The 71,562-nt window shown below is 43.4% G+C and overlaps 2 protein-coding genes and 1 pseudogene across 15 annotated transcripts; 1 reads left to right on the top strand and 2 right to left on the bottom strand.

Moving 5' to 3' along the window:
- Positions 1-18,390: 18,390 nt before the first annotated feature.
- On the bottom strand, positions 18,391-52,539 carry RESF1 (retroelement silencing factor 1). 13 transcript variants are annotated; one of them, XR_013400956.1, is made up of 7 exons: positions 52,052-52,539; positions 51,088-51,182; positions 41,580-41,748; positions 34,315-34,446; positions 25,140-30,213; positions 23,769-23,907; positions 18,391-19,113 (listed from the first exon to the last, which is right to left on the bottom strand). XR_013400956.1 is itself a non-coding variant. In XM_077953830.1 (7 exons), exons 5-7 carry the CDS (start codon positions 30,133-30,135, stop codon positions 18,956-18,958), a joined length of 5,238 nt encoding a protein of 1,745 aa, XP_077809956.1. In that variant the 5' UTR covers positions 30,136-30,213; positions 34,315-34,446; positions 41,580-41,748; positions 51,088-51,182; positions 52,464-52,539; the 3' UTR covers positions 18,391-18,955. The 13 variants fall into 13 exon arrangements, 9 of the variants coding, with proteins under 9 accessions (XP_077809956.1, XP_015006888.3, XP_077809959.1 ...); XM_077953830.1 differs by having other exon boundaries at positions 23,769-23,852; positions 52,464-52,539; XR_013400955.1 differs by lacking the exon at positions 34,315-34,446 and adding an exon at positions 21,044-21,250 and having other exon boundaries at positions 18,976-19,113; positions 23,769-23,852; positions 52,464-52,539.
- On the top strand, positions 52,136-59,277 carry LOC144332817 (uncharacterized). The gene is made up of 2 exons (XM_077953836.1): positions 52,136-52,826; positions 57,911-59,277. Exon 1 carries the CDS (start codon positions 52,136-52,138, stop codon positions 52,499-52,501), a length of 366 nt encoding a protein of 121 aa, XP_077809962.1. The 3' UTR covers positions 52,502-52,826; positions 57,911-59,277.
- Positions 59,278-60,331: 1,054 nt separating this feature from the next.
- LOC696165 (large ribosomal subunit protein uL11 pseudogene) lies at positions 60,332-63,745 on the bottom strand (annotated as a pseudogene). The gene has a single exon (XR_013400958.1). The product of XR_013400958.1 is annotated as a large ribosomal subunit protein uL11 pseudogene (transcript).
- Between the last annotated feature and the right edge of the window lie 7,817 nt (positions 63,746-71,562).

Genomic DNA, 71,562 nt, shown 5'->3' with positions numbered 1-71,562 from the left:
GTATACAGCGTATTGGGAATCACTAACTATATTACAAGGGGTTTGAGGCCAATCTTGTAGAACCATAAGAATGGCAAAAAGTTCTCCTTGTCGTACTGATTCAAATGGGTAGTGAGAAATTTTGAATTATCTGATGTCCAGTATCCAGCTTTTCCAGCTTCCATTGCTGGAAGCATCAGTAAAAAAGGTAGGACCTTTAACTGGAGTGTAAGAGAGGATTATATGGCAATAAAGAATATTGTTGCAGAAAAGCAAATAATTTATTACTAGGATAATGCTGAGAAAAAGAACCAGTATACTCAGCACAAGCCACTTGCCAACCCTCATGAGTTTCCAATAGAGATTCAATGTATTGATTAGATAATGGGGTAATAATTTTTATAGGGTCAGCACCAAGCAACTGACGAGCTCGATGTCATCCTTTAATAATTAATTCAGCCAATTTATCAATATATGGGTGAATTTTTTAAATGGCTTTATTAGCCAAAAACAGCCACTCCAGAATATTATTATCTTGGTGTAAAACGGTCATTGGCGAATGGGGAGTATGAAAAAGACACAACGAAAGTGGAAGATTGGGTGCAATATATTCAAGGTGAGCTTCACTAATTCTATTTTCTACAAATGACAATTTTTTTTTTCTGCTACAGGGGATAATTGACGAGAACTATTTAAATGTGAATCTCCTGTGCTCGCTTCGGCAGCACATATACTAAAATCTGAATCTCCTTCCAAGGTAGCAAATAGATGTTGCAATTTGTAAGTAGGGATGCCTAAGATGGCAAGAAGCCAATTTATGTCTCCTAACAGTTTTTGAAAATCATTAAGGGTTTAAAGTTGATCTCTTTGAATTTGAACTTTTTGTGGCCGAATATGCTTTTTTGCTAAAAGGTATCCCAAATATTGAATAGGAAATTGAGTCTGTATTTTCTCAGAAGAAATATGTAAATTATATTGCGTTAATTGTTGTTATAAGGCCTGAAAAACTTGACCTTGTAGGACTTCGTCAGGAGTTGCTAATAGAATATCATCCATATAATGGTATATTAACACAGTAGGGAATTGACATCTAACAGGGTTTAAGGCTCTATGAACAAACTCTTGACATAAAGTAGGACTATTAAGCATACCTTGAGGAAGAACTTTCCATTGATATCTTGGAGTAGGCTGTCCATTATTATATTTGGGAACAGTAAAGGCAAATTTTTCACAATCTTGGGGTTGTAACAGGATAGTAAAAAAAACAATCTTTAAGATCTATAACTATTAATTTCCAATTTTGTAGGATAAGAGCTGGATTAGGAAGCCCAGGTTGTAAAGTCCCCATAGGTTGAATACAAGCATTTACAGCTCTAAGATCAGTTAATAAGTGCCATTTTCCTTTTTTTTTTTTTTTTGTTTAATGACAAACAAGGGGAATTCCATGCAGAAGTACTTGGTTCAATATGCCCCTCGGCCAATTGTTCCTTAACTAAATTCTTTAAAGCCTTAAGTTTTTCTTTAGATAATGGCCACTGTTCCACCCAAACAGGAGTTGTAGTTTTCCACTTCAATTGTAAAGTTTGAGGCTTGTGGACGGTGGCTAAGAGTTTAAAGGATTGTAGCCCATTTTGAACATCATATTTTTGGCAGCTGAAGAAATATGAAGAATGCTTAAAAAGGCACCAAATTGTTGTAAAAGATCACGGCCCCAAAGGTTAATATTAATGGGAACAATATAAAAGAACACTTTTCCTTGTTGTCCTTCAGGTCCTACACAGCTCAGGGGCTCGACACTTTGGTAGACTATAGAAGCAGTACCTAGGCAGGATAGAGTAACTGATACTTGTGTCTTTTTCCAACGATCAGGCCATTGAGCCAAGCATATAACAGATACATCCGCTCCTGTGTCAACTAATCCCTCAAAAAGTATCCCATTAATTTGCAATGAACATAAAGGTTTTTGATCAGAAACTAAAGTTTCCCAGAAAACAGTTTTCCCAGTACTACCGAAACCTCCTTGACGAGACACATCTCTAGATAAGAAAGGAAAAAAAAGGCAGTAAAAGCAATTGTGCAATACGTTCCCCTGCCTCTAGGCGCATAAATTGTGAGACTTGTACCATAATAAGGATTTCATCAGTAAAATCAGGATCAATAATTCCTGGGACCACCATTAACCCCCGCATAGCGCTGTTGCTTCGGCCTAACAAAAGTCCTACATGTCCCTTTGGCAAAGGGCCACACACTCCAGTAGTTAGTAATAGCGAAGTCAGCAGCAGCACTCTGCTTAGTTGCAGCATAAAGCTGGGAAACAGGGGTAGGGGGTGATACCCTTAAGGATGACTCGAAGTCATTCCTTGATGTTGTCCTGTATTGTAATTGTTGGAGCCCCAAGCCTGCGGGGCCCAGTTCCCGTTTCCCGGGAGGGGTGACAATAAATTTCCACTCTTATCAGTTTTTGAACGACATTCATTTGTCCAATGTCAACTTTTTCCACATCGTTTGCACTCCCCAGAAGGTAACTTTTTCTCTTTAGCAGTTGGGGAGCCCAGTTTTTTTCGGCATTCTTTCTTAAAATGACCGGGTTTCCCGCAATGAAAACATATACCTTGTTTAGAATTACTCTTTAAGGCCTTAGAAAGTGCTCCAGTGAACAATTGAGCATTGTAAATAGCTCCTCCAACACCTGCACAAGCCCAAAAATACTCATCTAAATTAGCTCCACTGGCCTTTAAAGGTCTTAATAATTTTTGTTGCAGCTTTCATTTCTTTCAAAAATTTAAATTGTAGGGCTGTAAAAGTCACATTCTGGCCACCGTTTGGGAACTGAGCACTGGGGCCGAAAGCAGCCCGTGTTATTGGGAATAGATCTAATTCCTTGAAATCATCCTTTTCCTTTGATTCCTTCTTTTCTCCTACAGGAGGAAAGGCACAGAGAAAACCTGACCTGACATAGGCAAAGAGATTGGAGGTGGAGCCAAAGGGAAATCTTTTTCCAAAGGAGCAGAAGGGAAGGTAACAGGGAAGGCTTGTGGCGGAAGGAGAAACAGGAGCAGCAGCACCTTGCAATTTTAACAACTGTTGTAACATCTCTAAAATACGCTGCAAATCAGAATTTCCTTCAGATGAAGGACGCATTAGCTCTTCTTCTAATTCCTTGTCCTCAGCAACCGGGGCATAAATATGTTTCTCTCTAGGATCATTCCTCTCTAAAGCTTCAGATGCCTCACCTCCCGTGGCAGTATTGCCACGCTCTGAGTCCATTTCAAGTAACTCTAATGCCTGAGTAATGGAACTACACAAAGTCCACAAAGTCAGAGGCATCGTTTGCCCTCCCTGATGAGCTTGACACGGGACTTTAACCACTTGTAACCATTCCTTTCGATTTAACTGCACTTTGGTTTGATATTGAAACCGATAACAATGTTGTTCAACATGGGCAAACAATCGCTTCAAAGTCTTTTATTTTACTTCTACTCCTGTAGACATCAACAATCCCTGGAGTAACTGCAAATATTCAGAGGCCAGAGAGGTGGAATTCCCCATAATTTTCCCGTGGGTCCCCCTTTCTTTATTTACCTGCCCGGGGTGTTCCCCCTCCAGTTCCTTGCTCTCATGGAGCCACGGACCCTGCTCGCTGCACCAGATGTTGGGGTCCGCGTGTTTCCTAAGCAAAGGAATGAACACACAAGATAACACAGGACGAGACAAACAGGACGAGACAAACATGGCGGCCGCCCCGAGTGACATGCTCTGCTTTATTTTATACAGTTGTTTGTGGGATGTTGCCAAGTCACAAGACACATTGTTGTTTTTCTGACTGTTCCCTGACTTTCTGGAGTTTCAAGATGTGTACACATAAATCAGCCCCCAGGGTCTGCTGTTTGCGGCTGGCTCCTTTGTCCTCCCTGTTTGCAGGGAAGGAACGCCCTGCTTCGTTTGCAAGAGCAGGACTTATCGGGAACGTCTCATTTGCGAGAACGTAGTCCTCTACAGCTTAGTGCTGGCAGGACCATGTCTGGCAGGCAAATTCATATTTGCAATATGTTTCTATTCCCAAAGGGACAAATTGCTTCTCCTTCCGTATAGAAAGGGTCCAATGTATCAATCTACCACCAAGTGGCTCATTGGTTCCCTGGAGAATAGTGTGATCAGTCAGGGGCCCGGCACAGCCTTGACTATTGGTGCATGGGCAGAGAAGCCTCAGTGAGAAGTCCATGCAGACCTCCTTTCCTGTTGCCATGGCACTTTATAAATGGGCCTATTAAGCACCAGGGTGGCTGGGGAAAAAGGCTGACATCCATAGGACTAGCTATCTTACCCACCTGATTGAAAGCCTACTCTGCAGTAGATGCCAAACAGGGCATTTTCTACATATGTTCCAGTAGTTATTTACCATTGCTTTTTGCCTGTCTGCACTATGCCAGTTTGCAGATGCTATGAAGTACTATTTTTGCTTTTCATTTAATCATGCCCCAGAATTTGCTCTTGTAAAGGCTGTGGTGTATTATATCACAGTATAGATAACTCAAAAGCTATTTATTTATTCACTTAATTTATTGAGGCAGTGTCCTACTATGTTGTCCAGGCTGGTCTCAAGCTCCTGTGCTCAAGGGATCCTCCCACTTCACCCTCCTGAGTAGCTGAGATTTTAAAGCCTCTTAAAAGAATTACTCTCATCTGCTTCTGGTAGCAAGATGTGAGGTTGGCTTTATCACTGTCTTTTAGGGTCATCTCTAAGTGAGGCTATGTAATACTTCCAGCTGGACTCAGCAGACTGTGCAGACCAATTCATAAACCAGGACCTTCCATTCTTGTTTTCGGTCAACTCTCATGAAGCCTTATGTGTGGACTGAGGGAAAGCCAGAGAAGCAGAAGGAAGAGGTGTTATGGAACCCTGAGCAAGCTATTTGCTTGTATGTTTTAATTGTGTCCTCAGGAACTGCTTGGGCTAGTCTTATATATACTATTTTCATTTAACAATGAAATGCTGCTGCACAAGTCAAATTTTATGGTTTTTGGAATCAGATAACATCAAATTCATGAACAGTTCAGGTTTTACAATTTGTGTTCAAATGGAATGTACTTGTCAGAAAACAGGACATGGTCATAGGGGGTTTACTAGGATTCTCCCAAAAGCAAGAGGTTTCATACAGAGTAGAAATTCCCTGTACCATTGGGCCTGCTGGGCCACTAGGCCTGAGGAGCAGGGCATGTTGCATCACAGCCTGGTCCTGCTGTGGAGTCTTTGCTTGCTTGAGGCTTCACATAAAATTAGAGCTGTGTGGGCTGGGCGTGGTGGCTCACGCCTGTAATCCCAACACTTTGGGAGGCTGAGGCGGGCGGATCACGAGGTCAGGAGATCGAGATAATCCTGGCTAACACGGTGAAACCCTGTCTCTACTAAAAAATACAAAAAATTAGCTGGGTGTGGTGGCGTGTGCCTGTAGTCCCAGCTACTCAGGAGGCTGAGGCAGGAGAATGGTGTGAACCCGGGAGGTGGAGCTTGCAGTGAGCCGAGATTGCGCCACCACACTCCAGCCTGGGCGACACAATGAGACTCTGTCTCAAAAAGAAAGAAAAGAAAGAAAAGAAAGAAAAGAAAGAAAGAAAGAAAAGAAAAGAGAAAAGAAAAGAAAAGAAAAGAGAAAAGAAAAGAGAAAGAAATTAGAGCTGTGTGAGTTACCTGATAAATTGCTTAGGGTGGCATGTCCATAGATGGTGTACGTTCCCTCCAAACTTCACACAGGCTCATCAAACATTCCTCTTTCTTTGTGGTAGATAGTACAATATACACAAGACTACAATCAGACCCTAAAAACTTCACGGATGTGGTCAATCATGAATTTTTATTCAAGACTTCCTTCCCATCCCGTCATGCATGTGTTTTATTAAGTCTTGTAGGATGTATATTATTTTCTGCTTGTCAGGTCCAATTAGCACATCATCAAAGAAATGGACCAATGTTGTGTGGGCTATCAAGATGACAAAATCCACTCTATTATAACAGAAAGCAGGATACGGCCAGGCATGGTGGCTTATGCCTGTAATCCAGCACTTTGGGAAGCTCACATGGGAGGATTGCTTGAGCCTGACCAGACTGGGCAACACAGGGAGACCTCATTTCTCCAAAAACTAAAAAATTATCCAAGGATGGTGGTGCACGCCTGCGGTCTCAGCTACTCGAGAGGCTGAGGTGGGAGGATCACTTGAGCCCAGAAAGTCAAGGCTGCAGTGAGTTGTGACCACACCATTGCACTTGAGTCTGGGTGGCAGAGCAAGACCGTCTCCAAAAAATAAAAGCAACAACAAAAGAATCACTAGACATTTATATTTTATTTGAAAAAAAGTAGAATATTCAAAGACAAATATCTAAGCTTAAAGTAGCCACAGCCAAGTATACTAAATGTTAATGGTCCATGTCCTAGAGGTTGAAAGATTCATGATCAGGAGAATATAAGGCAACCAGGTGCTGAGTCAGCCCACAGGGGAATGCAGATAAGACCTCAGGCAGGCTTTAATAGGGTCTTAAAGATAAAATAACTATCCTGTCTAGGCACAAGCTTATAGGAATCCCAGTGACAGAGATATACATTTTCATTTTTTTGAGACAGAGTCTCACTCTGTCACCCAGGCTGGAGTGCAATGGCATGATCTCAGCTCACTGCAACCTCTGCCTCCTGGGTTCAAACCATTCTCCTGCCTCAGCCTCCCAAGTAGCTAGGATTACAGGCACATGCCACCATGCCTGGCTAATTATTTTGTATTTTTAGTAGAGATGGGGTTTCACCACATTGGCCAGGCTGGTCTCCAACTCCTGACCTCAAGTGATCTGCCTGCCTCGGCCTCCCAAAGTGCTGGGATTACAGGTGTGAGTCACCGTGCCAGAACCAGATATACATTTATGGAAATTATTCATCTATCCTGTAAGACTGTGCTATCCAATAAGGTACCCATAGCCAAATAGCCAGAGGTAGCTATTTAATTAAACTAATTAAAACTAAGGCCAGGCACGGTGGCTCATGCCTCTAATCCTAGCACTTTGGGAGGCCGAGGCGGGTGGATCGCTTGAGGCCAGGAGTTCAAGACCACCCAGCCTGGCCAACATGGTGAAACCTGGTCTCTATTAAAAATACAAAAAATTGATGGGCGTGGTGGCATGCACCTGTAATCCCAGCTACTTGGGAGACCAAGGCTTGAATCCGGGAATCACCTGGATCTGGGAGGTGGAGGTTACAGTCAGCTGAGAGCATGCCACTGCACTCCAGCCTGGCAACAGAGCAAGAAAGATTCTGTCTACAAAAAATAAAATAAAACTAATTTAGTTCTGCAGTAGTCACAAGTGCCCAGCAGTCACAGGGCTAAGACAGTGTAGATACAAAACTATCAGACAGTTTTGCCATAAAAACTCAGGGTGAAAGGAATAGCACAGTGATATTCCCCTAAATACCTAAGGGACAAGGTTCTTAAAGGCCCATCAAACCAGACAGGACATTCCCCGTGCATGTTCTGCCAGTTGTTTAATGTTAGCTTTTCCCTGTCTGCACTATGCTGGTTTGTAGAGATATAAATGTGAATGAACCTCAGCCTCCTGAGTAGCTGAGAGTACAGGCACCCATCACCAGGTCCAGCTAATTTTTTTTGTATTTTTAGTAGTGATGGGGTTCACCATGTTGGCCAGGCTGGTCTCGAACTCCAGACGTCAGACCTCAAGTGATCTGCCCACCTCAACCTTGCAAAGTGTTGGGATTACAGGCGTGAGCCACTGCTCCCGGTCGGATTTCCACTTCACTTTTAATCACTCCCCAAAATTTGCTCAAGAAGGGCTATACAATACTGCAGAATAAGCAACTCAAAAGCTAGTATTCTCAGTTGTTCCTGGTGGCAGGATATAATCAGGTTGGCTGCAATATCAATTAATTCTTTTTTGGTCACATACCATAATATCACAAGTGTCTCTTAATGCTTATTTCCGTAATATCCCCAATCACTTTTGTATATTTTTTGATATTTAGTTATATACTAACTGCTTCATATAGCGATAAATGATGGATTAGTTTTTTGGTAGGGCTTAAAATCCTTATTAATGTGCTAATTATCAACTTATCAGCTCGCCCATCTGTCCGTAGAGGAGGACATGAGAGCGTAGCGTTGGTCAGAGTGGGTTTGAATCCTGGTTCTGTCATGCACCTGGACAAGTTAACATTTTTAAGCCCAAATGTTCATTCCTCAGTAGTCATTCATTTACTTATAGAATAAATATTCATAAGAAAACAAGACAGGAATTGGGTACAATGGTGAATAAAACAGCTTTCTTTTTAACATTGGGGATAAAGATACCTGCATGTCAGGTTTGTGTGTGTATTAAATGAGATAACTATATACCAAGGATCAAGCAATAAATCGGCATAGCACTTGACAAATTCGCAAAAAATGAGCAACTCCCAGAACAACGATTATCAAAAAGACAAAGAAAACTGTTGACAAGGATGCAGAGAAAGGAGAACTCTTACATACACTGTTGCCGGGAATGAAAATTAGTACAATCATTATGGACAACAGTATGGAGGTTCCTCAAAAAACTAAAAACAGCCAGGCAAGGTGGCTCACCCCTGTAACCCCAACACTTTGAGAGGCCAAGCAGGGAGGATTGCTTGAGGCTAGGAGTTTGAGACCAGCGTGGGCAACACAGTGAGATTCGTCTACAAAAGAAAAATTAAAAAATTAGACAGGTGTGGTGATGTGTGCCTGTAGTCTCAGCTACTTGGGAGGCTAAGGTGAGACCACTTCTCACCTGGAGCGCCACCGCACTCTAGCCTGGACAACAGGACCAGACTGTCTCAAAAAACAAAAATAAGGCCAGGAGCGGTGCTCACACCTATAATCCCAGCACTTTGGGAGGCCAAGGCGGGTGGATCACCTGAGGTCAGGAGTTTGAAACCTATCTGGCCAACATGGCAAAACGCCGTCTCTACTAAAAGTACAAAAATTAGCCAGGTGTGGTGGCAAGCATCTGTAATCCCAGCTACTCAGGAGGCTGAAACAGAACAATAGCTTGAACTTGGGAGGCAGAGGTTGCAGTGAGCCAAGACTGCAGTACTGCACTCCACCCTGGGCGGCAAGAGCAGGACTCCGTCTCAAAAAAAAAAGAACAATTACGTATGAATTAAAAACAACAGTTTGGTGCTTTGTGTGTAAAAAAACCCCAAAAAGTAAAATATTAAAAAATGAGCACCTTTTATGTGCTAGCCTGTGATGTCCATTTTTTTTTTTTTGAGACGGAGTCTCGCTCTATTGCTCAGGGTGGAGTGCACTGGCGTGATCTTGGCTTACTGTAACCTCCACCTCCTGGGTTCAAGCAATTCTCCTGCCTCAGCCTCCAAGTAGCTGGGATTACAGGCATGTGACACCACACCAGGGTAATTTTTCTATCTTTAGTAATTTTCTATCTCTAGTATTTGTATTTTTAGTAGAGACGGGTTTCACTATATTGGCCAGGCTGGTCTCAAGCTCCTGACCTCAAGTGATCTGCCCGCCTTGGCCTCCCAAAGTGCTGGGATTACAGGTATAAGCCACCATGCCTGGTCTGTGCTGTCCAACTTAATTGCTACTAGCCATGGATGGATGGTTACTGAGCATCTGAAATGCTAATCTAAATTAGGATGTACATGTGTAATACATACCAGAACTCATTCTCAATATAAAGTGTATTTTAATAATTTTAAAATATTAATTACATGTTGTTTTAAATATATTGGGTTAAATTGTTGTATTTTTTATTGTTTTTTTTTTTTTTTTTCCAGACAGTTTCACTCTTGTAGCCCAGGCTGGAATGCAATGGGGCAATCTTGGCTCACTGCAACCTCCACCTCCCAGGTTCAAGTGATTCTTCTGCCTCAGCCTCCCCAGTAGCTCGGATTTCAGGCTCATTCCACCATGCCCAGATAATTTTTGTATTTTTAGTAGCAATGTGGTTTCACCATGTTGGCCAGGCTGGTCTCAAACTCCTGACCTCAGATGATCCACCTGCCTCAGCCTCCCAAAGTGCTGGGATTACAGGCGTGAGCCACTGCACCTGCCTTTCTCTCTCTCTCTACACATATATATATATATACACACACACATATATATATACATTTTATTTTGAGATGGGAGTCTCACTCTGTTGACCAGGCTGGAGTGCAGTGGCACAATCTCGGCTCACCACAACCTCCACCTCCCAGGTTCAAGCAATTCTCCTGCGTCAGCCTCTTGAGTACCTGGGATTATAGGCGCCCACTACCACTCCTGGCTAATTTTTGTATTTTTCAGTGGAGACGGTTTCACCATGTTGGCCAGGCTGGTCTCGAACTCCTGACCTCAGGTGATCCGCCCACCTTGGCCTCCCAAAGTGCTAGGATTACAGCCATGAGCCACCACGCCTGACCTGTTATATTTTTTAGATGGTGGCTTGCTGTATTGCCCAGGCTGGATGGAGTGCAGGGGCGTGATCTCAGCTCACTGCAACCTCTACTTCCTGGATTCAAGTGATTCTCCTGCTTCAGTCTCCCAAGCAGCTAGGATTACAGACATGCACCCCCGTGCCTGGCTAATTTTTTTTTTTTTTTTAGACAGAGTCTCGCTCTGTCGCCCAGGCTGGAGTGCAGTGATGTGATCTCAGTTCACTGCAAGCTCCGTCTCCCAGGTTCACGCCATTCTCCTGTCTCAGCCTCCCGAGTAGCTGGGACTACAGGCACTCCTCACCACGACCAGCTGATTTTTTGTATTTTTAATAGAGATGGGGTTTCACTGTGTTAGCCAGGATGGTCTCGATCTCCTGACCTCATGATCCGCCCGTCTTGGGCTCCCAAAGTGCTGGGATTACAGGTGTGAGCCACCGCACCTGGCCGTGCCCGGCTAATTTTTGTAATTTTAGTAGACACAAGGTTTTGCCATGTTGGCCAGGCTGGTCTCCAACTCCTGACTTCAGGTAATCTACCCACCTCAGCCTCCCAAAGTGCTGGGGTTACAGGCATGGCCATGGCACCCAGCCTCCAGAACTTTTAAAAAGCACATTTCCTAATATTTATGCCCTTGGGTAAGTAACCCCCTTGAGTATGGGCTGGAATTCTGTGACTCACTTTCAGCAAACAGAGAGTAGCAAAATTGACAAAGATGCCATTTCTGAGATTAGGTTACACTTTGACTTTGGGACTGGGCATAGCAGCTCACACCTGTAATCCCAACACTTCGAGAGGCTGAGGTGGGCGGATTGCTTCAGCCCAGTTCACCATCCTGGGCAACATGGCGAAACCCCATTATCTACAAAAAAAATCCCCAAAATACAAAAATTAGCAGGCTGGTGGCACGGGCCTGTGGTTCCAGGTACTTGTGTGGCTAGGGTGGGAGGACTGCCTGAGCCCAGGAGGTGGAGGTTGCAGTGAGCCGCGATCACGCCACTGCATCCCAGCCTGGGTGAGAGACCCTATCTCCCAAAAAAAAAAAAAAAAAGAAAAAAGTATTTATTTTTACAACCTTAAAAACTGAAGACTACCAAGAAACATTTATCAGTATCTATTCCATGAGAACTTGAAACAAATTTTGAAGATACTTCATTTTAAAATGATGAACCCATTACATTTATATATATATATATATTTTGAGACTGAGTCTCGCTCTGTCTCCCAGGCTGGAGTGCAGTGGCACGCAGTCTTGGCCCACTGCAACCTCTGCCTCAGACTCCTGAGGAGCTGGGACTACAGGTGAGTGCCACCACACCTTTTTTTTTTTTTTTTTTTTTTTTGAGACAGAGTCTTACTCTGGTGCCCAGACTGGAGTGCAGTGGCTTCATCTTGGCTCACTGCAACATTAGCCTCCCGGGTTCAAGCAATTCTCCTGCCTCAGCCTCCTGAGTAGCTGGGACTACAGGCACAAGCCACCACACCCAGCTAATTTTTGTATTTTTAGTAGAGGCAGGATTTCACCATGTTGGCCAGGCTGGTCTCGAACTCCTGACCTCGTGATTCACCTGCCTTGGCCTCCCAAAGTGCTGGGATTATAGGCGTGAACCACCAAGCCCACCAATGTTTGTATTTTTTAGAAGGGACGGGGTTTCACTATTTTGGCCAGGCTAGTCTCAAACTTCTGACCTTAGGTGATCCGCCCAGCTCGGCCTCCCAAAGTGCTCGGATTACAGGCATGAGCCACTGCACCCAGCCAAATGTTTATGAAAAATACTTACCAGGAGAATGAGGAAAGATGGGCAGTTGTATATTTTTGCAAATCTGATTTAAAAATATATATAGTACATAATATTTGACAGTGATAATGACTGTTAGTGGTTTGTGTTTAGTATATTATGCTTTTTATGTATGTTAATGTATTCCTACTTATCTTTTTTTGAGATGGAGTCTCACTCTGTCGACAGGCTGGAGTGCAGTGGTGCAATCTCAGCTCACTGCAACCTCTGCCTCTGAGGTTCAAGCGATCCTCCTGCCTCAGCCTCCCGAGTAGCTGGGACTACAGGCGTGCCCCACCATGCCCAGCTAATTTTTTGTACTGATGGAGTTTCACCATGTTGGCCAGGATGGTCTCAATCTCTGGACCTCATGATTCGCCTGCCTCGTCCTGTCAAAGTGCTGGGATTACAGGCATGAGCCACCATGCCCGGTTTTCTACTTTTTAAAAAATTAAAAAATATTTTTAAAATTTAAATAAAATAAAAAATAGGCTGGGTGCGGTGGCTCACGCCTGTTGTCTCAGCTACTCGGGAGGCTGAGGCAGGAGAATTACCTGAACCTGGGAGGCGGAGGTTGCGGCGGAGCCAAGGTGCCACTGCACTCCAGCCTGTGCAACAAAGCAAGACTGTCTCAAAACAAACAAACAAAACCTATAAAACAGCCTCAGCCAGGTCCTTCAGGTGTTCCAGAAGGCATTGTTATCATAACAGATGACAGCTACATGCGTGTTACTGCCCTTGGTGACCTTCCAATGGGGCAAGATGTAGAGGTGGAAGACAAGTGATACTGATGATCCTGACTACATGCAAGCCAAGGTTAATGTTTTTCTGGTTCTGTGTGTTTTTCGAAGGGGGACAGGACTGAAGTCATCCTCCCACCTCAGCCTCCCAAGTAGCTGGCATTACAGGTGCACACCACCAAACCCGGCTACTTTTTGTACTTTTTGTAGAGACAGGGTTTCAGCACATTGTACTGGTCTTGAACTCTTGGACTCAAGCAATCTGTTTGCCTTGGCCTCCCAAAGTGCTGGGATTACAGGCGTGAGCCACCATGTCCGGCCCTGTTTTAGTTTTCAATTTGAAAAAAAGTTTAAATTAAAAAAACAAAAATTAGTAAAAAAGAGCTTATACAAAAAGTATAAAGAAAATTTTGAAAAGGCCGGGTGTCCTGGCTCACACCTGTAATCCCAGTACTTTGGGAGGCTGAGGCGGGCAGACCACCTGAGGTCAGGAGTTCGAGACCAGTCTGGCCAACGTGGTGAAACCTCATCTCTACTAAAAATACAAAAATTACCTGGGCAAGTGGTGGCAGGTGCCTGTAATCCCAGCTACTCGGGAGTCTGAGACAGGAGAATCACTTGAACCCAGGAAGTGGAGGTTGCAGTGAGCCAAGATTACACCAGTGCACTCCAGGCCTGGGCGAGACAGCAAGACTCTGTCTCAAAAAAAAAAAAAAAAAAAAAAAAGATTTTGTATAGCTCTACAGTGTACTTGTGTTTTAAGCTGTTATTAAAAGTTAAAAAGCTAAGAATTTGGCGGACAGGCACAGTGGCTCACACCAGGAATCCCAGCACTTTATCGTGGGAGGCCCAGGCGGGAGGACTGCTTCAGCCCAGGAGTTCGAGACCAGTTTGGGAAACACAGCAAAACCCTGTCTCTACCAGAAATACAAAATTAGCAGTTTCATAACCCTGTCTTGAAATGAATTAAAAAACTAAAAATTAAAATTAATGGTCAGATGTGGTGGCTCACGCCTGTAATCCCAGCACTTTGGGAGGCCAAGGTAGGTGGATCACCTGAGGTCAGGAGTTCAAGACCAGCCTGGCCAACATGGTTGAAACTCTGTCTTCAGTTAAAATACAAAAATTAGCTGGGCGTGGTGGCACATACCTGTAATCGCAGCTACTCGGGAGGCTGAGGCAGGAGAACAGCTTGAGCCTGGGTGTTGGAGGTTGCAGTGAGCTGAGATTACACCACAGTACCCTAGCCAGTATGGGAGAGAGAGCAATACTGCGTCTCAAAAAAAAAAAAAAAAAAAAAAAAAAAGTTAAAAATTTAGAAAGTTTATATAGTTACCATAAGCTAAGTTCTACTGAAGTTTTAAATAAATTTAGTCACAAAAAATTAGCTGGGCATGCTGGGTTGTGCCTGTGTTCCCAGCTACCCTGGAGGCTGATGTGACAGGATTGCTCGAAACAGGGAGGCAGAGGTTTCAGCCAGCTGAGACTACAGCAGTGCATTCCAACCCGGGTGACAGAGTGAGACCCCGGTTCGCGATAAAAAATAAAAATAAATTTAGTGCAGCCTAAGTATACAGTGTTCATAAAGTTGATAGTAGTATACAATAATGTCTTAGGCCTTCACATTCACTTGCTCAGAGCAATGCACTGACTTGCAAGCAACCTCCAGTCCTGCAAGCGCCATTTATGGTTCATATTAAGTGCCCAATACAGGTACATCATTCATTCTTTCATTGAGATGGAGTTTTGCTCATGTAGCCCAACCTGGAGTGCAGTGGCACAATGTCGGCTCACTGCAACCTCTACCTCCTAGGCTCAACTGATTCTCCTGCCTCAGCCTCCCAACTAGCTGGGATTACAGGCACGCGCCACCACACGCAGCTGATCTTTCTATTTTTACTAGAGCCGAGGTTTCACCAAGTTGGCTAGGCTGGTCTCGAACTCCTGACTCAGGTGATCCACCCCTCCCCCCCTTGGCCTCCCAAAGTTCTGGGTTTACAGGTGTGAGCCACTGTGCCCTGCACCATTTATTTTTATACTGTATTTTTACAGTAGCTTTTCTATGTTTAGACCCAAATACTTAATTACTGTTATAATTTCCTACAGCATTCAGTTCAGTAACATGATGTCCACATTTGCGGCCTATAAGCAGTAAGATATACCATACAGATTAGGTATGCAGTAGGACATCTAGGTTGACTACACCTTATTAGAGATACTTGGGACAAAATATTTCAGATATTTTTGGATCTTGGAATATTTGCATTACACTCACCACCTAGGCATCCTTAATCCAAAGATACAAAAATCCAAAATGCTCAAATGAGCATTTTCTTTGAGTGTCACACTGGCATTCAAGAAGTTTCAGATTTTGGAACATTTTGGATTTTATTTTTTTTTGAGACAGAGTTTTGCTCGTGTTGCCCAGGCTGAAGTGCAATGGCACAATCTCGGCTCACTGCAACCTCCGCCTTCAGGGGTCAACCAATTCTCGTGTCAGCCTCCCAAGTAGCTGGGATTACAGGCATCTGCCACCACACCCGGCTAATTTTTTTGTATTTTTAGTAGAGGCGGGTTTTTTACTAGAGATGAGGTTTCGCCACGTTGGTCAGGCTGGTCTTGAAACTCCTGACCTCAGGTGGTCCACCCAACTCAGACTCCCAAAGTGCTGGGCTTACAGGCATGAGCCGTGCCCAGCTCTGGATTTTCGATTTAGGATATTCAACCTGTACCATCTAGGTTTACACAAACCTAGTACATTCTAGGATAGTCACACAAGACCAAACTGGCCAGGTGCAGTGGCTCACACCTGTAATCCCAGCACTTTGGGAGGCCAAGGCAGGCAGATCACCTGAGGTGAATCAATCTCTTTTTTAGGCATTTAAGCATGATAATATTTACAGTTTTTTATTATTTAAAAAATGAAGTAGGCTGGGCGTGGTGGCTCACGTCTGTAATCCTGGCACTTTGGGAGGCTGAGGTGTCCGGAGCTGCACGCCCCGGCCATAGCGAATGATAGCTGACGATTGGGAACGCCTGAGCTCTATTCATTTCCACCCCACGCCTTCTCCCTATCTTTGCCTTTTTTCCCTGTATTAATACCTCATAAAAGATGGCACTCTTCCTGCTTCTTCTTCACCTATTTTTCCCGCGCCCGTGAAAATTACTACCTGACAGCGCAGGTGCAACATGACGTTCGACCAGAGAAACCAATACCTATCTGGCCACGCCTCCATTATGAGATCATTTTCGCCTTGGCCCAACCCCTTCCCCTCCAAGTGTATATAAGGCACTGCATTACCGCCATTAAAAGAGACTTGATCAGAGCACTGTCTTGTCTCCATTTCTCGTATCTCTTGTTCCCCAAATTCCCACCCCCTCCTCCAGGGCCTGCTTCGACTATCCCGCGGGCCGGGATACTGAGGCGGGCAGATCACTTGAGGTCAGGAGTTCAAGATCAGCCTGGCCAACATGATGAAACCCCATCTGTACTAAAAATACTTTAGCAAGGCGTTCTGGTGTGTGCCTGTAATCCCAGCTACTTGGGAGGCTGAAGCAGGAGAACTGCTGGAGCCCAGGAGGTGGAAGTTGCAGTGAGTGGAGATCATGCTACTGCACTCCAGCCTGGGCAAAAGAGTGAGACTCCATCTCAAAAAACAAACAACAACAATAAAAAAATCACCTAGAGCTGTATTTCTCAGAATATATCCCTGTCATTAAATGATGCATGACCGCAGTTGTTTCCTAAAGGTTGGTTGTAATATGAAAGCTAAAAGCACAAGAAATTGCAATGTTTCATTAAAATCCATTGGTCTGCCTTGTACATAGTTTTTAAATGAAAATTATATATATATATACAGCATTAAGATTTTATAAAAATAACCAACATGCTCTGGGCATGGTAGCTCACATCTGTAATCCCAGTACTTTGGGGGTCAAGGCCAAAGGATTGCTTGAGCCCAGGAGTTCAAGACCAGTCTGGACAACATGGTGGAATCTCCTGTCTCCAAAAATGTATGTATTTTAAAATTACATGCTCAGGGCCGGGTGTGGTGGCTCACATCTGTAATCCCAGCACTTTTGGAGGCTGAGGCAGGCAGATTACGAGGTCAGGAGTTCGAGACCAGCCTGACGACCAACATGGTGACACCCCATCTCTACTAAAAATACAAAAATTAGCTGCGCGTGGTGGCGGGCGCCTGTGATCCCAGCTACTAGGCAAGAGAATCCCTGGAGGTTGCAATGAGCCAAGATGGCGTCACTGCACTCCAGCCTGGGCAACAGAGCGAGACTCCGTCTCAAAAAAACAAACAGGCAGGGAGTGCTGGCTCAGGCCTGTAATCCCAGCACTTGGGAGGCTGAGGCGGGCGGATCACCTGAGGTCAGGAGTTTGAGACCAGCCTGGCCAACCTGGTGAAACCCCACCTCTACTAAAAATACAAAAATTAGCTGGGCATGGTGGCAGGCACCTGTAATCCCAGCTACTCTGGAGGCTGAGGCATGAGAATCACTTGAACCTGGGAGGCGGAGGGTGCAGTTAGCCAAGATCATGCCATTGCACTCCAACCTGGGCAATAGGGCGAGACTCGATCTCGAAAAACAAAGAAACAAAAAAACATAAAAAAATCCCAAAGATTAACAAACAACAACAACAACAAAACCAAAAACAAAATTATGTGCTCACTTTGGCAGCATACACACTAAAACTGGAAGAATACAAAAATTAGCAAATTAAATAATTTTTTTAAAAAAATTAGCCAGGTATGTTAGCACACTGTAGTCCCAGCTACTCAGGAGGCAGAGGTGGGAAGATTGTTTAAACCCAGGAGCAGTGATTGCAGTAAACCGTGATCACACCACAGTACTCCAGCCTTGACAACAGAGTGAGACCCTGTCTCAAAAGAAAAACTCCGACCCTTTTCTAGTAGATAAAGTAAAACTAGAAACAGTTAGTTATATCTTGCCTTCCACACTTTCTTGAAATTTCCTGAACCTAGTAAATTTTTTGTGTTCTCACGTGAATGCAATCTAAAAATACATACTGTCACAGCTGCTGTGGCATTTAAGCTTTTCTTTTTTTTTTTTTTTTTTTGAGAAGGAGTCTCATTCTGTCGCCCAGGCTGGAGTGTGGTGGTGCAATTTCGGCTCACTGCAAGTTCTGCCTCCCAGGTTCATGCCATTCTTCTGCCTCAGCCTCCTGAGTAGCGGGGACTACAGGCGCCTGCCACCACGCCCGACTAATTTTTTGTATTTTCAGTAGAGACGGGGTTTCACTGTGTTAGCCAGGATGGTCTGGATCTTCTGACCTCGTGATCTGCCTGCCACGGCCTCCTAAAGTGCTGGGATTACAGGCGTGAGCCACCTCGCATTTCAGCTTTTGAAAGCACTTTCCAAAATGCGTCCTTTTAAAGGTAGGAAACTAAAAAGAAACTGAGCTGTGAGGGTTTCAAATTAGTTTTTTAAAAAATAAATGTTTATTTCAAGTATGAAAAGTAATGTTTAAACGTTGTCCCAAAATTGTGTTCAGTTTCACAAGTATAAAATAAGACTTCCGAAAAACAGTTTACAATTAGTTATAAAACACTTAAGAATATATTTTGACATTCACATCACAGTGGGTATTTTTGAAAAATAAGTTTTGCTAATATAGCTTAAAAACCAAAACATATTTACAGTCCCATTTAAATAAACAAGTCCTTAACTGAGGAACAGTCCTCCCTCAGGATGGATAGAATTTCAAATTGATTTGTATAAGCACTCCTTTTAAAATAATGGTAAACCTGGCTCAATAAAATAGAAATTCAAATACCTTATGGTTTCCTCGGTGAATACCATCCATTTCTTACACATGGCTACCCAAAGTTCTCAAGCCTTTTCAATTAAGCACTTTCAATGAAATACAAAGAAAATGGGAACCAAACTCTGAGAAATCTTTATCATGGCATTTCTCATTAGCAAAATATTTTGAACAGAAAAGGAAATTTCTCAGTGACAATTACAAAACCACATCTTATAATTATTTCACAGGACTGCTACCAAGGCTTCTGCTTCTCTTCTCCAGGTACATCTGTCTGTAGGTTTGAAACATTTCTTTTGAATCTCTTACTGGGTTATGTAGCATCTCAAATCCATCTGCACTGAAGCTTCTCTTTGCGAGTCTTGAATTAACATTATCTAAGGGAAATAAAAATTTTACTTACTTTATTTCTCTTAATGTTAGCTGTGATCAATATATAATCAAAATTCAGAAGGAAAATATATATTGGTGGGATAAAAAATTAAGGCAAGGAGTTAAGCAAAAGTACCACAGCTCTTCACCTACAGAATTGTAAGTGACATATACATGATATCTTGCCTTTCTTTTGAGGGCTGTTTTCTACTCCTACCTCCTTGCCCCATCTTCATTGCCCTGGGCTGTTCTGTTCTACCTTACTCTTGGCTCAATAAAATGTATCACTGCATATCATTAATATGAATCATTAATATGAATGTGACTTTTTAAATGGCTATCTAAACTAGCAATACGAAGAGTACAAATACGAGTCGGTCCCAAACAGTACATGAAAAGGATAGGTTTCATATTTTGGTCTCACCATGCATTAGATATTCTAAAACATGTCTATAGTTTCCTGTTTCTTTAGATCATTTCAATGTTACATTAGCTTCAGTGTCCTTTTTTCATAATGACCCGTCACCTATTGAAAATATGTTGAGGCTAGGTGTGGTGCTTCACGCCTCTAATCCCAGCACTCTGGAAGGCCAAGGAAGGCAGATCACATGAAGCCAGTTCGAGACTAACCCGGCCAATATGGCAAAACCCTTTTTTTCTAAAAATACAAAAATTAGCTGGGCAGAGGTTGCAGTGAGCCGATATCGCAACACTGCACTCCAGCCTGGGCGACACAGCGAGACTGTCTCAAAAAACAAACAAAACAAAACAAAACAAAAAAAGCTGAAAATATATTTAATACATGTAATCTACTGAATATCATAGCCTAGCCTACCATAAACACGCTCAGAACACTTATGTCAGCCTACAGTTGGGCAAAATCTAACACAAAGCCCATTCTGGAAAAAAAAAAAAAAAAGTTCAATGTCCCGTGATTTAATACTATAGTGAAATGAAAATTAATAATAGCGAAAATGAAAACCAGAATTGCCGAATGGGTATGCGAAATACACTTTCTCCTGAATGTGTATCACTTTCATACCATCATAGTCAAGAAATCCTAAGTCAAATCACTGCAAGTCAGGGACTATCTGTACATTTCATTCCTGCTGCAGCTTTTTCCTTCTGAATAATGGGGTCCTGTTTTGTCTTTTTCTATCTGTGTGAGTGGAGTATTCTGTCCTGTTAGTTCTTTAGATCTGCTGCAAAGTCTTCCACTTTCTTGTTTGCTTTCTTTCAGAATTAGTAACACTAGTAACATTAGAGGCCCAAGATGGGTCTCTAAGTTGCTTTCCAAGAAATTCTTGTCATTTCCTCTTTATCTCTTTACTCTAACTTAGGACTTCAAGTCTGCTGCAACCTTTGCTACCGAATTTAGACATCTGTTTCTCCTGTGGGGTTTTTTTTTTTTTGAGACAGTGTCTTGCCTCTGTTGCCCAGGCTGTAGTGCAGTGCTGCATCAGAGCTTACTGCAGTTTCAACTCCTGGACTCCGGTGATCCTCCTTCTTCAGTCTGCCAAGCAGATGGGACCACAGGTGCACACCACTACGCCAGGCTAATTTTTTAAAAAGTTATTTGGAGAGACGGGGACTCCTGATGTTGCCCAAGCTGGTCTCAAACTCCTGGGCTCAAGTCATCCTCTGGCCTTGGCTTCCCAAGTGCTGGGATGACCCTCATGGGCCCCGCACCAGGTCAGATGTATGTTTCTTTATAGCAGTTTGGGAGTTCGTGGCATTTTTCTCTCAGTTCATAGTTGGTTCACTGTTCTCCAGCCTCTTCGTCTAAGGTGTATAATTCACTATTTCCCAGAAATCCCTTCTCCAGAACCAGCTTCCTTCATCCCTAATACGCATTTTAAAAATGCCCATGCAGCCAGGCACAGTGGCTTATGCCTGTAATCCCAGCCCTTCGGCAGGCCGAGGCCAGTGGATCACCTGAAGTTGGAGTTCAAGATCAGCCCGGACAACATGGTGAAACTCTGTCTCTACTAAAAATACAAAAATCAGCCAGGTGTGCTGGTTCACGCTACTCAGGAGGCTGAGGCCGAGGCAGGAGAATCACCTGAACCCAGGAACCGGAGGTTGCAGTGAGCTGAGATTGCACCACTGCACTCCAGCCTAGGCAACACAGCGAGACTCTATCTAAAAAATAAAAAATAAATAAGTAAATAAAAATGCCCATGTAGCAGCACCTGAGATTTTTTTCTTCTCCCTTAGGTCTCACCTATTTGTGTCTTGTCATGCTATGACAGAGCTATATGACTTGTCTCCTGGATTGTCTCACCCAGCTTTGCCTTAGTGTACTCGTGACCTGGCTTGTATTTTCTTTTCATCATGATTTTGAGTATTTCAGCCTCACATTCACCATGCATTGCTCATCCTGCTGTGCTGTCTGCACATGTCATTCAACTCATGCTTATCTCTGAGCGTCTCTGGTCAATCTGTGTATCTGTCTTTTGAGTGTTTTCAGCTTCAGATTCCAAACATGCCTCTCGCTTTCTCTTTGAGATAATAATCATGCCTCTCCTGTTTCCAAGCTTTTTCTTACTCCAATCTTCGTGCCCATTTGTATCTTTCTCATTTTTGGCTTTCTGTCTTCCAACCCGAGAGGGGCATTGTTTCCCACTCTCAGGCCTCTCACTGCTCTTCATTCCCTCCTCTTTAGTTATTTGTCCTGTCCTGATTAAGAGTGCATTTCTTCGTTGATGCAAGTTTTTTCCCATATGCATGTTTCAATGCTAACTGACTTTTTTTTTTGAGACGGAGTTTCGCTCTGTCGCCCAGGATGGAGTGCGGTGGTGCGATCTTAGCTCACTGGAACCTCTGCCTCCCAGGTTCAAGTGATTCTCCTGTCTCAGCCTCCTGAATAGCTGGGATTACAGGCGTGTCCGAACTCCCGACCCCATGCGATCTGCCTGCCTCAGCCTCCCAAAGTGCTGGGATTACAGGCATGAGCCACCTTGCCCAGCCTCTACTCAACTTTTACATGCCTGCTTCTGTGTATCTGTTTGAAGCTCTCTTCACAACCTTTGGCAATTCCTTTTATAAAATGTGCTGCTGCTTATTGTTTCTCTTGGTGAGATTCTGCTGCTCTCCATTTCTGAGGCTCTGAACCTCTCTTTGCCTATTGTTTTTGAGACGGAGTCTCGCTCTGTCGCCCAGGCTGGAGTGCAGTGGCGACATTTCGGCTCACTGCAAGCTCCGCCTGCTGGGTTCACACCATTCTCTTGCCTCAGCCTCCCAAATAACTGGGACTGCAGGCACCTGCCACCACGCTCAGCTGGATTTTTGTATTTTTAGTAGAGATGGGGTTTTACTGTGTTAGCCAGGATGGTCTCGATCTCCTAACCTCATGATTCGCCTGCCTCGGCCTCCCAAAAGTGCTGGGATTACAGGCGTGAGCCACCACGCCTGGCCCCCTCTTTGCCTGTGTAATGAACCAAAACTAAGACAAAACTCTTGAGCGGGTACTAATTAAATCATATACTCGGCTGGACGCAGAGGCTCATGCCTGTAATCCCAGCATTTTGGGAGGCCGAGGTGGGTGGATTACTGAGTTCAGGAGTTTGAGACCAGCCTGGCCAACACTGTAAAAGAAACGCAGTCTCTACAGTTGTTATACTATATTGCTTTTTAAGTATCTATTTTTATGGTTGTATTAATTTTTTTTCCCAAATATTTTTGATCCACAATTGTTTGAATCCACAGATATAGAACATGCAGATGCGGAGGGCTGACTATACCTCACCCACAATTAATGGACTTTGAAGAGAGGGGACCAGATTCAAGTCCCTATTCAGTAACTAGAAATGAAACTTAAGTCAGATGATGTAACCTCTCATCTATAAAATGGAAATACCCTTGTCTAAATTGTATTGACGATAAATCAAATTAACATGTAAATAATTGAATCCAGGGTCTGGCAAACTAAGTCAAGCCTGCTGCCTATTTTGGTAGATAAAGTTTAATTAGAGGCCAGGCACGGTGGCTCATGTTTGTAATCCCAGCACTTTGGGAGGCCGAGGCAGGTGGACTACCTGATGTCAGGCTGAGACCAGCCTGGCCAACGTGGTGAAACCCCACCTCTATTAAAAATACAAAAATTAGCTAGGCATGGTGGTATGCACCTGCAGTCCCAGCTACTTGGGAAGCTGAAGGAGGAGAATCGCTTGAATCTGGGTGCAGTGAACCAAGATCACGCCACTGCACTCCAGCCTGGGTGACAGAGGGAGACTCTATCTCAAAATAAAAAATAAATAAATAAATAAATAGTTAATCAGAACACAGCTGAAACTCATCTACATATTATCTGCAGCTATTTCCTTGAAACAACAGAGTCAGGGCAGACACCTTATGACCCAGAAAACCTAAAGTATTTGCTGTTTGGTCCTGTTAACAGGTAAAATATGCAAACCTCTTAGCTAACTCATTGCAATAAGAATTATTTTCCTGTTAAAAGAAAATAAATCTCAGCTTTTCATTCCACAGCATGACAACACAAAAAAGTGTCCTCCTACCACTCAAACACAAACACTGAATGACTGAACAAAAAAAAATGGATAAAATCATACTTTACAATCGTATCATAACTATAATCCAACTTCCATATATCACATAGGGAGATAAGTAGAATCAAGATTTAAAAAGATGATGACTTTACCTTTCTCTTGGCTGTCTTTCTGTGTCCTTTTCTTTGTAGCAACACATTTTAACCAGTCTTCTTTTGTACTTTTTATTCCTGAAACTATTTAAATATTCATTTTCAGAACTCTAGATATTGCTAATCATCTCCTTTAATACTAAAACAAAGGAAAATCATGTAAGCTGAAAATAGATTTTGGAAGGCACTAGATACAACCATATATAACACAACCCTAAATAAAGGACTGGAAAAATGATTTCTCCTATTTGAAATGCTTATCTCAAAATTAAAAATGAGTTTATCTTTACTATGTAATTATGTTCCCCTCACATGGGCTGAACAGGTTAATACATCTCAAGATATTAAAGGACACGAGATAGAAAGTTACACTGCCCCCACCCACTTCCAATGTTCTGATTATATCCACAACTCAAGTTCTAAGGATCCAAATGAAAGGACCTACTGAAATCACCAATTTTTTACAAATGAATATATCCCTATCTCCTTTTCCAGGAAAATGTATCCTGTTTATGCTATTGTTTTATGAACCCCAAAAATATAGTCAGAAAAGCAGAGCAAAGGCTCCAGTTTTCATTCAAATCCTTCAATTTCCCAATCTGAGTTTCTCAGCACAATGCTTTATATATAATATCCACTACTTCTAAATGTTCCCTTAGTACCACAAATAACTAGTTATCAATTTTCTCCTTCCTTCCTGCACTACGTTGAGAAGTCTACCATTAAGCTACCTAATATTCATAACTGCCAGCTTGGCTTTACAGATTTTAAAAAAATTCGAACACTGGACAATACTGCTTTCATGGTTCTTCTATCTTATGAGTAGGCTAGATGTTACCATTTTAACTATAGTGATAACGCAGTCATCAACTGTTTCAAAGAGGACAATTAGTTGACCCATTTCCAAATGAACAAGAAGACTTCAGTATTAATCATTATTTATCCTCTAACATTCAGAAGAAAATTTCAAGTTCACAGGGCTTTCAAATTACAAGTCCAAAGGAGAATTTACAAAACCAAGACTCTTAACGTTATCAGCTACTTGACACTTTTCTGACATGCCCACAAGGAATGTGGAATGTTTTTCCCAGTACAGCCTTCTTGGCACTAACTGAAATATTTCTATCTGGCAAGTTTCATATAGCTTGTCATGACTACCAATTTTCTACAATTTACAGTAAGGTGGCAATAAACATAAAACAAATATTGCCCAATGAAACACCGGTTTACCAGGCTAAACAAATACTAGGTAGCGGCATAACACATTGAAGTCTTTCCCAGCAGCCCAGACAGCATGAGAGGTGCTAGCCCAAATATTGACCTACAACTCTTTACAATGTTGTAGACACCACCAAGAAAATCATACTGGACCTTGCACAGTGGCTTGCTCCTTCCTGGGATGAGGCTTTACATCCTTCCGTTCCTCCACAGAGTTTGTATTCTTTAGTAAGATATCTGGACATAATTTAAACTCCAGCATGTTTGATTTTTCTGTGTCACCTCTCACAGGTAAAGAGGTCTTATGTTTATTTTCCTGTCTCTTCTCTTTATCTTTATGAAGCTTCCTGGGTGAACTTTCTAATTTGGTGAGACAAATGCTCTCACGTTCCGTGCATTTAAACGCAACTCTATTCAGATATAATTTATTTTGATCTTTTACTTGGGGAGGCATTTGGCTAAATTGAGCTTCATTGCTTATATTGGTTAATTTCTTGTCTAATTTAGTCTTATCAATCCATATTTTGTCAGGCTGCTTCCCACTAACTTTAACATTTCTTAGAATGTTGTATGTTTTAGACTCCTGAGAATGGTGGATTGTGAGGTTTTTACCATGGCTTGTCAAGCCATTTAATGATTCTTTAGAGGTCTGTACACTGCTGCTGTGTTTCTCATTTGATTTCCCACAACTTCCGACCTGCACAGCAAGTTTACTTGGTCTCATATGTTCAGAATCACATGGTACATTTTTCAAACAGATTTTCTTCGATGCTTTATTACTCATAGCTTCTTTATGCTTCTGCCTTTGTAAATACTCCTTAGGAGTTAGAATTCTACTAAATTTAGATGAACTCGCTTTCGTGTCTACAGACTTAGTATTTGATACTATCTTTTCTTTAACAATGGCTCTTTCATTTGGGTTTGACAAAGAGTCACCTAATTTGAATGTAGCTCCCACACTTCCTTTCTGTTCTTGTTTATCATGTTTCTTCTTCTTTACTTCCGTATCTAATACATTCCCTTGGTCTAACTTCCGTTTTTGTCTGAAGCTAACTGATTTGAATTTCAATTTTACCTTTTCTGGTGATGATGACTGTCCCAAAGAACTATGCTTCTTATATAGATCTTTATTTGGCAAAAAAGTTGTTTTTGCTTTTAATGGACGTGAGTTCTGTGTTATATGTTTCTTCTGTCGGGTTTCTTGAGAAGCTTGTTCATAAGATGCTGTCATTTTATTACTAGAGTGAAAGGTTACCTCGTGAAACCTCAGTGGTTTTTTTTTGTGATTTTGCAAGGGATCTAGTTTATCACATTTAGATGAAAACTCACCAGCAGTTAATTCTTGCTCCGTCCTTGGCAAGCTTTTATGTTTTGTTTTGGATGTCTCTTTTCTATTGTTGTCTTGTAGTTCAGGAAAATGACTTTTCCCATCTGGAGAAGTTGGAGGAGTCTTTGGATTATTTACAAGGCTCTTAAATTGAACAACAGTGACATCTCTATCAGAGGTTCTCTCTCCTTGTTTACAACTGTTGGTCTCCAAAGAACACTGCTCTTTTTGTTTCTCTTCCTCTGAAGTTGAGTTCTTGATGGAATTACACTGACACTGGGGTACTCCTTCGTAAACCATGGAGAGCCATCCCAACGCACAACAGTGGATATCGTCTTTCTCTGAGTCCAGTACCACAGAATCACGACTTTCTCCTCCTGCAGGTGCCTGGGTAACTACTTCTGTGATGGGCTCATCTTTCTGAGGTTCCGTCAAGTCGTCTACTACATAGGGTTGATCATCCTGTTCAGGAAATATTTCTTTCATTTGCTCTGAGCTTAATACTGTAATTTGTATTTGATCTGCTGGGTCTTTGGAGTCAGAACTGGTTTTATCAGCAGTTTGATCTTCTGAGGTCTGGTATGCAGTTTGCTGGCCCACAGAACTTTCACGTGTATTCACAGCCTCAATGCCATAAGGAAACTCTTTTAAAAGTTCTGACAGCTGGTCGTGTAGGTATAAGACAGGTGCCTTATCATTGTGAATTTCATTTCTTGCAGGATCTTGGGGAGTATAATTGCTGGATGCATCTATTTCCTGAGGGTAAATATCCTCCTGAATAGCAGCCAACGAGCATGTATCATTAGCTGTGCTTTTTTCAGTGGCATGCTCCACACTACTTTTCTCTAGAATTCCTCTGTTTGTTTCAAGATCGTTACAAGATGACTCTAAGGGTGGCTCTAACTTTGACTGATCACATATTTTATGTGAAACATCTGTGCACTGTACAGGTTTATCTTTTTGAAAACCAAAGTCTTTATTTTCAGCTGTATTATCTAATTGTTTTTCTGGTTCTCTGCTGCCATTCCCTTGCTGATTGGGTACAGAAGGTTTCTGTGGCTCAACCATTTTCAAAGGAAGAGAGCTGAATATCTTTGCTATTTGGGAATTGTAAGAGGTATCACCTTCAACCAGAGAACAAATATTGTCAATCTGTAATATATCACTACTCACAACAGTACTATTCCTTGATTCCTGTGAGGTCTGCTGATCGTTCATAGGAGAATGCATAGCTGACTCTAATTTGTTATGCTTCCCTTGATTGACATTAGGTGTAACTTCTGAATTACCATGTGTTGACTCATTCTGCTTTTCCTTCTGAGTTAGTGGAAAAATCTTGGTTGATGTTGCTGTACTTGCTACTGGTCCGCTAACGTCGACTTTCAAAGCAGCAGCTGCCTTTGCGTTTTCTGCCAATTGATTTTGTAGACTACAGACACTACCTTCTTTAATAACGGGATACACTGTTTCAGGTAATGCTGCAGGTGTTATTCCTTTGACAGACAATGTTTTGACCTCTGACAGAACTAACGGTGACACTACAGCAATCTGAAGTTCTGTTCCCTTTGTTATATTTATACCTGAAGACTCATAATTGTGCACTACCATCGATAAAGCTGTCTGCTGTGAGGGATTACTTATTTTATTCTGAGAATTTGAATTTCCCACAACCGAACAAGGACTCTTAATGTGGATGTTAGCAGGTTTTGAAATTCCAACTACTGTTGTGTTTGTTCTGAGTTTATCACACTGCTTTTCTTTTGTAGTTTCTGAAGGTTGCTTTTTCCACAGGGAAAGACAGGTTGCTAGCACTTCCATGGAACAGCTGTCACTTTTAGCAGGCATTCCTTTTGTTGAGGATTCTTGTCCACTGCAAAAAGAGTTGTCCAAAACCTTGCCACTTACATTAGAAGTACTTGGAGTTTCCATGGTCTTCAAATTCAGTTGGTTACCAGTCATTTGGGTATTTGGATTCATTTCACAACTGTCTAGTTTAGAATCCTGAATAGTTTGATTAGCATCTTTTAATACTGTCTTCTGAGTCTTATGTGCCTGTGAAAGCAAAGCGAGAAGTAGCATATTTTCATTTTGAATTTTTGATTTATATTCCTCAGTGGATATGGACTTAGGAACAGAAATTGTTTCACAAACTGCTGGTGAATTCTGCTCAACTTTGGTAACATTTTCTGATGAAAGCCGAGTATTCAATACTGCCTGGGTCATCTCAACAGTTGATGTCTTTGAAGTGAGAACTTTCACATCATGAGACGGGTCTGGCATTGGCCGCTTTTCAGTATAGACAGGATTTGGTAAAACAGAATCAACTTGGTTAAACCTTCTGCAATTGACTTCCTGAATGTCAGAATTCATCATACACTGAGTCTTATTTGTTTCTGTAGATTCCACTACTGTTGGTTGTTGTCTCTCTGCATTCTCTGGCATTACTGGAGTTACCTGGGGTCCAGACTGGATTTTGGTAGTTTGTTTTAGAGACAACTGAGAATTCTGAGCTGGTTTACTGTAAGAAGTATTAGTCATTTTAATACAACCTGCTGCCATCAAAAGATCTTTATTGATTTTAATTTTCCTTGCAAGTTCTGAAAACTTCTGTTTTATTTCTACTAATGTTTTAATATCCCTTACTAGCTTTTCTTTTGTGACATTTGTGTCCAGTACTTGATTTGAAGTTGGATTACAAGAATCCGTTATTTTCTCTTCATTAGTTTGAGCAAGAGTCTGAATACCATCCACAGAAGATCTAATGGGATCATTAACAGGTTGTTTGCTGCTGGTATTTACTTTCAAGTTAGTGAAATTTCCAATTGTGCTGACATTTTCATTAGGGTTTTGCCACTGCTGTTGAAAGCTGGTCCTTATTTCAGATGAGAGCATTTCTCGACTCTGAGGAACTTCCATAGACAAGTGTTTAGTAACATGCTGAGTACTTTGCAAAGGCTGGCTTATGTACCTACAGTTGTAAGGAGGAGGAGGAGGTCTTTTGTCAGTTTGCGTGGCATACTGCTGTGATGGTACAGCTGCAGTCTGCTTTGATGGTAAAGTTAGTACAGAATTTGGAAGCTGACTGTTTTTAACTTGTAATGATGTACGTGGCATAAAGTTTTGTTTTTGAATGGTAGAATCTTGTAAAAAGCTTTGTGGTGAGTAACGGTACAGCTTTGGAGGTGGTCTGTAATCTGGATAAGTCAGTCCCTTAGATATACACTGTTGTGTCCAATCAACCTGTTGCTCTGAAAAAGACTGGTTTAGTCCCTGATTTCCTTGGTAAACTGCAGGAAGTCGTGTAGGATTAGAAGGGATCATTTGCATTTGCATAGAATAGGTATCTGATGTTACCAGGTGACTCTGTAGTGCAGGCATATTGGGTGCATTAGTTCCAAAATCAGTTTGATGAGATACAGTTGCCCCTATATGAGAATGCACAGGATTCCTCATTGGTGAGTTCAACCATACATTTTGTGTAACTCCTGACGACATCTGCAAATTGTGAGTTAGTTGTTTGGGTCCGTTAACATTTGCATATGTTATTCTTTCTACTGAAGTGTGTGAGGCCACAACTGTCCCGTTATGCATATCAGAAACAGGGATTTGTTGAGGATAATTTTGGATATTCAGCAGTGGCTGTGAAACTGGATTTGAATTACTGGGATACATGCATGCTTCTTGATTACTTCCAGGATAGCTGAAAGAACTTTGAGGTGTTGCGGTAATTTGGTTTATCAAAGACTGATGCAAAAAAGGTGGCTGGCTTTTAGGATACAGTGGTGGTAATGTAGCACTCTTTGGTTTTTCATTCCAATTCATTGTCGGTTTGATATAGTAGCAGTCTATTACAAGTCAGTTGTAAGTCAGTTACAAGTCAGTTGTTTGTATGTCAGGAATCTGTAAGAAATAAAGATATTTTATTAAAATGCTGTTTCGCCTAGATAGAATATCTAAGAAAATTAGTAACTGACTGTCCATCCTAATTACTGAATCTTCAGAGCAGCCTCATCTTTAATTTGGGAAGTGGTAGAGCAATAGATACAACAATAAATAAGGCAAGTGTCAATGAAATTTCTAAAGTGTTTAACAGAAATTCATTCCACAAAATAACAGCTAGCTTTCTGTTACATTTAAATGCCAATCACCTTCTGTTTTTAATTTTTTTTTTTTTAATTTTTATTTTTTATTTTTTGAGATGGAGTCTCACTGTCGCCCAGGCGGGAGTGCAGTGGCGCAATCTTGGCTCGCTGCAAGCTCCGCCTCCCGGGTTCACGTCATTCTCCTGCCTCAGCCTCCCCAGCAGCTGGGACAACAGGTGCACACCGCCACGCCTGGCTAATTTTTTGTATTTTTAGTAGAGACGGGGTTTCACCATGTTGTTAGCCAGGATGGTCTCGATCTCCTGACCTCGTGATCCGCCCGCCTCAGCCTCCCAAAGTGCTGGGATTACAGGCATGAGCCGCCACGCCTGGCCTGTTTTTACTTATTTTTAAGACTCTCTTCTAAGTAATCCATGCTAACTGTATTTTTTTAAAAAGCTAAGATGACAATAAGAATGAGAATTTTTAAAAAAATTTAAACATATGGCTAAAAAACATTCTTACTGTTCATTCACAAAGTCTAAACTCCTCAGGGCTATTCAAGGTTACTTTTTTTTGTTTGTTTTTTTTTTGTTTTTTTTTTTTGTTTTTGTTTTTTTTTTTTGAGACGGAGTCTCACTCTGTCGCCCAGGCTGGAGTGCAGTGACGCGATCTCGGCTCACTGCAAGCTCTGCCTCCTGGGTTCACGCCATTCTCCTGCCTCAGCCTCCTGAGTAGCTAGGACTACAGGCGCCCGCCACCGCGCCCGGCTAATTTTTTGTATTTTTAGTAGAGACGGGGTTTCACTGTGGTCTCGATCTCCTGACCTTGTGATCCGCCCGCCTCGGCCTCCCAAAGTGCTGGGATTACAGGCTTGAGCCACCGCGCCCGGCCTTATTCAAGGTTACTTTAATGAACTCAGTCAATTTCCGGCATAAGGACGGGTGCTGTGGTTCATGCCTGTAATCCTAGCACTTTGGGAGGCAGAGGCAGGTGGATTGCCTAAGGTCAACAGTTTGAGACCAGTCTGGCTAACATGCCAAACCCCATCTTTATTAAAAATACAAAAAATTAGCTGGGTGTGGTGGTGCACACCTGTAATCCCAGCTACTCAGGAGGCTGATGCACAAGAATCACTTGAACCTGGGAGGTAGAGGATGCAGTAAGCTGAGATCATACCACTGCACTCTAGCCGGGGTGACAGAGTGAAGATTCTGTTTCAAAAAAAAAAGGAAAAGAAAATTTCTGGCACAAGCAAACACTAATTCATAAATATCTTGTTATTCATAATGAACTCTGTTTGCACACACCTGAGTCTATGCTACTGAGGTGGCTTAAAGTGGGGGCCCCTAGATACCATCAGGATAGAGCTGATAGTCACCAGGAATACCAAGTATTAGAGGGTTGGAACTTTTAGTTCTAACCACTGACCTCCATAAAGCTGGTGGGGGGAGCTGGAGATTGCACTCTATAAAAACTCTCAACTGGGTGTGGTGGCTCATGCCTGTAATCCCAGCAGTCCGTGAAGTTGAGGCAGGAGGATCTCCTGAGCCCAGGAGTTCAAGATCAGCCTGGGAAACATAGTGAAACCCTGTCTCTAGTGAAAATTTAAAAATTAAAAAAAAAAAAAAAATAGCCCGTCATGGTAGTGCATGCCCATAGTCCCAGCCACCCACTCAAATCAGAAGGCAGTATGGGAGGATCATCTGAGCCTGGGGGTCGAGGCTGCAGTAAGCCATGGTAGCACCACTCCACTCCAGCCTGGGTGACAGAGTAAGACTGTTTTTTTAAAAAACAAAACAAAACTCTTGAACATTGAGATTTGATGAACGGAGCTTCTGGGTTGGTGAACAGAACACACTGAAGTGCTGGGAAGGTAGTGACCTCAGAGAAAGCATGCCTTATTTGCTTTATAGCCAGTTGGTCAGAAGTACGAGGCTGGACTTGTGACTGGCTTCAAGTGGGGGCAGTCTTGTAGGACTGAGCCCTTTAATTTGTGGGTTCTGATGGTAATGTCAGGTAGACAGTGTCAGAATTGAATCGAATCACAAACCATCCAGTTGGTATGTGGAAAGAATTGGTCAGTTGGGAAAAAATTCCCACACATCTAGTGTCAGAAGCATTGTGGGGCCGGGTGTGGTGGCTCACGCCTATAATCCCAGCTCCTCGGGAGGCTGCGGCAGGAGAATTGCTTGAACCTGGGAGGCTGCAGTGAGCCGAGATTGCGCCACTGCACTCCAGCCTGGTGACACAGCGAGAGCCCATCTAAAAAAAAAATCAAATCCCCTACATAATTAAAAAATTATAAAGGATAGAAATTTCTTTTGAAGTAGGTGAAACAATTAAATAGTAACATAGAAGATGCCACTATCACTCCTATTAATCATTTTACTGGAGATCCCAGCTGCTATAAAGAAAAAAATATTAGGAAGTATAAGAAGCAGAGAGGAAAACACAAAACTGAGTATCAGATATTATATAGAAAATCCAAAACTATGTAGAGATTTTCTTTTTGTTCTACTCTTTATTACAATCCCTGAAAATAAGGTCAATATGCAGGAATATTATCAGCAGTAATTTTTAGAAATACCATAAAAAAACAAATACTTCAAAAATGAAGGATGTGTCACATCTCTAACAACAAAGAACTGAGTGTAAAGATATGCCATGTTCAAGTTTTTGAAGGCAGCATTAAAGATGCCAATGATCTCAAAATTTAGGTCAAGCGCAGTGGCTCTTGCCTATAATCCCAGCACTTTGGGAGGCAGAGCTGGGTGACTGTTTGAGGTCAGGAGTTCAAGACCAGCCTGAACAACATGGTGAAACCCTGTCTCTACCAAAAATACAAAAAAAAATTAGCCAGGTGTGCACATCTGTTGTACCCGCTACTTGGGAGGCTGAGGTGGGAGGATTACTTGAGCCCAGGAGGTGGAGGTTGCAGTGAGCTGAGATTGCACCATTTGCACTCCAGCCTGGGAAACAGAATGAGATCTTGTCTCAAAAAAAAAAAAAAAGAAAAAGAAAAAGTAATAAAGAGTCAATGCAATTCCAATAATCCCACTGGATTTTTTGGTGTAAATTTACAAGCTTGATTATAAACTTTCCACAGAAATGCAAAACAAGCATGAATATTGAAGACATATATACACTTTCATATATACAGACACTTGTTTTATGACAAAGTTAGGAAAAAGTTCTTTTCAATACATGAAGCTAGGTCAATTGGTTATCTATATGCCACAAATGAAAATAAGCCTTATCCAATTACACACCCAGAGACATACACAAACAAATCAATCCCAGGTAGATTATCGTTTTAAAGTTTCCAGAAACAGGCTGGGCATGGTGGCTCACGCCTGTAAATCCCAGCACTTTGGGAGGCTGAGGCAGGCAGATCACCTGAGGTCAGAAGTTTGAGACCAATCTGACCAACGTGGTGAAGCCCCGTCTCTACTAAAAACGCAAAAATCAGCTGGGCATGGTGGCACATGCCTGTAATCCCAGCTATTCATGAGGCTGAGGCAGGACAATCGCTTGAACCAGGGAGGCGGAGGTTGCAGTGAGCCAAGGTCGCAGTGAGTTGAGGTCGCACCACCGCACTCAAGCCTGGGCAACAAAAGCGAAACTCCATCTCAAAAATAGAAGAGAATATCTTTATGCCCTCGGGATAGGGGAAGGTTTGTAAAACAGGACACAATGAACAATAAGAAAAAAGGTCCATAAAATGGACTGCATCAAAATTAATCACCCCTGTTTATCAAAAAACACCATTAAGGAAGTGAAAAAGTAAAGTCACTCTCTAGAAGAGTACACTTACAGTACATACCAAAGAGCTCATATCCAGCCTGTATAGGGAATTACGTAAAAAGAAAAATGTAGACAACTCAATAAAAAAAAAGCATGAAGCTTAATTAAATACCATGTGATAGACACTACAGTTGATCCTTGAATGTGGCTTTGAAGTGCGTGGGTCCACTTATATGTGGATTTTCTTTTGTCTCTGCCACCCTGGAGACAGCAACACCAACCCCTTCTCTTCCTCCTCCTCTGCCTAGTCAAGATAAATGTGATGAGGATAAAGACCTTTATGATGATCCATTTCCACTTAATGAATAGTAAATATATCCTCCTCTTCCTTATGATTTTTTTTTTTTTTTTTTTGAGATGAGTCTCGCTCTGCTGCCTAGGCTGGAGTGCAGTGACATGATCTCGGCTCACTGCAACCTCTGCCTCCTAGGTTCAAGCGATTCTCCTGCCTCAGCCTCTCGAGTAGCTGGGATTACAGGGTCCCGTCACCATGGCAGGCTAATTTTTGTAATTTTAGTCAAGACAGGGTTTCACCATGTTGGCCAGGCTGGTCTCGAACTCCCGACCTTGTGATCCACCCGCCTTGGGATTACAGGCGTGAGCTGTAAAGTGCTGGGATTACAGGCGTGAGCCACCGCATCCGACCCCTTATGATTTTCTTAACAAAATTTCCTTTTCTCGAGCTTATTCTAAGACTACGGCATATAATACATGTAACATACAAAATGTGCGTTTATCAACTATTTATGTTATTGGTAAGGCTTCCACTAAACAGCAGGCTGTTAGTGATTAAGTTTTGGTAGAGTCAAATGTGGATTTTTTTTTTACTGCACAAATGTCAGTTATCCTAATTCCTATGTTATTCAAGGGTCAACTATATTTAAATGGCAAAATTTTTGGTTAAGTGCTAAATCCATTATTAATGTCAGAAATGTAAATGAAAACCATAAGGTGGTAATACTATACACTCACAATGGCTAGAATTTTTTCAACTCTCAATACCAAATGTTGGCAAGAAAGTGGAACAAATGGAACTCTCATACAATGGTGATAGGAGTATATAATGACCCTTAAATTGACCAACACTTTGGAAAGATGTATGGCATCATCTACCAAGGGTTAATAAACGCAAGCCCTGAGACCTAGAAGTTTCATTCCTAGGTTATGTACCAAACAGAAATGCATAATTATAACACTGCCAGCAGCATTAGGTGCAGTAAGCAAAAACTGGAAACAAAACAGAAATGTATTCATATTAATGAAACACTATAGTAACAAAAATTAATAAACTCAGCTATATGCAACAATATGAATTAATCTAAAAACACACTACTGAGTGAAAAAGGCCAGAGACGAAAGAATAAACCATGATTCCATTTATATAAAGATTGAAACACAGACAAAACCAATCATCTAGGGACTGTAGTGGTACTTTTTATAAGGTGTGATGGAAGAGCAATTGGTAGTAAGTAGCATGAAGACAGCTTTTGACCAGGGTGGTGCTTACACACAAGTATGTTCCCTACATAACCCACTGGGCTATACACTTACCATTTTTACCCTTTCTTAGGTATGTTTTGATTTCATAAAGTTATTTTTTAAAACTCTTATAATAGTAGATGCATAGTATTATGCATGTAAGACCCACAAGATACAGAGAAAACTCTAAAGTTAGTGAGGGACTTTAATAACAACATATCAATATCACTAATCCAAGTTGCTAATAGTGAAACCTTAGAGTTGTGGAGATGGGAGGTTCCTATAAAGCTCATATATGGGAATGCTCTGTACTATAAGCTCTATTTTCTTTTTCTTTTTTTCTTAGACGGGAGTCTCGCTCTGGCGCCCAGGCTGGAGTGCAGTGGCACAATCTGGGCTCAGTGCAACCTGCACCTCCCAGGTTCAAGCGATTCTCTTGCCTCAGCCTCCTGAGTAGCTGGGACTATAGGCATGTGCCACCATGCCCAGTTCATTTTTTGCATTTTTGGTAGAGATGTGGTTTCACCATGTTGGCCAGGATAGTCTCAAACTCCCTCCAGACCTCATGATCCACCTGCCTCGGCCTCCCAAAGGGCTGGGATTACACGCGTGAACCATCATGCCCGACCTCAATTTTCTTTAAACCTAAAACTCCTCTAGCAAAGAAAGTCTATCTTAAAAAAAAAAAAAAAAAAAGGCAGCCACCATATACTGACACTCATGTTGCCACTCTCACACGTTAGGACTTTGTTCCTCACTGGTTTGACTAGTCTACAAGGTTGGAAGCAGAATGGGTCACAGTGTTCACTGACAGCAGAAAAGCAGTACTTCTAAGGAGAATTAATGATGCCTAATAACTGCCCCTGCCCCGCTCAGTGTCCCCTGGCTTTTACGTCCACTTGGAGGAGGGAGTCTCATCAACTGAATTGTACCCTCCCCAAAATTCACACATGAAAGCCCTAAGTCCCAGTGTATTTGGAGATAGGGCCTTTAGGGAGGTAATTGGTTAAGTGAGGTCATTCGAGTGGGGCTTTAATCCGAATAGTATCCCCCATAGGAAGAGGGACGCCAGCGACGTTGGCCTGCAGAGGAAGGACTATGTTAGGACACAGCAAGAAGACAGTCACCTGCAAGCCACTGAGAGAGAAGCTTCAGGAGAACAGAAATCAAACATACTGACCCTGGACTTCCAGCCTCCAGAACTGGGAGAAATAAATTTCTGTTGTTTACACCACCCAGTCTGTGGCATTCTGTCATAGTAGCCCACAATAAGAAATACATACTTGGGGCCGGGTGCGGTGGCTCAAGCCTGTAATCCCAGCACTTTGGGAGGCCGAGGTGGGTGGATCACGAGGTCAGGAGATCGAGACCATCCTGGCTAACACCGTGAAACCCCGTCTCTACTAAAAAATACAAAAAACTAGCCGGGCGAGGTGGCGGGCGCCTGTAGTCCCAGCTACTCGGGAGGCTGAGGCAGGAGAATGGCGTAAACCTGGGAGGCGGAGCTTGCAGTGAGCTGAGATCCGGCCACTGCACTCCAGCCCGGGCGACAGAGCGAGACTCCGTCTCAAAAAAAAAAAAAAAAAAAAAAAAAAGAAATACATACTTGGTCTCTGCCCAGGATTCCAGACACAGGACAGCTAAAACTCTTGTAGACTGGGGTATACAATCTTTTGCACTAATATGTGGTCTTTGAACTAGGTTCCTGACACAGATCTCCTGAGACCTCTATAATCTCCTAGGAGTGTCTGGTAACATAGAGGTGACCATAGGGTGGACAGGGCATGGAAGCGCTCACATATGCATTCCCCCATGCATCTCTTCCACCTGGCTCTTCATCTAATAGCCTTTATAATAAGTAAACTGTTTCCCTGAGTTCTGTGAGCTCTAGCAAATTAATCAAATCCACAGAGGGAGTCTTGACAATCCCCTCTTTGTAACAGCTTGGTCAAAAGTACAGGTCACAACCCGGGACCCGGGACTGGCGAAGTTAGGGGCAGTCTTGTGGGACTGAGTCCTCAACCTGTGGGCTCTGATGCTTTCTCCAGGTAGATGGTGCCAACATGTAATTGAATTGTAGGATACCCAGTTGTTGTCAGCTGGAAAACAGTTTGCGGATGGGGAGAAATCCAAATACAGTTTGGTGACCAGAGGTGAAGTGGTCAATTGCGTGAAGAAGTTTCAGTTTTCCTATCTCAAACATAGCCCTAGCAAATTAATACAGAGCATATGGGTAGGAAGGGAAACCGTCTTTATGTTAACTTGGGTTTTTTTTCTCCATCCCTCTCCTTTACTGGCATAGAAGAAAACGGAAAACTGGAAAAGCACTCCTGAACGACCTAAATTGATGTTGCATTCTTCGGAAGATTGCCTCTAGCTACACAAAGAGATTGTGAAAGGAAAATACAATCGACCCTTACACAACACAGGGATTACGACTTAGGGTGGCAGATGCAGAAGAAACTCCACGTATAGCCAGACAAGGTAGTGTGTGGATGCAGTCCCAGCTACTCAGGAGGCAGAGATGGGAGGACTGCTTGAGCCCAGATGTTTGAGGCTGTAATGAGCTATGACTGTACACTGCACTCCAGCCTGGGCAATAGAGAGTGACCTCATCTCTCCAAAAAAAAAAAAAAAAAAAAAAAGTCAAATCCATGTGTATGTGGATCCACATGGTTCAAACTCAAGTTGTTCAATGGTCAGCTGCAGTCATAATCTGCTGGTGGATATAATGTATTCTCAGAACTTTTGAGAATATACTGTAACACAGATTACCACAGATAAGGTTTCCATAGTCCATCATTACCATTTCTCTGAGAAAATAAATTCTTGCCCCAAGTTCTCTGCCAGCCTCCATCACTGATACTTTAAAATAAAAAATACTTTTAAAAAGAATTTGTGCTTCCATGAAGTAACAATAAATACAGTGAAAATATTGTTAAAGAAATTAAAAACATGAGGTGGCTCACGCCTGTAATCCCGGAACTTTGGGAGGCCGAGGCGGGCGGATCACAAGGTCAGGAGATCGAGACCATCCTGGCTAACACGGTGAAACCCCATCTCTACTAAAAATGCAAAAAATTAGCTGGGCGTGGTGGCGGGCACCTGTAGTCCCAGCTACTCGGGAGGCTGAGGCAGGAGAATGGTATGAACCCAGGAGGTGGAGCTTGTGGTGAGCCGAGATCACATCACTGCACTCCAGCCTGGGGAACAGAGCAAGACTCCGTCTCAAAAAAGAAATTAAAAACAAAAAAGCAAAAAAAGAAATTAAAATGCTACATTAGAAAATACTCAGTTATGCAAAATAAATCCCACTAAGGAATAAAAAAGGAATAAAAAGAAATGAGACATAAAAACAAAAACAGAGGTAAATGTAATTATATTAAAAAATCACATTTTTATATAAACAATTCTGAGAATATAAGAATAAAGCTTCCCACACTTCTGACACCAGATGTGTGGGTGTCTCACCCCACGTAACAAGCAATCAGTTCTGCAGTGTACACACCAGGTGGGTGTCCTAATTCATTTTAATTCCGAGACCATCTATATGAAGATAGTGTCAGATCTCATAAGTTTAGGGCTCAGTCCCACAAGACTGCCCCCTTTTTATTTTTATTTTTATTTATTTTTTTTCTTGAGAATGAGCCTCACTCTGTCGCCCAGGCTAGAGTGCAGTGATGCGATCTCTGCTCACTGCAAGCTCTGCCTCCCAGGTTCACGCCATTCTCCTGCCTCAGCCTCCCGAGCAGCTGGGACCACAGGCGCCCACCACCATGCCTGGCTAATTTTTTGTATATTTAGTAGAGACAGGGTTTCACTGTGTTAGCCAGGATGGTCTCGATCTCCTGATCTCATGATCCACCCACCTCGGCCTCCCAAAGTGCTGGGATTACAGGCGTGAGCCACCGTGCCAAGACTGTCCCCACTTCTGATGCCAACACCAAGCCCCAGGTTATTTTACCTGTGCTTCTGACCAACCAACTGTAAACTGGGGTTCCCATGATCCGCTCCTTTGGTTTGACTAATGTGTTAGAGCAGCTCACAGAACCCGGGGAACACCTTATCAGTTTATTTATAAAGTGCATTACCAAGGATATAGATCAAGAGATGTAGAAGGCAAGGTCACATGAGAAGGGGCACATAATTTCCATGCCCTCTCTGGGTGCGCCCCCCTCTAGGAACCTCCACTTGCTCAGCAATCTGAAAAGCCTTCCAAACTCTATCCTTTCCAGTCTTATGGAGGCTTCATTGCACAGGTTTGATTAATTAAACCATTGGCTATTGGTGATCAACTTAACCTCACCCCCTCCCCCTCAACCAGGTGTACCCTTTTCAACCCTAGAGTTCACAGGTGTAAGAAATAAATTCCTTTTCTTCATAAAGGCCCCTGTTTCAGTTACTCTGCTATAAGTAACAGAAAATGGACTAAGATAGACAATTGGTACCAGGAATTAGGAGTAGGGCTGAAAAGTCCCAACCCTTTAATCGGGCCTTGGTCTTTCAGGTGACCAGCCCTCCATTCTGAAACTAGGGGATGCCAGCCATAAGTCAACTTATTAGCATACAAAAAAACCCAAACAAACATTTATCACTTTGGAGATTGCACGAATTTTAGGACTTGTATGCCTGAAAACAGGGATAAAGACCAGAGATATATTTCATAATATCACAATCCAAAAGACAGAGAATGTCAGTCTGGATTTTAAAAACTATCCAACTATACGCTATTGTCTCCAGGAGATACACTTTAGATCCAAAAACACAGACTGAAAGTAAAACAATGAAAAAATATCACACAAATAGCTCCAAGAAAGCTGGAATGCAGGCCAAGTGCGGTGGCTCACACCTATAACCCCAGAACTTTGGGAGGCCGAGGTGGGTGGATCACCTGAGGTCAGGAATTCGAGATCAGCCTGACCAACCTGGTGAAACCCCGTCTCCACCATATACAAAAAATTAGCCGGGCATAGTGGTACATGCCTGTAATCCCTGCTACTTGGGAGGTTGAGGCAGGAGAATCACTTGAACCTGGGAGGCAGAGGCTGCAATGAGCTGAGATTGTGCCACTGCACTCTAGCCTGGGCAACAACAAAAGAAAGTTGGAAAGCCTATACTAGTGTCAGACAAAACAGACTAAAACAAAAAATGTTGATAAAAAGATGCATTCTATAATGATAAAAGGATCAACCCACCAAGATAACAATTACAAACATATGTGCACTGTTGTCTAAAACAAAGGTTGTTGAGGTAGAAATAATCTGATAAAAGTTTACTGGAGAGCAGATGTGAGGATCAATCTGAGAAGACATACCAACAGAGTTTGAAGTGTTCTGGAGTCCGCTACAAGTTGGAAGGCTTTTATGGGAAACTTTAGGAGAAGGGAGGGGGACTCCTAATACTCAAATTGTTGTTTTTCGTTGGAGGATACAATACTGAGGTTATAATCATTGGCTACTGATTGCAACATATAGGCTAAAATGTCTATGTGCAAGAAAACTTGCATCAATAAAACCTGATGATTTACAAATAAAAGCAGCACCCTTTTGAGCGTTAGGTTATGTATTGATCAGTATATCAATTTGAGGAATGCGTAAGATTCTTTACTCAAGGACAGGATGTCACCACCTTGTATCACAAGACCTCCCCAAAGCAGGTTAATCTGGAAGCCTGTTTACTTAAAACTGTCAAATGTGATCTGTAGGTTATTAATACCTAAGAGAGCATCAAAATACAAAAAGCAAAAACCACAATTCACCAATAAGAGTGGAAGACTTCAATTCCCTACTTTCAATAATGAATAGAACAAATAGGCGGAAAATCAACAAGGAAGTAGATGTCTTAAATTCCCACCCACATTCCCTTCCAGTGAGGGTGAAAGAAAAAGGCCCAGAATACCTCAACATGTAGGTGGGTGACTAACTGTCCATTAGTTGACTTCTAGGTATAATTCTGCTTCTCTTCTTCTGCAGATTACTGCGGATTGAATCCAACAGTACAAGTATTCTTGGAAGTTGTGAATTGCAAAAATTAATTTGTGAATCAGGAAATAATTAGAAGTAAACAGCTGCAAGAAAGCATAAATATAATTATGGATATGGATTTTCATATCAAAGATCTCACTAAGATTAACAATATCTGTGAAAATTTAAAAATACTCTATATCCACACAATGCAAATAACTGAAAAGCTGTTAACCCAACAGCTTCCTTTATTTGTAAACTGGGCTTACTACAGAAAATTACAAAGCAAAAAGTAATCTAAAATAATACCTATAAGGAATAACCATATACTATCCATGTTAAACATACATGCACAAGCACACATACACATGAATAGAAAGAACTATAAGAAAATAGACCCAGGCTGGGCACAGTGGCTCACGCCTGTAATCCCAAAACTTTGGGAGGCCAAGGCGGGCAGATCACTTGAGCTCAAGTTCGAGACTAGCCTGGACAACATTGTGGTAGTGCAGGCCTGTATTCTCAGCTACTTGGTGGGCTGAGGCATTGGGTGAACCCAGGAGGTTGAGGCTGTGGTGAGCGGGAATCATGCCACTGCACTCCAGACTGTGCGACAGAGCAAGAAATGTCTCAAAAACAAAAGAAAACCAACCAAACCAGAAAATGAACCTAACACTGTGCATATGGCATGGTGGCCAGGTCTGCTGTAGGTCAGATAAAATAGCAGAAAATAGAATATGGAAGTATAAACTGAGTCACAGCAAGAATTTTTTTTTTTTTTTTTTTTGAGACAGGGTCTCACTATGTCACCCAGGCTAGAGTGTAGTGGCATGATCTCAGCTCACTGCAACTCCGACTCCTTGGCTCAAACAACTCTCTCACCACAGCCTCCCAAGTAGCTGGGACTACAGGTGAATGCCACCGTGCGGCTAATTTTTTTTTGTTTTGTAGAGATGAGGTTTCGCCATGTTGCCTAGGCTGGTCTTGAACTCCTGAACTCAAGCGATCCACCCACCTCAGCCTAAGAATTGTTTTATATATAGGGGTTACCACTGGCCAGGTGTGGTGGCTCACACCTATAATCTCAGCATGCTGAGAGGCTGAGGCAGAGTCCAGCAGTTCAAAACCAGCATGGGCAACACAGTAAGACCCAGTCTCTACAAAAAAATAAAAACAAAAATCGAAACATTAGCTAGGTGTGGCGGTGCATGCCTATAGTCCCAGCTACGTGGGAGGCTGAGGTGGAAGGATCACTTGAGCATGGGAAGTTGAGAGTGCAGTGGGCTATGGTAGTGTCATTGTACTCCAGCCTGGATGACACAGCAAGATCTGTCTCAAAAAAGGAAAAGTGGGTTGACAATTTATTAAAGGTAAGAGCAACATTATTAGAGTAAATCAAAGTACTATTAACAGCCAATACAACAGGCATAAAAAAGTCTTTCAGGCCAACCCAAAAGACACACGCCATCTAGATAATGTCTAGCAGGTTTCAGTGTTTTCTGAATAAACAAACATTATCTCAACACCACATTAAAGAGAAGTCCTAATGTAAACTTCTAAATGGGAAAAAGTCCTGACCCCTTCTGTTTCCTTTTCTATCTATGCCAACCACAGACACAGCATGATTTCATCTGTAAGCATTTCAGTACCTAAAACACATAGGACTTAAGAAATATATAATATACACTGAAATACTATTCTCATACCTAAAATATGTAAATTTGCTCTGGTATTTTAAATTGAAAATTTCCCTTATGGCTTTGTAAGTTCCATCTCTTATGTTCCACAAAGCAAAGTTAATTTGAAGAGTATCCACTGACATGGTTAAATTGAGAAAAGTCTATTTTCCATTGAAAACCTGATTTGCAATATAAGCATTAGAAAAATTAGAGATACCTCTAGAAAGTTAACAAAACCACCACTACTAACAATTCAGTGTAAAAAGCCACTTTTCAGGAATTCCAAATGTAACACAATTTATTCAACCTGTACTAGCTCTGGCTTTCTGTATCCTTAGTCACAGAAAAAATTAGCCTATCAGTCCCTAAATAGGCTTTTGAGAATCCATTTTTCTAAGCCCAGATGGTCCTGGACCACAATGCAATGGTATGACTTAATAATTTTGACTTTACAATGATGCAAAAGTGATACAGGCATTCAGCAGAAATTGTACTTTGAATTTCTATCTTTTCCCAGGCCTGTGATAGGCAGTATGATATTCTTCCACGCTGAGTGGTGGCAGCAAGCCACAGCAGCCAGTCACGTGATCACGAGCATTAACAATCAATACCAAAAAAAAATCCCTCCTGCAGAGGCAGGCTGGTGTTTCGGTGGGGCGGGGGGCGGGGGCTGCCCCTCCCACAGTGCGTTAAAACAAAACAAAACAAAAACGATCAATGGTGTACTGTGCTAGCTAAGTTTTTTTGGATGTTGTGTTTTCCCATCCCATCGTGTCTATAAAACGCCATTTTTGACTTTATTTTCTACTTAATATGGGTTATTGAGATGTAACTCCATCATAAGCTGAGGTACATCTGTACTATTATAAACAACTAACTTTTGAACATCTGTATGTAAAGAACTATGCGGAATGCTTTATATACTTTATCTCATTTAAATGTTACAACAAATTAACAAAGACTTGCAATCGTCCCTCTACAGCACAGTGGTTAGAAGGGGCAGAACAGTTCTCTACGCTTCTGTAAGTGCAGTCAGCAAAAGGCCAAATGGATTCATGTATTCCTAAGTCCAACAGCAAAATCAAGATCAGTATCCTCAGCCCCACAGGATGACACCAAGTCAGATGAGAACACCAAACTGTGGCCATTTTATAGCCAGCAACTATACCTCCCAAGGTGGTAAAGTCCTATGCTCAATTGAAACCAAGGAGGCAGATGAGAAACAGCTTTGTGACTGTTTCTCACAGGGCTGCTTTTCTCTCACTTTGTTCTTGGAGGACCTGCAGGGTGTCCGGCCAGAATATGGGTCAGCCTGTGATTAAGCCTAAGCTTTGCCTCCATGGTCTATGAGAAGAGCAAGTCATCAGGGCACCATGGTGAAGCTGTTCACCTACAACTCTGCCTTCCCATCTTTCATGTATCCAGCTATAAACTCTATTCAGCACCACAGGCCATCTGATCGGATACCCTAATCCATTGTACTTTGTCTTAAGCAACAATGGATTAAAAAGTGCCTGCAATGGTGATTCCCAGCAGGATGATCACACCTATTGTGGAGGATATACCGCAAGGTTCCCCATGCAGAGACAACTAAATATATCCCAACTACAAAGCTTCACCAGTGAGAGTGACAGGGCTTTCTCCCTTAAAAAGGAAGAAATAAATTGCTCTACTTTTTCTGACTCATTAACACAGGTACAGCAAGAAGTGCTCGCAATCACATCTATCTTGACTGGCCAGCAGGAAGTTCAGACCAATGCAACAGACTATCATCATTCAGGCTAGCATACTGACACTAGTCTGTTGTGCCTTCAGAGCAGAGATGCCACAGACAAATTTTAGACCATGTTTTATATTGTATTATCCCCTAAAATGGGAATTAAAGACAATAGAGAATACATGAAGTGGAAGCCACTTACCCTACCAGAATTCTGCCAAGTAATTCATTTTGGAGCCCTCTGGATACCCACCTCAAGGAAACATCTACTAGATCAAGCTTGTCCACTCTGCAGCCCATGGGCAGCATGCAGCCCAAGATGGCTTTGAATGAGGCCCAACACAGATTTATAAACATTCTTAAAACATAGAGAATTTTTTTTGCAATTTTTTTTTTAAAGCTCATCATCTATTGTTAGTGTATTTTATGTGCGGCTCCAGACAATTCCTCTTCCGAAGTGGCCTAGGGAAGCCAAAAGATTGGACACACAGTGTACTAGAGGTCTGGTGATCTTAAATATCTGAAAAGCGCTGACAAGTACCCCCAAGTACACATGACACATCAGTGTGTGGCAGGCGGGTACAAACCATATTAAGACAATACTGTGTTGAGGTAAAAACTGTATTCGAAGTATAAGTATCGCTTCCTTTTTTTATTTATTTATTTATTTTTTGAGACAAAGTATCGTTCTGTCACCAGGCTAGAGTGCAGTGGCGTGATCTTGGCTCATTGCAACCTCCAGCTCCTGGCTTTAAGCGATTCTCCTGCCTCGACCTCCCCAGTAGCTGAGATTACAGATAGCGCCACCACACCCAGCTAATTTTTGTATTTTTAGTAGAGATGGTGTTTCACCATGTTGGCTAGGAAGTATTGCTTCTTATAATAGGAGTAAGCCAATTTTCGGCCACTGGAGATAGACAAAAGGCCTTCAGTGGAACAGAAGAGTTCCTCTAAAGCATGCAGTTGAGGGTAGTTGTCCAGGTTCTTGGCATCTTAACGAAGAACTGAACAAACTACACAAGCAAGGCAGCCGAAGCAGAGATTTATTTTAAAGTAGAGTGCACTCCACAAGGTGGGAACAGATGCAGCAAGTGGCTCAAGACAGTCAGTTACAGAATTTTCTGCGGTTTAAATACTCTCTAGAGGTTTCCCATTGATTCACTTTATGTAAGTGAAGTAGTGGCCAGCCACTAGCCTGATTGGTTGTGGGAGGGGACCAATCAGAGGTACTTTCATTTTCTGACTGCCACTCAGCAACTTCCACGCAGAAAAAGGAGGGGCTGAAAAGGGAGTAGCCGGCAGGGAGCAGTGGCTCACGCCTGTAATTCCAGCACTTTGAGAAGCAGAGGCACGCTGATCACTTGAGGTCAGGAGTTCGAGACCAGCCTGGCCAACATGGTGAAACCTCGCCTCTACCATAAATACAAAAATTAGCGCGGCGTGGTAGCGGGTGCCTGTAATCCTAGTTACTTTGGAGGCTGAGGCAGAAGAATCGTAGGCGGGGGTTGCAGTGAGCCAAGATCACACCACTGCACTCCATCCTGGGCAACAGGGTGAGACTCCGTCTTAAAAACAAACAAAAGGCCGGGCGCGGTGGCTCAAGCCTGTAATCCCAGCACTTTGGGAGGCCGAGACGGGCGGATCACGAGGTCAGGAGATCGAGACCATCCTGGCTAACACGGTGAAACCCCGTCTCTACTAAAAAAAATACAAAAAAAAAAAAAAAAACTAGCCGGGCGAGGTGGCGGGCGCCTGTAGTCCCAGCTACTCGGGAGGCTGAGGCAGGAGAATGGCGTGAACCCAGAAGGCGGAGCTTGCAGTGAGCTGAGATCCGGCCACTGCACTCCAGCCTGGGCGACAGAGCGAGACTCCGTCTCAAAAAAAAAAAAAAAAAAAAAACCAAACAAAAAAACAAAACGACAAAACTACAATAGATAAAACCATATAGTACTGACACAGGACAGGCATCAATCAATAGAATAGAACCTAGAACCCAGAGATAAACCTTCACTTATGGTCCCTAGTAAGGAATGAGAAGAATCCAGGATATCTTAAAAACTTACAACTTGACAATCCAAAGACAACACAAATTTAAGGCCAAAGGTTTTGAATAGATACTTCTCCAAAGAAATCAATATGCACATACAAAGATGCTTAACATCACTAATCATCAGGGAAATGCAAATCACAATCACAATGAGCGACCACTTCAGGCTCACTTTAATGGCTATAAAAGTTAACTATGGATGTAGACAAATGAGGACTCTAAAACACTGCTTTATAAAATGGTGCATGTCTATTCACAATAGCAAAGACCCGGAATCAACCTAAACGCCCATCAATGGTAAACTGGATAAAGAAAACAGTACACATACACTAGGGAATACTATTCAGTCATAAAAAAAGAATGAGATCATGTCCTTTGTAGGTGCTTGGAGCTGGAGGACATTATCCTTAGCAAACTAACACAGGAAACCAAATATTGCATGCTTTCACATAAGTGGGAGCTAAATGATGAGAACACATGGACATGTAGAGGGAACTAACACACTGAGACCTACAGGCGGGTGAAGGGGGAGGATTCAAAAAAAACAACCAATTGGGTACTAGGCTTAATACCTAGGTGATGAAATAATCTGTACAACAAACTCCCACGACACAATTTTACCTATATAATAAACCTACACACGTACCCCCAAACGTAAAACAGAAGTTAAATAAAAAATAAAAATAAAACAGTAAATCTACTTTGGATAACAGTCTGGCAGTTCCTCAAAATGTTAAACAGTTATCATAACCAAGGAATTTCACTCCTAGATATTTACCCAAAAGAACTGAAAACACACATCTACATAAATATATGAATGATCATAGCTGCACTATTCATAGTAGCCAAGAGTGAAAACATGTCAAAGGTCTGTTAACTGACGAAGAATAAGCAAAAGTGGTATATCCATACAATGGAATATTTGGCAATAAAAACGAATGAAGTAACATACATGTGTTAACATAAATGAGCCTTGAAAACATGCTGGGGGAAACCACATCACACTACATATTATGACTTTAGTTACGTGAAATGTTCAGAATACGCAAACTTACAGAAATAGATTAATGGTTACCTGGGGAAAGGTGCATTGGAGAAAATGGGGAGTTACCACTATTGAATATGGAGGTATTTTGGGGGTCAATAAAATGTTCTTAAATTGATAGTGGTGATGGGTACACAAATCTGAATATACTAAAAACCACTGAAACTGTACACTGTGTGTAAATGGGTGAATCAATGGCTTATAAATTTTATCTCTAACTATAGTTACAAAAGGTATGCTCTGAACAACTTGAAGCTGCTTGCATATGTATCTGGAGATGTCAGGGCTGCCCAGTGGAGAAATGGTCTGCCTGAGAACCAAGGCAGAGGACAGCAGAGCTCAAAGATACAGTGTCCCAAATCTTTAAAACTTTCCTTCAGATTTAGATCCTGGATCTATCAAAACCCAAAGGTTCTGATCCATGAACTTTTTTTTTTTTTTTTTTTTTTTTTTGAGACACAGTCTCGCTCTGTCGCCCAGGCTGGAGTGCAGTGGTGTGATCTCAGCTCACTGCAACCTCTCCCTCCTGGGTTCAAGTGATTCTCCTGTCTCAGCCTCCTGAGTAGCTGGGACTACAGGCACATGCCACCATACCCAGCTAATTTTGGGATTTCACCTTGTTAGCCAGGGGTGGTCTCAATTTCCTGACGTCATGATCCACCTGCCTTGGCCTCCCAAAGTGCTGGGATTACAGGCATGAGCCACTACGACTGGCCCATGAACTTTATTTTCTGAGACAGAGTCTCACTCTGTCACCCGAGCTAGGGTATAGTGGTGCGATCTTGGCTTACTGCAACCTCTGCCTCCCGGGTAGCTGGGATTACAGGCATGTGCCATCACACCAAGCTAATTTTTTGTACTTTTAGTAGAGACGGGGTTTCACCATGTTGGCCAGGCTGGTCTCCAACTCCTGACCTCAGGTGATCTGCCCACCTTGGCTTCCCAAAGTGCTGGGATTACGGGTGTGAGCCACCACGCCCGGCCCTGCTCCATGAACTTTAAAAGTATGTCATCTAATGAATTCTCCTCTGGGGCTTGGAAAATAATAATCTCCTTATGGTTTCTGTTTCTTGAAACTTAACTGGACGATACAACTTCTTTTAATACACTTTGTCATTTTAATCACAAGACTTTATTTACAAATGAAACCTTGTAATTTGACACATCAAAAGAATCTAAGTTACTGTCATTAAATTTTTGCGATCATGAAAACCAGGAGCATAAAATGTATAGTTCCAATCTCACTTGAGATATTTACCTCAACAGCCTCCAACTTTGCTCTTCACGTACAAGTACACTTAAGGTATTAGGAATAGTATAAGTGTTGCATAGTTGCCACCCAACAAAGCATTTAGAATTCCTCAAGGTCCAAGATTCTTTCTTCATAACCTCCTTCCAAAGTGAATGTTAACTTGCATATCTATAGCCAGGGTTAGTCGACTATTCTCCTGGACTTATCTCAAAATGAATACACTCCCTGTCTGTTTTACATAATAGAGTGTGCCTCTAATGGGGAAGGGAGGGAGGCCTGATTAGATTCTTGAAATTCACCTTCATAAATACCTTTTTTTTTTTTTTTTTTTTTTTAAAGACAAGAGTCTTGCTCTGTTGCCCAGGCCCACAGTGCAATGGGGTGACCTCAGGTCACTGCAACCTCTGCCTCCCAGGTTCAGCCACTCGAGTAGCTAGGATTACAGGCATGTGCCACCACGCCTGACTCATTTTTGTATTATTAGTAGAGACAGGGTTTCGCCATGTTGGCCAACTTGAGTCCAGGGCTGGTCTCGAACTCCTGGCCTCAAGTGATCTGTCCGCTCCAGCCTCTTAAAGTGCTGGCATTGTAGACATGAGCCACCACACCTGGCCTACAAGTAAGTTTTAAGCAACATTAAATCAATTCCCTAAGCATTTGAGCTCCAACTATCTCCAAGACACTGATAATCTAGGAGGGAAGAGAGATTCCTGTACAATCACAGAGATAATGTAGAAGAACAAAGCTTTGGGGCAAGTTTGTCCTGCCTAGGAATTCAGTGGAGGCATTTTTTATTTCAAACAACACTGCAGGTAAATCCAGATGTGGACCAGTAGTGACGGATACTTTCTAACAAAACAGGACCTACAAAAAAGAGAATCTAAGAGGATCTACAGTGATGGGTTTAATCAACAAAAAGCTCATGAAGTTAGAGCTTAAATGAACCAGCTGAATTTCTGCTAAGACAGCATTACATGTCCCAGGCCACAAAATCTATTTCCTCTAACATGACAATAGCTAACATTTATTGGGCACTCACCATGTTTCAAGAGCTGTTTAACTGTGATATGCATGAAACTCCTGTAACTCTACCATAACAATCCTATGACATTAGTACTTTTCCCCATTTTATAGATGAGAAAACAGGCAGAGGTTTATTTTTCCAGGGTTGTACAGATACTGCTGAGTGCTACAGCTAAGATTTAAACCAAAGCAGTGTGGTTACAGGGACCATGATCTTTATCATTAGGTGAGACTTCCTAAGACATTTTGTGGTTACAGATGAAAGCCCTGGACATGCCCACTTTGGCTGTACAGGATGCATCCTTCAGAGTGGTGCTCTGTGCCACATTCCCCTATGTGCCACCAACAGTAATAAAATATAATAAAAACAATCACATAAGAAACACAGCACAGACAGAAGCAGACCTCTGCCCAGGTAACTTCCACTACAATTACCTTACCACAGACCTCTTTCTCATTTTGCTAAGATTAACAACTGATTTTTCAGTACTATGCCGACAACATTGCTTCTTCTCAAGCTTTGTTGTCAAATCCATTGAGTCCCACAGTTTAATTTTTAACCAATGTTGATTCACTGAGCTAGTAATTTTAATTCGGTAACAGGTAAATTACTCCATAGTTACATGTGAATAACTGCCTGGTTAAATCAGGGTGGGTTTCTTAGAGGTGATAATACTTACCGTTAAGCACAACTTTAGTCTTTAATTATTGTGTATGTTCCCATTTCACTCCAAACACATCAGTCCCCCTCCATACAGTATTTACTTCTTTGGTCCTAGGGACAACAAGAAACGTTTTATAATAAAAGAGGACATGCTAATGTGTTTACTAGATATGACACTGCTGTGCAAAACTGTTTTCTTTTAAGGCTGCACAGAAAACATGCTAACTTTACTGAATTCTTATTAAGTGTCCTAACTAACAGAAATAGAAACTAGGTCTGGCCTGAAAACACCATTCACTTAAGTCAGAATCTACGTGCGCTCCTCTAGGTCGGCTATTGTAGTATCATTGCAAAACAGTAACACTTTATCTCTGGACTTGTCTTTACTGGATTAATGTTAAATAGAAAAAAATCCGACTGCAGAGGGGAAAAAAACCTAAAACCTTAACATACATGCACATTAACAATGAATGAAACATGATTAAAGCTAACACATTAAGCAGAAAAATACAATCTCCAAACAAGCTCTGCGGCCCGCCTACTGAGATGCACCGGCCCCCCCACAAAACGAAAACGCGCCTCAAGCTCATACACATCCTTGTCTTAAGACGGTTATGCACTCGATGTACTACAAATTGTTTCCACGGAAATTATTCCCCGAAAGTTTGCTGCTAAACTCAGGACCCTAAGGACGTTTGCTTAGGGAATCCGTGTCCCTCGAGAACACCTAAGATGGGTATGCGTTTGTGCATTTAAAAATGCCTCAAGGAACTATTGCCGAGGAACAGAAAGCATCGCCGGCGCTTTGCGTTCGCGGACCACTTGGAGACAGATGCCAGTACAGCAATTCCGTTCCAGGAGGCTTCGACTTAAGAGGGCAGGGGAGGAGGAGAACGCTCGGGAAATAGGAAAACAAAGATTTTTTTTTTCCACTCCAGTGACAGCAAAGCCTTAAAAACATAAGCAGCTCTCATACCCACCCGCCTCACCAGCCGCGCCTCGCAGTTCAACAAAACGCGTCCTCGCCCTCGCCACTCGCGACCTCTATCGCGCAGCGCCAGGCAATGAGGGAAAACAGCCAGCGAGGCCCGCCCTCCGGTGCAAGGCTCGGCGTCCGCGGAGGCCCAGGGCCGTCCCCAGTACGGCGGGCAGAAGAGAGCGCGGCGGCGGAGCCCAGCTTCGGGCGGCGGACTGCGGGACGCGCGAGCCGGCGGGGCCCGAGGCCCGGGTTCCGGGGCCGCCCGCGACTGCGTTCTCGCCGCAGAACAAAAGCGCTCCGCGCCGCGCGCCGCGCGCCGGCCCCGGCCGTGAGCGCCTCTGGCTCCCGGCCCCCGCCCCGCCCGCACCCCGGAAGGCGAAGGAGGGACCTCGGGGTGCTCGCCTCACACTTACCGACAAGGGAAAAGGACCACCCCAGCAAGCAGGGGTAAAGCCGGCGGCCTCCCGGGCCCCAGAGTTTAAGTCAAGTGGGGTCCGCCTCCAGGGGCGGGTCGAGGAGCCAGGCCCAGGATCCAGGAACAGCTAGGCTCCGCCTCACGCCCGAGGCGGTGTCTACGAGGGCCGCGCCGCCGCGGTCCTAGTGCCACCCGAGAAGCCGCGGAACTGGCCAGCGGATCGCACCAGGGCTTGCAGAGCGCTTTCATCTGCCCGACGCGGAAATCTCCCGCAGCGATCTTCTACCTTTAACCAGCATCCGCAGCACCCAGAGGGCATGTTAAAGAGAGATTGAGAACCGCCAGCAAAACTACTGATTCAGTAGGTTTGGGGTGGGGGCTGAAAATGTGCATTTCTAACAAGTTCCTGAGACCCACTGTTGTTGCTGGCCTCAGGACCAATTTTTTCTATAAAGCGCATGGGAGTCAGAGTGCACCCAAGAGACTGTTAACCCTTAAAAAAAAGAAAATCAACAGCTTAGAGGCAAATAAGTGTGAAAGACAGTGGATAATCTATTTGGGGCTTCTGAAAGTCCCTGAGGAAAGTTGACTTTGGAGACCAGATCATGAAGCACGACCTCTTAATTGCCAACCTTTTGTTATAGATTAACTCCCTTATTTTCTTGTTCCCAGCTCAGACCAGATGGCATCTGAGATAAAATACGCCTTGAATAAGATAAATGACCCCTTGACTATTACATCCTTAATGTGGAATGTTAAATAGACCCTTCCCAAAAAGAAACACTGCCTAGAACCAATTAAATTGCTATACGTTAACCTTCTATGGAAAATGTTGACATCCTGTTAAGCTTCCCAGACCCTGCCTGTATAAACGACCCTCAGACTTCTCGCTTTCGAAGCACTGACCCCCATCTTTTGGAGTCTGTGGCCTATCAGGTCGCCATCCTCAAAATTTGCACTCAAACCAATATTTAATCATATTGCTCGAATCTCATTATTAAGGTTTACATAAGCGTTTACTTAGTAATGAAGGTTGCAACCAGGATAGCAAATCAGAGATTGTGCCACTGGAGAGGAGCAAGGGAGCTTATGTTTATAGGAATTTATTTGTTACATAAATTGTCAGATTATTTCATTGGTGGATTAAACGAAGAAGTCTTTAATCATTAGTAGAAGGGTGCATTTGCGTCTGTCAGAAACAAAACAAAAAAAACTATATACAGAATATTTTGTGTGTGTGTGTGTGTGTGTGACAGAGTCTCGCTCTGTCGCTCAGGCTGGAGTGCAGTGGCACAGTCTCGGCTCACTGCAAGCTCCGCCTCCCGGGTTGACGCCATTCTCCTGCCTCAGCCTCCCCAGTAGCTGGGACTACAGTAGCCCACCACCACGGCCAGCTAAATTTTTGTATTTTAGTAGAGACGGGGTTTCACCGTGTTAGCCAGGATGGTCTCATCCCTGACCTGGTGATCAGCCCGCCTCAGCCTTCCAAAGTGCTGGGATTACAGGCGTGAGCCACCGTGCCTGGCCAGAATATTCTTTTTTTTTTTTTTGAGAGGGAGTTTCGCTCTGTCACCCAGGCTGGAGTGCAGTGGCCGGATCTCAGCTCACTGCAAGCTCCGCCTCCCGGGTTTATGCCATTCTCCTGCCTCAGCCTCCCCAGTAGCTGGGACAGGTGCCCGCCACCTCGCCCGGCTAGTTTTTTGGTATTTTTTTTAGTAGAGACGGGGTTTCACCGTATTAGCCAGGATAGTCTCGATCTCCTGACCTCGTGATCCGCCCGTCTCGGCCTCCCAAAGTGCTGGGATTACAGGCTTGAGCCACCGCGCCCGGCCCAGAATATTCTTAAAGATTGGGGGTGGCCAGGCGCCGTGGCTCAGGCCTGTAATCCCAGCACTTTGTATCCCGTGCCTCCGTGTGAAGAGACCACCAAACAGGCTTTGTGTGAGCAACAAAGCTGTTTATTTCACCTGGATGCAGGTGGGCGGAGTTAGAAAACAGTCAGCAAAGGGTGGTGGGATTATCTTTAGTTCTTATACCTTTTGAGATAGGCGGTGAAGTTGGGAGCAATGCTTTGCAGGCAGCGGGTGGATCTCACAAAGTACATTCTCAAGGATGGGGAGAATTACAAAGAACCTTCTTAAGGGTGGGGAAGATTACAAAGTACTTTGATCAGTTAGGGTGGGGCAGAAACAAATCACAATGGTGGAATGTCATCAGTTAAGGCTATTTTCACTTCTTTTGTGGATCTTCAGTTGCTTCAGGCCATCTGGATGTATACTGCAGGTCACAGGGGATATGATGGCTTAGCTAGGTCTCAGAGGCCTGACAATTTGGGAGGCTGAAGCGGGTGAATCACTTGAAACCAGGAGTTTGAGACCAACCTGGCCAACATAGTGAAACCCTGTCTCTACTAAAAATACAAAAATTAGCCAGATGTAGTGGTGGGCGCCTGTAATTCTCATCTACTCCGGAGGCTGAGGCGGGAGAATTGCTTAAACCTATGAAGCAGAGGTTGCAGTGGCCATGATGTTATGCCCAGACCGTTTGTTCCCCAAAGAAGACCACCAGAGTCCAGAGTCAAAGCCAAGCGGCAAGGATCTTTTACTGCAAGTTCGAACTTGGTCCCTCCATTCCACAGCATACAAGAGGGCCCCGAACAATGCGAGTGCTTGCCTTTTTATAGCCTGATGTAACCAGGATATGTAAAGTTACAGAGGAACAAGGGAATTCTTTTGGTTACAGCACTATAATTGGTTAACACTATACATTTAGCATTTTTTATTGATTCCCGCTGTGTCCTTATCGGAGATTTCCCAGGTGTTGTTTTTCTAAAGTTGAGAGACATATGGAGGAATGTGTTTGTGCTGGGCTGAGGGAGTTGGGAGATACATGGAGGAATGTGTTTGTGCTGGGCTCAGGGAGTTGGGAGATATATGGAGGAATGTGTTTGTGCTGGGCTCAGGGAGTTGGGAGATATATGGAGGAATGTGTTTGTGCTGGGCTCAGGGAGTTGGGAGATATATGGAGGAATGTGCCTGGTTTCTTTCAATTGCACTCCAGTGTGGGCCACAGAGAGAGTCTGTCTCATGAAACAAAACAAACAAACAAACAAAAAAAGATTGGGGATTGGGCGTGATGGCTTATGCCTGTAATCCCAGCACTTTGGGGTGGATCACTTGAGTCCAGGAGTTTGAGACCAGCCTGGCCAACATGGTGAACCTCATCTCTACAAAAAATATACAAAAAACAAACAAAATTAGCCAGGAGTGGTGGCATGAGCCTGTAGTCTCAGCTACTTGGGAGGCTGAGATGGGGGAATCACTTGAACTTGGGAGGCAGAGGTTGCAATGAGTCAAGATTGAGCCATTGAACTCTAGCCTGGATGACAAAGTAAGAGCCTGTTGCAGAAAAACAATACTAATAATATTGAGACCAGCTTTCTTGGGTTGTGTGTTGAGAAAACGGTTGTGTTAGATATGAATTCTAAATTTCTGTTCAAAGAATCAATATGTCAGTATGTTCAGTTCTTTGCCTTCTACTTTTAAACTTCCTCGTAAAGCAACCTTTTTCGATCACCTGCTCCACCCTGACTCATTTCAGTCACCTGCTGCACCTTGACTCATTCTGATTACATGCCCCACCCTGACTCATTCCGATTTCCTGCACTGCCTTAACCATTTTTCTTGCCAAACCACTCACCCCATCACTCTCTTTAAATTAGCCCATCAGAATTAGTTTAGCTTGCGCAGTCTAGCCCTAGCCAACAGGGGAACGACAGAGCGGCAGGGGCCACGTGCGTCAGGAATAAGAACCCTTTCACCTCCCTTGCCCAGGTGTGCGCTCACCATTGCTCCATCTGTGAAGGCACACCCTTCTATAGAAGTACATTGCCGCTGGGCACAGTGGCTCACGCCTGTAATCCCAGCACTTTGGGAGGCCGAGGCGGGCGGATCACGAGGTCAGGAGATCGAGACCATCCTGGCTAACACGGTGAAACTCCGTCTCTACTAAAAAATACAAAAAATTAGCTGGGCGTGGTGGCGGGTGCTTGTGGTCCCAGCTACTCAGGAGGCTGAGGTAGGAGAATGGAGTGAACTCGGGAGGCGGAGCTTGCAGTGAGCCGGGATTGCGCCACTGCACTCCAACCTGGATGACAGAGCAAGACTCCGTCTCAAAAAAGAAAAAAAAATGTACATTGCCTTGCTGAGAATTAAGAATATTTTATATTCGAGTGCTATTTCTTTTGCAGTGCCGAAGCTTTATTTATAATAGTTGTTTGTGAAGGAAATATTTTTCACAGTTCCTTTGTGGCCCTCAAAGTTTAGCAGCAGCTCAGCCTGGAGTCAGTAGCCTGAGATGGAGTCACTGATACCAAGCCTGGAAAATTGCTAAGCTGCATAAGGAGACTTTTTTTTCTCACGCTATTGCAGTAAGGACAACATTCATTAATGCAGAGGAATCTTTTCAAAGAAAAGGAAATAGACTTAGGGATTTTATAGGAGGAAGTAAACAAGGAAATCTTGTCTGAATGATTAAGGAATGAGAAAGGGCAGAGGTGGTTAGTTAGTGCTTGTGATATAAGAGGGCAGACTATTCCTTTGCCCTTGAGGTTTGTTGATTTGGGTTTTTAATTTTTGTAGTCTTCAATATCTGCGGTATCCACCACCATCACCACCTCCTCTATATGGATCTCCATAATCTTTTCCACCATAATCTCCTCTTCCGCCATCATCTCCTCTGCCTTGGAAACCTCCTCTACCACTTCCACCCCACCTCCTCCTCACTACCCTTCTCCCTCTCCCCCACCATTTCCCCATCCTCCTCCACCCCAGCCACCTCTTCCACTTTCACCCCCACAGCCTCTTCTACTACCACCTCCACCTCCACCACCACCACCACCCCAACCACACGCCACTACCTTGTATCTTTTGTCAAGGGGGCATTTCAGAGGGTGGTGGTTCAATTCCACCTTCTTGCTGTGTCGACCAGACTGGAGTGCAGTGGTAAAATCTCAACTTATTGCAACATCCACCTCCCAGGTTAAGCAGTTCTCTGCCTCAGCCTCCCAAGTAGCTGGGATTACAGGCACCTGCCACCAGGCCCAGCTAATTTTTTTGTATTTTTAGTAGAGATGGGATTTCACCATCTTGGCCAGGCTTGTCTTGAACTGCTGACCTTGTGATCCGCCTGACTTGGCCCATCTTGGCCTCCCAAAGTGCTGGGGTTACAGGTGTGAGCCACCACAACCGGCCAAGGCTTGTTAACTCTTAAACTTATAAAATATGTTTTAGAACATGTTTTAATGACATCTTTAATATATCTATAGTAAAAATTATGTTGGTTTGCAAAAAAAACGCCTAAGTTGTAAATGAGGTCATTAGTTCTTTTTCTTTTCTTGATTGCTCACTATAATCTGTTTCCCCTTCTTCTTCTTTTTTTTTTGAGATGGAGCCTCACTCTTTCATCCAGGCTGGAATGCAGTGGCATGATCTTGGCTCACTCCAACCTCCGCCTCCCAGCTTCAAGCGATTGTCCTGCCTCAGCCTCCCAAGTAGCAGGGATTACAGGACTGCAGCACTACACCTGGCTAATTTTTGTATTTTTAGTAGAGATGGGGTTTCACCATGTTGTTCAGGCAGGTCTAGAATTCCTGACCTCAAGTGATCCGCTTGCCTCAGCCTCCCAAAGTTCTGGGATTACAGGTGTGAGCCACTGTGCCAGGCCTCCCCTTCTTTGTTTGTTTCCCCTTCCTGTTAGTAAAAGTTAGTTGGGTACAAAGTCACTTTGTATGTAGTCTCATGGAATGTAAGTAGAGATTACATTCCCCTAAGTCTCTCTTGCAGCTAGATGTTTTCAAGTTTCAGTTCTCACAGTGACATATAAAAAGAAATGTTATATGCAACTTCTGTCTAAAGGAATGGCTTACTGTGAAACTTCTTACATTTACTTGGATTGGAATGTGGAAATGGCAGTAACTTAATTTCAACCGTGCAAAAAAAAAAAAAAAGATAACTCCTGAAGGCTGGAACTCGTCTCTGTTTTTTTTGACCATAAGCCTCTTTGGTAGTTTGGTAGAGCCCATGGACACCTTCTTAGAATAATCTTTTTTTTTTTTTTTTTTTTGAGAAGGAGTCTTGCTCTGTCGCCCAGGCTGGAGTGCAGTGGCACAATCTCAGCTCACTACAACCCCTGCCTCCCAGGTTCAAGCAATTCTCATGCCTCAGCCTCCCCGAGTAGCTGGGATTACAGGCATGGGCCACCGTGCCCGGCTCGTTAGAGGCAGGGTTTCACCATGTTGGCCAGGCTGGTCAGAAACTCCTGACCTCAAGTGATCTGCCTGTCTCGGTCTCCTAAAGTGCTAGGATTATAGGCGTGAGCCACCATCCCGACCAGAATAATCTTTTGAATGCATAAAATAAAATATGTGAGATTACAAAGGAAATTAATTCAAAATGAAAGTTATCAAATATTTTTAAAAAATCAAATGTGTAAGCTGTGGTAAGGCTCTGTTTCCCCACCCAAATCTCATCTTGAATTATAATCCCTATAATCCCCATGTATCAAGAGAGAGACCAGGTGGAGGGAATTGGATTATGGGAGTGGTTCCCCCATGCTGTTCTCGTGATATTGAGTGAGTTATCTTGAGATTTGATGGTTTTATAAGGCACTCTTCCCCCCTTGCTCAGCATGTCTTCCTGCCACCTTGTGAAGAAGGTGCCTTGCTTCCCCTTCTTCTGCTGTGATTGTAAGTTTCCTGAGGCCTCCCCAGCCATGTGGAACTGTGAGTCAATTAAATCTCTTCTCTTTATAAATTACCCAGTCTCGGGCAGTTCTTTATAGCAGTGTGAAAACAGACTAATACAGTATTTATACATTTCTTTAAAGGGGAGAAGGCATGTGGGAAGGAGGGGGTAGGGTGGTGAGGCAAATGGTTATACTTTTGTGGGACTATTAATTAATTAGAGCTCCGTAAATCTACATTTTATACAAGATAAGGTGAATATTCAGAGAAAAAGGGAGTAGAGGAAGAATCAATTATGCAAACGTCTCAGGGTAGGTGGAGGAATGATTTGTTCTGCACCTGGGAAGATAAGCTTGTAATTGACATCATCAGTGTGGCTCTAGCAAACTTTAGTTTTAGGAGCTAGACTTAGATGGTACACCTAAAGTTACAATGGACATGTTCTTATTTTATGGGAGGATGTACATGTTGAAAGATTTTGAGGCCAGCGAAGAGTTTACTTGGGAAAAATTTATGAGGGCCATCATCTGGAGATGTATGAGGCTTTCTGCCTTTCTGTGAGGGTCTGGGTAATGTGTGATGCTTTGACACCAGGTCGTAAAGTAATAGCTCTCTATTTGGGAAAAGGATAGCAGTGCTGCATGACCCAGTCTCTAGGCATAACTTTCCCTTTGCATAACAAGTTTGGGGGTCCTAAGATGTTTTTATTTCTCCTTTACAAGTCACAGGGACTGCTCAGCTGAATGAGCCCTGCTTCCAACCGTCTCTCAAGTTTGAATCATCACCTCAGCCTTGTTTGTTTGTTTGTTTGTTTGTTTGTTTTTAATTCAGGTGAGGTCTCACTCTGTTGCCAGGCTGGAGTGCAGTGGTAAAATTACGGCTCACTGCAGCCTCAATCTCCCAGGCCCAAGAGATCCTCCCACCTCACCCTCCAGGGTAGCTGGGACCACAGGTGTGTGCTAGCACGCCTGGCTAATTTTTGTATTTTTTTGTAGAGCTATGGTTTTACCATGTTACCCAGATTGGTCTTGAACTCCTGGGCTGAAGTGATCCACCCACCTCAGCCTCTAGAAGTGCTGTGATTACAGGTGTGAGCTACTGTGCCTCGCCCACTTAAGCCTTTTTTTTTTTTTTTTTTTTTTGAGACAGAGTCTCACTCTGTTGCCCAGGCTGGAGTGCACTGGCACAGTCTCAGCTCACTGGAGCCTCCGCCTCCGCCTCTGCCTCCGCCTCCTGGGTTCAAGCTGTTCTCCTGCCTCAGTCTCCTGAGTAGCTGGGACTACAGGTCTGGGCAACCACGCCTGGCTAATTTTTGCATTTTTAGTAGAGACAGGGTCTCACCATATTGGTCAGGCTGGTCTCGAACTCCTGGCCTCAGGTGATCTGCCCTCCCAAAGTGCTGGGATTGCAGGTGTGGGCCACCATGCCCAGCCCCACTTAAGCCTTTGTTATCTTTGTTGTCCTTGATATAAACCTCTGGATGTGATTTGTTTTTACTACTCAAGGTTCTCACAGATGACCTGGGCTCATAGTTCCAAGAGATTTTTGGGGCCTGTATATTTATTTCTTCTTTGTTCTTTTTATTTCAATATGAGCTCAATATCGTGGGGCAAATAGAATTAAACAGTGGATGCTGTGGCAGAATCTTACTAAGGACATTCTAGAACTTTAGTGGCTGTTCTGGTGAACTTTGGATGTGAATAAGCTAATCCATTTTTGGCACCTTACAATCACTGGTTAAAAGTTTCCAGATATTCAATAGTTAGTGTTTTTAAATGACCAGGAAGAGCCCTCCCAAAGGAAAATTCTAAAATAGCTTCTATTAAGGACTTATTAGAAAAGGCCAATAAAAATGTAGAGAACCTAAAAGCCAACCTTGAAATCTCTTCTCTGTCTCTTGCCTAACCCGGGATTAACTTACATCCTAGACCCCTGGCCCTCAACTTCCTCCTGCCTTTCTATTGGGGGAACCTGCCTCCAATATTTCAATGTAGGTTCTTTCTATTTTCCATAAGTGTCGTCTGGCTGAGAAATAAAGAGAGACAGTACAAAGAGAGGAATTTTATAGCTGGGCCACCGGGGTGACATCACTTATTGGTAGGACTGTGATGGCTGCCTGAGTCTCAGACCAGCACGTTTTTATTAAGGGTTTCAAAAGGGAGGGGGTGTAAGAACAGAGAGTAGGTACAAAGATCACATGCTTCAAAGAGTGAAAAGCAGAACCACTGATAAGAGTCTAACAAAGATCACATGCTTCTGAGGGAACAGGGCAAAGGGCAAAAGCAGAACCACTGATTAGGGTCCAACAAAGATCGCAGGGCAAAGGGCAAAAGCAGAACCACTGATAAGGGTCTATGTTCAGCGGTGTACGTATTGTCTTGATAAACATCTTTTTTTTTTTTTCTAGTTGTCAAATGATCCTTTATTGAAATATTTTCCTTTGTGCTTAACTGGCTGGGCATTCCACAGCACCACTGTTGATGTCATCTATCATGTCATGAGGGTGGCGGCCATCAACATTACAGCCCACAGACTGGGCAGTCCCCAGGATCTCTTTAATGGTTCCAGAGAGTTCTCTGGCTAAGGATAGGTGCTGCATCTGTTGAGCAATGTTGATGATCTCATCTAAAGTGATATTCCCACTGTGTTTAATGTTTTTCTGTTTCTTTCTGTCTCTTGGTGATTCCTTGAGGGCTTTGATGGTCAGGGCAGAGGCAGAAGGCACCACCTCAATCTGGGCCTGTCTGTTCTGAATGCTCAGTTTCACTGTAATCCTCAGGACCTTCCGATCACCTGTTGCCTTGGCAATGTCATCACCAGCCTTTTTTGGAGAGAGACCCAGGGGGCCGATCTTGGGGGCCAGCATAGAAGTGGCACCGACTTCACCTCCAGTGCACCTCAGGTATACTTTGATCTCATTGGGGTTGAACTTCGGCAGCATGGTAGAGGCAGCTGGTGTCGGATGAACCCAGATTTGGGATTACCGAAGAAAGTTGCACCTTGGCCTCCTCCGAGCCGAAAGCCAAGAGCGATAAACAAAACAACAGAAAACAGGGTTCGAGAGTAGAGAACCAATCTAACCACAAATTTACCAGGGCTGAGTTTTCCCAACCCTAGTAAACCTGAGGGTTCTACAGGAGACCAGGGCTTATCTCAGTCCTTATCTCAACTGTGTAAGACAGACATTCCCAGAGCGGCTGTTCATAGACCTCCCCCCAGGGACACATTCTTTTCCCAGGGTATTAATATTAATATTCCTTGCTAGGAAAAGAATTTAGCAGTATATTTCCTACTTGCACGTCTGTTTATAGGCCCGCTGCAAGAAGAAAAATATTTTTGCCCGACCCCATAGGCAGTCAGACCTTATGGTTGTCTTCCCTTGTTCCATAAAAATCGCTATTATTCTGTTGTTTTTTAAGGTGCACTGATTTCATATTGTTCAAACACACATGTTTTACTATCAATTTGTACAGCTAACACAATTATCACAGTGGTCCTGAGGTGATGTACATTCGTAGCTTACAAAGATAACAGGATTAAGAGATTAAAGTAAAGACAGGCATAAGAAATTATAAAAGTATTACTTGAGAACTGATAAATGTCCATATTAAGATGAAATCTTCATAATTTATGTTCCTCTGCCACGGCTTCAGCAGGTCCCTCCGTTCAGGGTCCCTTACTTCCCGTAACACCTTTCTTCTACTCATTCCCTTCCTGCTGTGTCTTCCTTAGGTCCTCTTCGCTTTCCTCCATTGCTTCTTCCTAAACACCCCCCTTTCAATGGACAATATCCCTTTGTGATGCCTTACACTTAAGTGATGATGATGACCAACTTAGCTAACTTTATTGTTTTAAACCTTAGTCAAGTTCAGGTTTGCATAATCTAGTTAAGAAACTTTTAAATCCTCCTACATAAAGAGGAAAATTCATTGAAGAATTTAGGATTATTTTAAGAATTTATAGGATGGAGGCCAGGTGCGGTGGCTCACGCCTGTAATCCCAGTAATTTGAGAGGCCAAGATGGGCAGATCATGAGGTCGGGAGTTCAAGACTAGCCTGGCCAATATGGTGAAACCCCATCTCTATTAAAAATACAAAAATTGGCCGGGTGCGGTGGCTCAAGCCTGTAATCCCAGCACTTTGGGAGGCCGAGACGGGCAGATCACGAGGTCAGGAGATCGAGACCATCCTGGCTAACACAGTGAAACCCCGTCTCTACTAAAAAAAAAATACGGCCGGGCACGGTGGCTCAAGCCTGTAATCCCAGCACTTTGGGAGGCCGAGACGGGCGGATCACGAGGTCAGGAGATCGAGACCATCCTGGCTAACACGGTGAAACCCCGTCTCTACTAAAAAATACAAAAATCTAGCCGGGCGAGGTGGCGGGCGCCTGTAGTCCCAGCTGCTCGGGAGGCTGAGGCAGGAGAATGGCGTAAACCCGGGAGGCGGAGCTTGCAGTGAGCTGAGATCCGGCCACTGCACTCCAGCCTGGGCAACAGAGCAAGACTCCGTCTCAAAAAAAAAAAAAAAAAAAAAAAAAAAAACTAGCCGGGCGAGGTGGCGGGCGCCTGTAGTCCCAGCTACTTGGGAGGCTGAGGCAGGAGAATGGCGTAAACCTGGGAGGCGGAGCTTGCAGTAAGCTGAGATCCGGCCACTGCACTCCAGTCTGGGCGACAGAGCGAGACTCAGTCTCCAAAAAAAAAAAAAAAAAATACAAAAATTAGCCGGGTGCGGCGGCATGCGCCTGTAGTCTCAGCTACTCAGGAGGCTGAGGCAGAAGAATCACTCGAACCCGGGAGGCGGAGGTTACAGTGAGCCAAGATCATGCCACTGCACTCCAGCCTGGGCAACAGAGCAAGACTACATCTCAAAAAAAGAAAAAAGAATTTATAGGATGGATACTGTAATCTCTATCCATGAGTTCATCTCCTTACAGAATTCAGAGATGATGAAACTCTTATATAATTAATGGATCTTCTCTTATGCTCTCCAGATAGAAGATCTTGAAGAATTTTTATTTTTTATAAATATATTTTAAGAGACAGGATTATGCCATGTTGCCCAGTCTGGTCTCAAACTCCTGGGCTCAAGCTGTCCTGCCTCATTCACCCAAAGTGCAGGGATTACAGGTGTGAGCCACTGTGCCCAACCAAATCTTGAAGAATTAGTTAGGGATATAACTTCTCAAAGGATAAATCCAGTTTTATTTTGTTTTTGAGATGGAGTCTCACTCTGTCGCCCAGGCTGGAGTGCAGTGGCACAATTTCAGCTCACTGCAATCTCTGCGTCCCAGGCTCTAGTGATTCTCCTGCCTCAGCCTCCCGAGTAGCTGAGATTACAGTCACCTGTGGCCGCGCCTGACTAAATTTTTGTATTTTTAGTAGAGATGGGGTTTCACCATCTTGGCCAGGCTGGTCTTGAACTCCTGACCTCCTGATCTACCTGCCTCAGCCTCCCAAAGTGCTGGGATTACAGGTGTGAGCCACTATGCCTGGCCATAAATCCAGTTTTATTAGACTAAAGTGAATTATCTTGATCATGACATCATCATGCAAAAGAGAAAGTCTCTTTACCTTCAGAGAAAGGAAGTTGTTTATGATTTTACCTGGCCAATTACCAGAATATAATTTAGAGAATTTCTTGGACTCATGATATTGTAGACACTGGATTCTGAATTTGTCTATACTGGCTCCCACTTTATATAATCAAAACTAGTCGACACACCTGAGTTCTTGTCCCAAATAAACTCACTACCCTTAAATTCCCTAATTGTTATAAACTCTACTTTCTGTTTGTGTATAAAAAATCAGGAGAAGTTTTAGAGGTGTTAACAGTATGATGGACATCAAACATCCATTTCTTCTTACATCTTCTCATTTGGCCCTGTAGCAGATGCCTACCTTCTTTGGGTACTTGCAGCTGCAAAGTTAACTAAAGCCACTGAAGACTTAATCTTAGTAGCTTCACTTAACCTCATGGTCAAGCCATTCAGATCTTAATGTTCTTTTATTTTTTAGAGATGGAGCCTTGCTATGTTGCCTAGGCTGGTCTTGAGCTCCTGGGCTCAGCAAACCTTCCATCTCAGGCTCCTGCATACCTGGGACTACAGGCAAAAGCCACTGTGCCCAGCTCAGCCCTCATTCTTGAATGAAAACACCACTTTTCTGCCTCTAGATTTGAGGCAGAAAAATAGGGTCTGGAGGCAGGGAACCTAAGGCCAATTGCTGACTGGATATCAGAGGCCACTCCCTTTTCAACCCCTCCTTTTTCTGAATGGCAGTTGAAAAATGAACGTACAGCCGGGTGCAGTGTCTCACACCTGTAATCCCAACACTTTGGGAGGCTGAAGTGAGTGGATCACCTGAGGTCGAGAGTTCGAGATCAGCCTGACCAACATGGAGAAACCCCGTCTCTACTAAAAATACAAAATTAGCCGGGCGTGGTGGTGCATTCCTGTAATCCCAGCTACTCAGGAGGCTGAGGCAGGAGAATCACTTGAACCTGGGAGGTGCACGTTGTGGTGAGCCGAGATTTTGCCATTGCACTCCAGCCTGGGCATCAAGAGCGAAACTCCCTCTCAAAAAATAGGAAAAATGAAGGCACTTCTGATTGGACCTCTCTCACATCCAATCAGACTGATTGTTGGCCACTACTTCATTTGCATGGAACCAATGGGAAACCTCTGGAGAGTATTTAAACCCCAGAAAATTCTGTACCTCGGTACCACTTGCTGGAGATCGCTCCAACCCTGGGGAGTGTACTTTCATTTAAACTAAATCTCTTGCTTTCGCTGTCTTGCTTTGTGTGTTTGTCCAATTCTTTGTTTAAAATGCCAAGAACCAGGACAACTACCCTCAACTGGTAACACATTTTGGTGAGCCAGCCAGGAGGTAAGCCCAAAGTTTGGGATTTATTTTCTCTTTTTCCTCTTTCTCTTTCTCTCTTCCTTTCCAATTTGGGATCCTTGGTGGACAGTACCTAAGCATGGAGGCAACAGCATGTTTCTGGCCAGGGCCACTCTCCGTGTTTCAGGTAACTTAAACCTTCTTTCCTTATGCTGAATTCTTTCCTTCCCTACTCAACTGGCTAAGGACAAGTCAGAGGGCTTGGACATGTTGTAGATGGTCTGTGTGAGTTATGGGGGTGGATTCATAAGAGGGGATTTATATACAATTTAATCTTGCCTAAATGTAGAGAATTAAAGAATTATTTTAAGTGGGATAGGAAAAAAATCCAAAGGTTGAACTACAAATTAATTATAGAAGTAGGCTGGGCGCAGTGGCTCACACCTGTATTCCCCGCACTTTGGGAGGCCGAGGCGGGTGGATCACGAGGTCAGGAGATCGAGACCATCCTGGCTAACACGGTGAAACCCCGTCTCTACTAAAAAAAATACAAAAAGAACTAGCCGGGCGAGGTGGCGGGTGCCTGTAGTCCCAGCTACTCGGGAGGCTGAGGCAGGAGAATGGCGTAAACCCGGGAGGTGGAGCTTGTAGTAAGCTGAGATCCGGCCAACTGCACCCCAGCCTGGGTGACAGAGTGAGACTCCGTCTCAAAAAAAAAAAAAAAAAAAAAAGTCAAGGCCTTCATCCAAGGACAAGAGGGAAAGCTCATGTTGGGCCATCAGTAGTAGAGAGAACCATTCCAAAGTGGTGCTAGCACCCATGTGAGTTTAGTGATGTCTGACAGACTAAGATGGGGCCCTTAAGGGGTACGCCCCCTGGGAACCCCAGTCAGGGGCCAGAATTTTTCAGTGGGATGCTCCAGCTAAAATTTGGGTTACCTAATGAGCCCTTGACTTTTCAAAGTTCTCTTCTCTTTTCCAGACCACTTTGGGCAATTCTCCATTGATTCCACTTGATTCCCCACTTGGCTGCATTCTCTAGCATTGAAATCAATTTGACCCTGACAATCTAAAGAGAAAACATATAATTTTTGTTTCTGCAATACTCTTTGGTCCCATTATGAGCTGCCCAGCCTAGAACAATGGGTGGTCAATAGTAACCTTAATTATGACACCATCCTGCAATTAGACCTATTTTTTAAAAGGCAGGGCAAATGGTCAGAAATCCCATATGTAGAGGACTTCATGGCCCTATACCAAAACCTAATAATTCCCCCAAAGGAAAGTCCAAAGGCAGAACTAGATATTGTAGATGACCCCCTTTTACAAGGGCTAACTATCTCAGAGTGGACAGCAACTGCCCCCATATAGCCCCTTGCCAAGTGTTCCTGAGGCTAAAACCCAAACACTGGGGACCCTACTGGGTTCCCCTCAAACTCAGAGGGGAACAGCACATTCAACTCTCCCTCCAGCCCTGCTACCCCTTAGGAAGTAGCAGGAGCTGAGGGGCCAGTCCTAGTGCAGGTCCCCTTCTCTATAACTAATATACAATAATGTAAGGGAAAGCGAGGAAGCTATTCTGAGAATTCCAGGAAATTTGTAGATGGGCTCCAGACTTTGACCTTAGCCTTTGATCTCTCATGGAAGGATATTCAATTCATTCTAGCAAGCTGTTACATCCCCTTTGAAAAGGAATGCATCCTTGAGGCTGCCCTCCAGGAAGCAAATGATTTATTTGCCCGAAACTCTCAGGGCAATCACCCAGGACCAGACACAGTCCCTACTACTGATCCTAACTGGGACTATAACACACCCACGGGAGTGAACAACTGGGCTAAATTTCTTTAGGCTCTTCTTGGAGGAATGAGAAAGGGAATAACTAAAGCAGTAAATTATGATAAAGTAAGGGAGGTTACACAGGGAAAGGAGGAAAATTCAGCCATGTTTCATGGCAGGCTGGAGGAAACTTTTAACAAATATACTAATCTGGACCCTTCCTCTCCCAAAGGCAAAATATGAATGGCACAACATTTCATTAGCCAATCTGCCCCAGCTATTAGACATAAGCTCCAAAAACTACAGATGGGGCCACAAACTAGTCAAAATCAGCTTCTTGATATCACCTTTATGGTGTATAACAGTCGTGACCTGGAGGAAGGAAAAAGGGAGCAAAATAAAACGGCAAGCAGGCCAGGCGCATTGGATCACGCCTGTAACCCCAGCACTTTGGGATTCCGAGGAGGGCGGATCACCTGAGGTTGGGAGTTTGAGACCAGCCTGACCAACATGGAGTAACCCTGTTTCTGAAAATACAAAATTAGCTGAGCCTGGTGGCACACGCCTGTAATCCCAGCCACTCAGGAGGCTGAAGCAGGAGAATTGCTTGAACCCGGGAGGCAGAGGTTGTGGTGAGCCAAGATTGTGCCATTGTACTCCAGCCTGGGCAAGAAAAGTGAAAACTGTTTCAAAAAAAAAAAAAGAAAAATAGCAAGCCAAAATTATGGCAGCCATCATTGGCAATGCCCTGAATGCCCAAAGAGTGTCCAAAGGAAACCAGAAGGGCCATAAGGATAATGTCAGCAAGGGTTCTTGCTTCAAATGCAAGAAAGCTAGACACTGGGCAAAGGATTGTACTAAGCATATGCCAGGCCCTTGCCAAAACTGTGAGGGTACTGGTTATGACCCCTGGCACTGGAGGATTGACTGCCCCAGCTCCCACTGAGGGGCTCAGTCAGTCAAAACTCTAGCATTGCAAAAGGAGGAATTAGATGAAGACTGAAGGGGCCTGGGGTCTTCCTCACTGCCCCTGTCCAGGAACATTATAATTGCTACTGAGGAGCCCTAGGTAACTCTGGCCGTGATGGGCCCCCAAATTCAGTTTCTTTTTGATACAGGAGCAAATTAGTCTGTCCTTACTGCTTGTGCAGGAAGACTTTCCTCCTAGTTCATGAGTGTTATGGAAATGGAAGGAAAGCCACAAAGAAGATTCTTCACTCCTCCGTTGATCTGTCAATTTGAGAAACAAATCTTCCAACAGGAATTTCTAGTAGTCCAAGCTGCCCAGTCCTCCTGTTGGGAAGAGATATTGTGGTTGAAATAGGGGCACTACTACAACTGAAGCATCAGTCAGTGAAATTGCTAATAGTCAAAAATACAGTGTGCCAGACCACATTAATAAACAGGTTAACCTGCTAACATGGTATACTGGGAAACCAGGGAAGGCTAAAACAAGAGTGCCAGTCAAAACACAGCTTAAAGACCCCAGCTATTTTCCCAATCAAAAATAATACCAAGCCAGGGCCGGGTGCAATGGCTCATGCCTGTAATCTTAGCACTTGGGAGGAAGAGGTGGGTGGATCACAAGATCAAGAGATGGAGACCTTCCTGGCCAACGTGGTGAAACCCCATCTCTACTAAAAATACAAAACTTAGCTGGGCGTGGTGGTGCACACCTGTAGTCCCAGATACTTGAGAGGCTGAGGCAGGAGAATCACTTGAGCCCAGGAGGCAGAGGTTGCAGTGAGCTGAGATCACACCACTGCACTCCAGCCTGGTGACAGAGTGAGACTCTGTCTCAAAACAACAACTACAGATCAAAAAACAAACAAAAAAACCAGCCAGGCATGGTGTCTCACGCCTGTAATCCCAGCACTTTGGGAGGCCAAGGTAAGTGGATCACCTGAGGTCAGGAGTTCGAGACCAGCCTGGCCAACATGGTGAAACCCTGTCTCTACTACAAATACAAAAATTAGCTGTGGCACATGCCTGTAATCCCAGCTACTCAGGAGGCTGAGGCACGAGAATCACTTGAACCCAGGAGGCGGAGATTGCAGTGGGCCAAGACTGCATGCCACTGCACTGCAGCTTGGGCAACATAGTGAGACTCTGTCTCAAAAACAAAAATGAAAATAAGAAACCAATTAAGCTGGAAGCAAGAAAAGGCTTCATAGTTAAAATAGTTGAGATATCCAGAGCTGAGATATTACTTACCCATGGGCTCTAAAAACCCTTCAATTCTCCCTGAAAATCCTCATCTGACCTGTTCTAAAGGCTTTGAGGGAATACCGGCTAGTACAGGATCTCAGAATAATTAATGAGGCCATTATCCCTGGCCACCATTGGTGGTGGATCCATATATGCCATCTTGGCTCAGGTGCCAGGGGATGCAAAATAGTTCTCAGTCCTAAACCTAAAAGATGTTTTCTTCTCCATTCCTCTGGCCCCAGAGTCCCAATACCTTTTTGCTTTTGAATGGGAAAATCCTAGTACCAGAAAAAAATTAAATACACTTGGATAGTGCTCCCTCAGGGCTTCTGGGATAGCCCCCATTTCTTTGCCTTAGAGAGGGATCTGAGGGGTCTGCAATTGGGGAAAGGGAGTTTAGTATGTGGATGACCTTCTTGTGTGTGGCCAACCTGGGTGGCTTCTGACCAAAATACTATACAAACTTTGAATTTCCTGGAAGATGGGATACAAAGATGGCTCAGATTACCCTCCATTGGGTCCAATATTTTGGATATGTGTTAACACCTGGAGCCTGGCAAATATCCCCAGTATGAGCACAAACCATATGTGGTTTGAGCGCCGCCCCCCACCAACACCAAGCAGCAGCTTCATTCTTTTTGGGGAATGGCTGAGTTTTGCAGAATATGGGTACCAAATTTGGGCTCATACAAAGCCCCTATATGAAGCAACAAGTGGGCCTGAAAATGAGCTAATGGAATGGGCCCCAGAAATGAGAGAAACTTTTGCCAAGCTAAAACAGGCCCTTACCCAGGCTGTCACTCTTGGCATCCCAGACCTAATTAAGCCCTTCTCCTTGTATGTAGCGGAGAAGAGGGGCATAGCTGTGGGAGTACTAGCCCAGAAATTAGGATCAGAACCCAGACCAACTGCCTACTTTTCTTTTTTTTTTCTTTTTTTTTTTTTGAGATGGAGTCTCGCACCGTTGCAGAGGCTGGTGTGCAGTGGAATAATCTCCGCTCCCTGCAACCTCCACTATCCAGGTTCAAGCGATTCTCCTGCCTCAGCCTCCTGAGTAGGTAGGATTACAGGTGCCCGCCACCTCGCCCAGCTAATTTTCTTGTATTTTTAGTAGAGACGGGGTTTCACTACATTGGCCAGGCTGGTCTTGAACTCCTGACCTCGTGACCTGCCCACTTCGGCCTCCTAAAGTGCTGGGATTACAGGCGTGAGCCACTGCTCCCGGCCCCAACCTCCTACTTTTCAAAGAAGTTGAATGGAGTGGCCTCACGATGACCAAGTTGCCTGCAGGAATAGCAGTCACTGCTATGTTAGTGGAGGAAGCCACTAAAATCAACCTGGGCCAACTGCTGAAAGTTCTAACCCCCAATCAGGTAAAGTCAGTCTTAGAGATAAAGGGACACAGCCAGGTGCAGTGGCTCATACCTGTAATCCCAGGACTTTGGGAGGTGGAGGTGGGTGGATCACCTGAGGTCAGGAGTTCGAGACCAGCCTGGACAACATGGTGAAACCCCATCTCTACTAAAA

Source organism: Macaca mulatta, chromosome 11, assembly GCF_049350105.2.
Source record: "Macaca mulatta isolate MMU2019108-1 chromosome 11, T2T-MMU8v2.0, whole genome shotgun sequence".
Lineage (NCBI taxonomy): Eukaryota > Metazoa > Chordata > Mammalia > Primates > Cercopithecidae > Macaca > Macaca mulatta.
The sequence above is the reverse complement of the archived record's forward strand: the minus strand, read 5'-3'. Positions and strand labels throughout refer to the sequence as shown.

Coding starts and splice junctions, on each gene's coding strand:
- LOC144332817 (XM_077953836.1), top strand. CDS start 52,136: ATGAGGGAAAACAGCCAGCGAGGCCCGCCCTCCGGTGCAAGGCTCGGC.
- RESF1 (XM_015151402.3), bottom strand. CDS start 30,135: ATGAATTGGAATGAAAAACCAAAGAGTGCTACATTACCACCACTGTAT. Junction 23,853..25,139: donor GGAGCAAGCCACTGTGCAAG/GTCCAGTATGAT, acceptor ATATTTAAATAG/TTTCAGGAATAAAAAGTACA. Junction 19,114..23,768: donor GAAAGACAGCCAAGAGAAAG/GTAAAGTCATCA, acceptor TATTTCCCTTAG/ATAATGTTAATTCAAGACTC.